Consider the following 72,089-nt stretch of genomic DNA (forward strand, 5'->3'; position numbering starts at 1 on the left):
TGAAATTAAAAATACTCTAGAAGGAATCAATAGCAGAATATCTGAAGCAGAAGAATGAATCAGTGAGTTGGAATATAAAATGGTGGAAATAACTTCTGAAGAGCAGAATAAAGTAAAAAGAATGAAAAGAGCTGGGGATAGTCTCAGAGACCTCTGGGACAATATTAAATGCACCAGCATTCAAATTATAGGGGTCCCAGAAGAAAAACAGAAAAATAAAGGGTATGAGAAAATTTTTGAAGAGATTATGGTTGAAAATTTCCCCAAACATGGAAAAGAAAATAGTCAATTGAGTCCAAGAGGCGCAAAGAGTCCCATACAGGATAAACGCAAAAATAAACACACCAAAACACATACTAATCAAACAAAGACTAAACACAGAGAAAGAATATTAAAATCAGCAAGGGAGAAGCAACAAGTAACATACAAGGGAAACCCCAAACACTTAACAGCTGATCTTTCAACAGAAACTCTGCAGGCCAGAAGGGAACAGTAGGATATATTTAAAGTACTGAAAGGGGAAAATCTACAATTAACATTACTGTACCCAGCAAGGATCTCATTCAAAACTAATAGAGAAATAAAAAGCTTTTCAGACAAGCAAAAGTTAAGAGAATTCAGTACCACCAAACCAGCTTTACAACAAAAGTTAAAGGGACTTATATAGTCAAGAAATACAAGAGAAGAAAAAAGATCTACAAAATCAACCCCAAACAATTAAGAAAATGGCAATAGGAACATATATATCAATAATTACTTTAAATGTAAATGGATTAAGTGCTCCAACCAAAAGACACAGGATGGATACAAAAACAAGACCCATATATATGCTGTCTACAAGAAACTCACTTCAGACCTAAAGACCCAGACAGACTGAAAGTGAGAGGATGGAAAAATATATTCCATGCAAATGGGAAGCAAAAGAGAGCTGGAGTAGCAATGCTCATATCAGACAAAATAGACCTTAAAATAAAGAAGATTACAAGAGATAAGGAAGGACACTACATAATGATCAAGGGATCAATCCAAGAGGAAGACATACCAATTGTAAATATCTATGCACCCAACATAGGAGCACCTCAATACATAAGACAAACACTAACAGACATAAAAGGAGAAACTGACAGTAACACAGTAATAGTAGGAGACTTTAACACCCCACTCACACCAATGGACAGATCATCAAAACAGAAAATTAATAAGGAAATACAAGTCTTAAATGATACTTTAATGAGATGGATCTCATTGATATCTTTGGGACATTCCATCCAAATGCAGAAGAATACACCTTCTTCTCAAGAGTACATGGAACATTCTCCAGGATAGACCACATCTTGGGTCACAAACTGAACCTCAGTAAATTTAAGAAAATTGAAGTTGTATCAAGCATCTTTTCCAATGACAACACTATGAGACTAGATATCAATTACAATAAAAAACCTGTAAGAAGCACAAACACATGGAGATTAAACAACACATTTCTAAATAACCAACAGGTTACTGAAATACCAAAAGGGAAATCAAAAAATTTCTAGAAACAAATGACAATGAAAACATGACAACTCAAAACCTATGGGATGCAGTAAAAGCAGTCCTAAGAGGGAAGTTTATAGCAATACAATTCTATCTCAAGAAACAAGAAAAACATTGAATAGACAACCTAACTTTACACCTAAAACAACTGGAAAAAGAACAAACCAAAAAAAAAAGTAGTAGAAGAAAAGAAATCATAAAGATCTGAGCAAAAATAAATGAAAAAGGAATGAAAGAAACAATAGTAAAGATTAATAAAACTAAAAGTTGGTTCTTTGAGAAGATAAAGAAAATTGACAAACCTTTAGCCAGACTCATCAAAAAAAAGAGAGAATAATCAAATCAACAAAATTAGAAATGAAAAAGGAGAGGTTATAACAGACAATACAAAAATACAAAGGATTATAAGAGACTATTACAAACAACTATCTGTCAATAAAATGGATAACCTGGAAGAAATGGACAGATTTTTAGTAAGGTTCAATCTTCCAAGATTGAACCAGGAAGAAATAGAAATTATGAACAATCCAATTACAAGCACTGAAATTGAAGCTGTGGTGAAAAATCTCCCCAAAACAACAAAAGCCCAGGACCAGATAGCTTCACAGGAGAATTCTATCAAACATTTAGAGAAGAGCTAATGCCTATCCTCCTAAAACTCTTTCAAAAAATTGCAGAGAAAGGGTCACTTCCGAATTCATTCTATGAGGCCACCATCACCCTGATACCAAAACCAAAGATAACACAAAAAAAGAAAACTACAGGCCAATATCACTGATGAAAATAGATGCAAAAATCCTCAACAAAATCTTAGCACAGAATTCAGCAACACATCAAAAAGCTCATACATCATGATCAAGTTGGGTTTATTACAGGAATGCAAGGATTCTTCAATACACACAAATCAATCAATGTAATATACCATATTAAAAAATTGAAAGATAAAAATCATATGATAATCTCGATAGCTTTTGACAAAATTCAGCACCCATTTATGGTTAAAACTCTTCAAAAAATGGGCATAGAAGGAACCTACCTCAATATAGTAAAAGCCATATATGATAAGCCTACAGCAAACATTATCTCAGTGGTGAAAAACTGAAAGCATTCCCCCTAAGGTCAGGAACAAGACAAGGGTATCCAACATAGCTTTGGAAGTCCTAGCTACAGCAATCAGAGAAGGAAAAGAAATAAAAGGAATCCAGATCAGAAAAGAAGAAGCAAAACTCTCACTGTTTGCAGATGACATGACACTGTACATAGAAAACACTAAAAATAGTATCAGAAAATTGCTAGAGCTAATCAGTGAATTTAGCAAAGTTGCAGGATACAAAATCAATACACAGAAATCACTTGCTTTTCTATATACAAACAATGAAAAATCAGAAAGAGAAATTAAGGAATCAATCCCATTCACCATTGCAACAAAAAGAATTAAATATCTAGGAATAAACTTACCTATGGAGACAAAAGAATTGTACACAGAAAATTATGACACTAATGAAAGAAATATCAATAACCCCAGATATGCAGATAACACCACCCTTATGGCAGAAAGTGAAGAGGAACTAAAAAGTCTCTTGATGAAAGTGAAAGAAGAGAGTGAAAAAGTTGGCTTAAAGCTCAACATTCAGAAAACGAAGATCATGGCATCTGGTCCCATCACTTCATGCCAAATAGATGGGGAAACAGTGGAAACAGTGGCAGACTTTATTTTGGGGGGCTCCAAAATCACTGCAGATGGTGACTGCAACTCTGAAATTAAAAGATGCTTACTTCTTGGAAGGAAAGTTATGACTAACCTAGATAGCATTTTGAAAGCAGAGATATTACTTTGCCAACAAAGGTCTGTCTAATCAAGGCTATGGTTTTTCCAGTGGTCACATATGGATGTGAGAGTTGGACTGTGAAGAAAGCTGAGCGCCAAAGAATTGACGCTTTTGAACTGTGGTGCTGGAGAAGATTCTTGCGAGTACCTTGGACTGCAAGGAGATCCAACCAGTCCATCCTAAAGGAGACTAGTCCTGGGTACTCATTGGAAGGACTGATGCTGAGGCTGAAACTCCAATACTTTGGCCACCTCATGTGAAGAGTTGACCCATTGGAAAAGACCCTGATGCTGGGAGGGATTAGGGGCAGGAGGAGAAGGGGATGACAGAGGATGAGATGGCTGGAGGGCATCACCAACTCAATGCACATGAATTTGGGTGAACTCGGGAGTTGGTGATAGACAGGGAGGCCTGGCATGTTGCGATTCATGGGGTTGCAAAGAGTCGGATACGACTGAGCGACTGAACTGAACTGAGTGAAAGAAATCAAAGATGAGATAAACAGATAAAGAGATACTCCGTGTTCCTCGGTAGGAAGAATCAATATTATGGAAATGACTATACTACCAAACACAATCTACAGATTCAGTGCTGCTGCTGCTGCTAAGTCACTTCAGTGGTGTCCAACTCTGTGGGACTCCATAAACAGCAGCCCACCAGGCTCCTTTGTCCCTGGGATTCTCCAGGCAAGAACACTGGAGTGGGTTGCCATTTCCTTCTCCAATGCGGATTCAGTGCAATCGCTACCAAATTACCAATGGCATTTTTCACAGAACTAAAACAAAAAAAATTTCACAATTCATGTGGAAACACAAAAGACCCCAAATAGCCAAAGCAGTCTTGAGAAAGAAGAATGGAGCTGGAGTAATCAACCTTCCTGACTTCAGATTACACTACAAGGCTACAGTCATCAAGACAGTATGAAACTGGCACAAAAACAAAAATATAGACTAATGGAACAAGATAGAAAGCCCAGATATAAACCCATGCACCTATGGGTACCTTATTTTTGACAAATGAGACAAGAATATACAATGGGGCAAAGACAGCCTCTTCAATAAACGGTGCTGGGAAAACTGGACAGCTACATGTAAAAGAATGAAATTAGAACAGTTCCTAACCCCATACACAAAGATAAACTCAAAATGGGTTAAAGATCTAAATGTAAGACCAGAAACTATAAAACTCTCAGAGGAAAACATAGGCAAAACAGTCAATGATATAAATCAAAGCAAGATCCTCTATGACCCACCTCCTAGAGTAATGGAAATAAAAACAAAAATAAACAAGTGGGACCTGATTAAACTTAAAAGTTTTTGCACAGCAAAGGAAATGATAAGCAAGGTGAAAAGACAACCCTCAGAATGGGAAAAAATAATAGCAAATGAAACAACTGACAAAGGATTAATTGCCAAAATATACAAGTTGCTCATACAACTCAATGCCAAAAAAACAAACAACCCAATCAAAAAGTGGGAAAAAGACCTAAACAGACATTTCTCCAAAGAAGCCGTATAGATGGCTAACAAACACATGAAAAGATGCTCAACATCGCTCATTATTAGAGAAATGCAAGTAAAACCACAATGACATATCACCTCACACCGGTCAGACTGGCCGTCATCAAAAAGTCTACAAACAATAAATGCTGGAGAGGATGTGGAGAAAAGGGACCACTCTTGCACTGTTGATGGGAATGTAAATTGATACAACCACTATGGAAGACTGTGTAGAGATTCCTTAAAAAACTAGGAATAAAACCACCATATGACCCACTCCTAGGCATATACTCTGAGGAAACCAAAATTGAAGAAGACATATGTATCCCATTGTTCACTGCAACACTATTTACAATAGCTAGAACATGGAAGCAACCTAAGCTAAGCTAAGCTAAGTCGCTTAAGTTGTGTCCGACTCTGTGCGACCCCAGAGACTGCAGCCCACCAGGCTCCCCCGTCCCTGGGATTCTCCAGGCAAGAACACTGGAGTGGGTTGCCATTTCCTTCTCCAGTGCATGAAAGTGAAAAGTGAAAGTGAAGTCGCTCAGTCGTGACCGACTCCTAGCGACCCCATGGACTGCAGCCTACGAGGCTCCTCCGTCCATGGGATTTTCCAGGCAAGAGTACTGGAGTGGGTGCCATTGCCTTCTCCGTGGAAGCAACCTAGATGTTCATCAACAGATGAATGGATAGAGTGGGTGAGATGTATGGAAAGAGTAACATGGAAATTTACATTACCATATGTAAAATAGATAGCCAACAGGAATTTGCTATATGGCTCAGGAAACTCAAACAGGGGTTCTGTATCAACCTCGAGGGGTGGGATGGGGAGGAAGATGGGTGGGAAGTTCAAAAGGGAGGGGATATATGTACACCCATGGCTGATTCATGTTGACGTTTGACAGAAGGCAGCAAAATTCTGTAAAGCAATTATCCTTCAATAAAAAAATAGAAAGAAAAAAAATAATAAAAGTCATGAATCTTCATCAAATAGGTTCAAAACAAAACATGAACTGGCTGAAATGCATACAGCAACTGACAAATCTGAAAGGAGTAGGAACACTAATTACCTCCCAACCTTTGATATGGACAAAAGGATATACAGAGCAGAATAATACACTTTTGGCCAAAAGGTAAGCTTAAACTTAAAAAAAAACTCAACTGGCTGTTGTGTAACAGAAAATTAGAAATTCAAGATTAAACCCCAGCTATTTAGTTTTTTATTCTTTCTAGTTGGAGGATAATTGCTTTACAATATTTATTGATTCCTGCTGTACAACAATGCAAATTGGTTAATAATAATAATAATATGGTTTCTCTTTTTATTCATATCATTTACTATTATAAATCATTTGTCCATTTTTTTTCTGAAACTTGGGTCATGACATTCTTGTACAGCATTTCTCATTGTCTTTTCTTTCTCTTGAAAAAGAAAAAAAATAAACTTGTGCCTACATCATATCTTTAAAATTTCCCACTTTCTTTCTCATACAAATTGTAATGGCACTCACTTTAGTGTCTAATGGAATCATCACAGGACTTTCTGTTCTAATTGCCTTCAGTTGTATTTCAGGCTAGCAGTATAGCTCTCAACATATGGTTTCTTTTTATGGCATTACTGTTTTAGGCCCACTGTTTCTTCGACATCCCTTTTTAAAGATTCCTTTTTCATTTTTCTGGAGTATAACCTCAAGCAACATTTCAGAAACTTTATGGGAGATAAACCTTTTAAATCATTGCATTCTGAAACGTCCCTCTATTTTGCTCTTAGAGTGGGTTGATAATTTAGAAATTTATAGAGTTCTACCAAAATTACATTCCTTTAAACACTGAAGATTTTTTGACAACCAATAAGATCTGATTTTTCATTCACATGTAGGTAAACCCTTTTTCCTTCTTTTTTTTTAAAACACATTTCAGACCTCCTTTTATCCTTGGTGATTTAAAATTTCAAGATAGGTCGATGAGTAGGTTGAATTCCAAATCTGAGGTTATAGTAAGCAGATTTAGAAATCAAATACCAGAAGCCACAGAATTCATCAGAATTTAAGGTTCTTGGAACATAAAACATTTAATTTGTTAACATATGTTTGTTTATTTCAACAAAGAGAATTGAAAACCTATCACATCCTGGGGACTACTTGAGGAACTTGGATACAAGAGTGAAATAAAAACAGTTAAAAAATCTATACCTTTCCTGTTCTAGTTTATATTCTACTAGAGAGAGGCAGACAATAAACAATAAATACAAGCAAAAAATAAGCAACTGTGTAAAATATACAAACATATAAAAAGTAAGCTGATAAATACTATGGATAATAACAGGCAAAATATAGGGGATTGAGGATATGAGCAATCTGCAATGGCATGGATTGAAATTTCAGATACAGAGATTAGCACTACTTTACTGAAATGGAAATGTTTGAGCAAAGACTTGAAGAAGGCAAGTGATGCACCTAAGAAAAGAGCATCACAGGCAGAAGGAAGCGCTGTTGCCAGTAAAATACCTGGCATATTTGAGAAACAGCACAGAGGCCAGAATGACTAGACAAGAATGAGTAGGAAAGAAAATACTAGGAGATAATATACCTGGCGAATATACATAATAGGAGATAACGTACCTGGTGAATATATATGTGGAAAAAGCAAAATATATGTGGGGAAAGCAAATTATGTACAGCCTTTTTAAGCCTTGAAAGGTATTTAGAATGATATGATCTAGATTATGTTTTTAAAGAGCCAATGATCAATCAATTAATTATAGACAGATAGACATCATATATACTATATATGCACACTTTCATCTTTTTTTTGAAAAAAACTTATTTTATATTGGAGTAGGGCCAATTAACAATGTTGTGATAGTGTCAGGTGAACAGTTAAGGGACCCATCCATATAAATGTATCCATTCTCCCCCAAACTCCTCTGTCACCCAGGCTGCTGCATAACATTGAGCAGAATTCCATGTGCTATACAGTAGGATCTTGTCAGTTATCCATTTTAAATACAGCAGAGATGTTGATACCATACTCCCTAACTATCTCTTTCCCATTCTTTCCCCCTGGCAATCATAAGTTCATTCTGTTTTTGTAAATAAGTTCACCGTATTATTTCTTTTTAGATTCTTCCAATAAAGAATGTCATACGATATTTATTCTTCTCTGTCTGACTTACTTCACTCAGTATGATAGTCTCTAGGTCCATCCATATTGCTGAAAATAGCATTATTTCATTCTTTTAAACGCTGAGTAATATTTCATTGTATTTATGTACCACGTCTTCTCCATCCAGTCCCCTGTCGATGGACTTTTACTTTGCTTCCATGTCTTGGCTATTGTAAACAGTACTGGGTATATTTCCAAGAGTGGGATTGCAGGGTCATATCATAGCTCTATTTTAAGTTTTTTAAGGAACCTTCATACTGTTCTCCATAGTGGCTATACTGATTTACATTCCATTTACCAATAGTGTATGAGTGTTCCCTTCTCTCCACACCTTCTTCAGCATTTATTGTTTGTGGATTTTTTTGTGATAGCCATTTTGACTGTCATGCACACTACAACCTTTTTCATAAGAATATACTTCTGATTAATTGTTTTCTTGTCTTTTAGAGGAACCTTATTTCCTTAATATAAATGAAAACCTCCACAAGCATTCCATGAGCCTCCAGTAGCTAACTGGCACTATCCATGGTGCTGAAGATACTGAGGAACGTTGAAACAGTTGCTTCTTTCATGGAGAAAATCAAGAAATAATAAACTAGTAAATAAACAATAAAACAATCAGTATACCATTGACTGTGAGGGGGAAGTATAAGACACAGATGAGTTGTAGAATGGCTTGATGGCCACTTTAGAGGTGATGGTTGGGGAACATCACTCTGAAGAAATGGCAATTAAGCTAAGACATAGGAAGCTATATATATAAGACGGTCAAGGGAAGAGCTGAGGGAAAACAAGAAAAATAAACTCACTCTGGTCAAAAAAACAAAAACCATAGTGTAGTAAATCATACTGGTTAACAGGAAACTAGAGACTTAGGTAGGGGGTCACATCATGGGGCGGGGGGACACAGTTTGAATGAGCATGATAGTAAAAGAGATGGTGTGGACAAATTGAGTTCAGAATAGGACAGGAAGCAACTAAGGGGAAATATAAGGCTTCCTTGACTTAGTCATGCAGGCCTATAATTCTCTGTCTTGCTAGAGAGAAGATGGTTTTCAAGTCTATGAAATCTTCCAACATTTATTTGGTAAAAATCTTTGTGTAAGGCATAGTTTGAAATTCTATGGAGTTGCCTTTAATGAGGGCTTAAAGCTCCCTAGAAAAACTTCAGACATAGCAGGATTTTTAAATAAAGAAACTTTTTTTTCTTGCCTCTAAAACTGGGACACAATGCCCTAGGTTTGCTTGCCAGGTCAGTGGCAACCAAAGTAAAAGGTGAAAGTGAGTGCAACCTAATGAAAAAAATACAGGATCAAAGCAGAGCACAGCCAGACTCGACTTATCCAACATCACTGAGAAACAAGCATTCTGTGTAACTGATCTCTCCAGCTATCAATGAACTACTCAAACAAAACTTCTTGGAGAAATCAGCCCTACTTAGATTAGACTTATTTGACTGTTTTATTAAACAGGGCATGGATTTTAGAGTCAAACTGGTGTAAATGTGAATCCCAGCTGTTTACTGGGTAGCCATGAGCCAAGGCACTTGACTTTTCTAAACCTCAACTTCTTCACTTACAAAGAAAATAATGTATCTACCTCATGTGCTTGTTGTAAGAATCCATTGAGTTAATTTGTAAAGAAACTTTACATAAAATGTCAATACTGTCCAGTGGTCAATAGCTATTTTGTAATGTCTTCTCTGTAAAGTCACTGTCAAATTGTACAGGTAATATAAATTGTGTGTGAGTAGAAAATGATTCAATTGAGTAATATTTTTTTAACAGCTAATATGCTAAAGAAAATCACAGAAAAGGCTCCTATTGCTTTCTCAGTTGGAAAAATTTACATCCTAATAAGTATAAAGATTGTCTTAAACTTCCCTGGTGGTGCAGTGGATAAGAATCTGCCTGCCCATGCAGGGGACACAGGTTAGATTCCTGGTTTGGGAAGATTCCACATTTTGTGGAGCAACTAAGCCCAGGCACCACAACTACTGAGCCTGTGTTCTAGAGCCCGTGAGCAGCAACTACAGAGACTGTGTGCTCTAAACCCTGTGCTCCACAACAAGAGAAGCCAACACAATGAGAAGCCCGCACACCACAAAGAAAAGCAGCCCCCCCTCACCACAACTAGACAAAGTCTGTGTTGTCACTGACTCCATATTAATAGTTTAACAAAGTAAATGAATGACTTCTTGGAGAAAAGAGATGCTGAGTTTGTAAGATTTTCCACTGTGGAGCTCTCTAACGCCTTTCTTCCTTTTCACTATCTCATATGGTTGACTTACAATAAAAAGTGACCATCAAATACTGACATGATCAGTGACCAGAGAGGCAGCAGAGGTAAGATGGGGAGAGGAGCAAGAGTTGTAAGCTGAGTACAAGGAATGCACCACTTGCTCTGCTGGATAGTTTTAATCCTTCCACCAGTCCTCAGATGGTAAAGAATCTGCCAGCAATGCAGGAAACCTGGGTTTGATCCTGGGTTGGGAAGATCTCATAGAGAAGGGAATGGCAATCCACTCCAGTATTGTTGCCTGGAGAATTCTATGGACAGAGGAGCCTGGCAAGCTACAGTCCATGAAGCCACAGGGTCACACAACTGAGTGACTAACACTTTCACTTTCCAGCTCTCAAGGAGGATGCTTTTTCCCCTCTTGCAGATGAAGAAACTGTTGCATATAGGAGTTATGTAATGTGTCCCAAGTCACACAACTTTGAGGAGGCTATGAATAGTCGCACAACTATGAATTCTGATCCAACTATGAATTCGGACCCAAGCCTGTCTGACTTCAAAGTCCAGGTGACTTCCACCACATCAGGAGAAAAGAGACACCCATCCCAGGCTGTTTGACAGAAGGACAACCAGCAGCCTCAAGGATGGGAGTGATTATGAAAAGAAAGTGAATGTTGCCTAAATAATGACTTCATGGAGTCTTAGTTTTTACTTTGTCACATGTTACTTCTCATGTATGTTGTGTAGTCTAGCCAGCATCGTCCCCCTCTGCTCTTCCCCTGGTCTCTGCTGCTTGGAGTTCTAAGTGGCTTTAGCTGTGGTTCTCTTTACAGGGCACCTTCAGTACCCAGAACCTAGAGTATTGCCCTCTCTTTCCTCTCACACTCAGTCTTGTCAAAGACTATTTACTTCATATTCTTATTTCAATTTCTTTTTCTTCTTGGCCATTACAACACAAAACCACTCAACTCTGACTCACAAACTTTCAGTGGAAACAGAAAGGCACCTTTTCATAGAATACAGAAAGGATGGCAACTTTTCAAAAGGAAATTCTCAGAGAAAGAGCCACGTAAAGGCCCCAAAAGAGCAAAGGATGTTTTCCTTTGTTAAAAATCCTTAAACATTGATTAATGATGTGCTAGAAGGTACAGTCACCTGGGACTTTTGAAATATCTTAATATATTTAGTGTGTGTGGAAACCCTGTCTCTCTCCATGAAAATTCTGAGACACATGACTACTCAGCTTTCTCCTAGATACATTTTCCTGGAAACTATATCTTTTTTTTCTTACTATCCTTTTTCTCATTTAAAAATTATCCAGGGTTCATTGAAAGGAAATTTAATTAGCGAAAAGCTAGCCGGGTTTCTCTTAGACTCCTAAATCACAGCCGTGTCCAACAAACATTCTTAGTCACAAATCCATGTCAAGGGAGAAAAAAATAAATAAAGCAAGAATTTAATACGTTTATAATTTATATAGATAATCCAATCTAAAACAATTCTATTCTCTGTTAGAGAAAACACTGAAAACAATAACACTGAAATCTCTACTAATAAGATCTTATATTTGAATCATTGCTTTAATTTTCCAAAACACTTTCATACTCATTATATAATTCTATGCCCAAAACTATAGAATAAAGGAAAAATAACAGTATTCCTATTTTACAAGTTAGAAAGGTGAGGCATAAGGGTCTTATGTGATGCCCTGAAATTCACATGGCTAGTTAGTGACAGAGCTAGTCTAGATAATTTATTATAACTTCTGAAATTATTTTCTCTTAGTTTGTTATTCCTATCATTTTTTTCTATTTATATAAAAGGAATCATTATGCATCCATTCAACAAATATTTGTCGAGCACCTATTATTTGACCACCCCACTCCAGTACTCTATTGCCTGGAAAATCCCATGGATGGAGGAGCCTGGTGGGCTGCAGTCCATGGGGTCGCTAGAGTTGGACATGACTGAGCGACTTCACTTTCACTTTTCACTTTCATGTACTGGAGAAGGAAATGGCAACCCATTCCAGTGTTCTTGCCTGCAGAATCCCAGGGACGGGGCCTGGTGGGCTGCCGTCTATGGGGTCACATAGAGTCGGACACGACTGAAGCAACTTAGCAGCAGCAGCAGTATTATTTGACAGGGGACATCTGGGAGGCAAAGACATATTGTTGAAGACAGGTAATATCTCCATTCACGTGAAGCATCCTTTCTGGTGGGGAAAGAAAAACAAAACAAAGTAAATTGAAAAATCAGGGACTTCTCTGGTGGTCCAGTGGTGAAGACTCCACACTTCCACTGCAGGGAACATGGGAATGGCAACCCACTCCAGTACTGTTGCCCGGAGAATCCCATGGACAGAGGGGCCTGGCAGCTTACAGTCCATAGGGGCACAAAGAGTCAGGCACAGCTGAAGCATGCACACACACAATGTCCCTCACTAGCCTCAGCTTGTTGGCTATGTGCCTCTGCTCTTCTGCCTTCCTGTCCCTCAGTGCAAAGGCAATTTACTCCAATCATTTCCCAGCTGATGGCACCTTCCTCCAGGAGTTGGCCAAGCTCTGAATTCAGACCTTGTCTGCAATGCTTTGGGATTTCCATAAAACTCAAACAGATCTCTATATTCATGTCCTTTCAGAGCCTCCTATGGTATTTTTTCCTACTAAGGCTCAGCAAAAAATGCTTTCAAGAGCACGTAAATGAAAGGACAGGAGAGCATAACACATAGTTTCTATCAGAAATCAATGGAAACTAAAAATAGTTCATATGAAACACCCTGAATGAAGCATTTCTAGTCTCAGCGGAAGTCTTTGTGGAGCACATAGGCTTTGGCTGTGAGGTCTCCTGGGGACACTTCCCGAAGTGAAAGGTATTTTTCTTTCAGGAAAGGACATTGCTTAAATTATGTGCTGCAGCTAATACTTAGATCTTCTCTCAGATAGATATATGCTGAGGCCTACAAAATGCTGTATTCACATAACCATTGATACAAGAAGACTCAAGAGGAAATCTTTAATGCCAACATGGTTGAAAAACTGCCAATACTTCAGTGGTTGTCAGTGGCTGGTGAATGTCACCGGGTGTTGAGAACCCACAAGGGGAAAAAGAGTGGAAATTTCTATCACAAACATATATAGATCCATAGAGAGTTTACAATGTCAGGCTTGTTCATCTCCTAATGATGCCCCTGGTTTTCATACTGGACAAAAGGAGCTGTTGACTAGTGTGATTATAGTCACCAGATCCTCATTTCTATGTCTATAATCCATTTATTTCCCTATTTTACATGCTCTCTAAGTCTCCACAGTGGCTATTTCAAAGCTTAATCTACTCTCATTATATCATCTACCTGCTTCACTCTCAGCACCCATCTTTCAGTTTACTGAGAAAATAGGAGTGTTTAGGCAGGAATTCTCTCAACTGTGTGCTGTCTCACTTGTGGTTAGTTCCCACCATGCCACCCTTTCCTTCTTATTCCTGTTGCAAGAGTTGTCCTGTTTCCCATCTGCAGCTCACCCCTCCACCTGTACTCTAGATCTCATCCCCTCTTTTGGAGAATGAAAGAAAGTGAAAGTGTGAAAGCGTTGATCGCTCAGTCGTGTCTGACTCTCTGCGACCCCATGGACAGTAGCCTGCCAGGCTCCTCTGTCCATGGAATTCTCCAAGCAAGAATACTAGAGTGGGTTGCCATTTCCTTCTCCAGGGGATCTTCCCAACCCAGGGATCAATCCCGGGTCTCCTGCGTTGCAGGCAGATTCTTTACCAACTCAGCCACCAGGGAAGATGCTACATACACCAAATATCCCTAAATCTCTCCTTCTGTTGTTTTCTGCTTATCAATGTGGGAAAAACATGTTCAGTAATCCTACACAGAGGAGGTAAGCAATTTACTGTCTCTTTGCAAGACAGTAAATTGCCAATGTTAAGCATTGCCCTGGGTCTGATTTTTTTTCTATTCTGCACATTTTCTTTGCATAAACTCAAGCAATCTTGATGCTTCCATTACCCCCCGTTTGCTGATGACACCTAAATCTCTCTAATCCCCAACGCAGGCCTCTCTTCTGACCTTCAGACTTGTGTGTCCATCTACTTCCTAGACATGGATGTACCACATGGATATGCCACTACCACATGTACAAAACTGAACTTAGCGTCTCCTCTCACCGCCACCCCAATTTCCCATCAAACTGGCTACTTCACCACTTCTTTCATTAAATGGCACCACACTCACTCTTACCACCTGAGCAAGGAAACTGGGATCATGTTAGACTTCTTTTCCTCTTTCCTTACTAACCGTGCCACCATGTGTCATCACCAGATCTTTTGGATTCCACTCCTTAGTTTATGTAGAATCTATCAGAGTAATACAGTATGGTACACCAAGAAGAATCCGCCATAGGCTTCCATCATCAAATAGATTAATGTTTATGCAAAGAACATATAAGACCATACACAATAAGTGGGACATATAAAGATTGATAAAGCAGACCTGCATAACAAGACATGCAAAGGGTTGGTCTGGAGTCTGAAAAAAAATTTTTAACAGATGGAAATAGGGATTTTTCCCAAAAAAATAAAAAGCATTGGAAATGTAAATATCTGGCCAAATAGAAAGACTATTTTCCTGTGAATTTCTTTAAAATGCACACAAGTCCTTAAAGCAAGACAGTATCTTATTAGTTTTACATCATCTCAATGTCATCATTTTAATAACTTTTAAAGAAAAAAAATTTAGTGACCATTTTGTAGATTATATGCCCTTGTTTTATATTCTTAATATCATTTTATATCGTTTTAGTATTATCTTGTTGGCTTGTACATGTAGTTTTAATACATATTACAACAATAGCATAAAAAACATGGTACATCCACAATGGCCATCTGGCTTCGTTTTGAATGCCTGAACCACAGCTATACCATTTTGATTTTTAAATGTATTCTTTTCTTTAATGATTAAAGCAGATGTACAATGAACATTTGACAGGTCAAAACATAGGTTGGTCTAATTATTATAAAGTTTAAGGTAAATTATATACAAGCCAGAATGACTTCCCCATACTTCAATATGTGAAAGTTTCTTCCACTAGTAAATAATGTTTCACTGAATATGAGTACATACATCTTTCAATTAGGATTTTTATGTTCTTTGGATAAATACTCAGAACTAGAATTGCTGGATCATAAAGCAGTTCTAGTATTTTTTTTCTGAGGTCACCATATGGTTTTCAATAGTGGTTGCACCAATGTACTTTTTTCATCAGAAACTGAACTCTATTTTTTACTTTTTTAATGTTATTGAAGTATAATTGATTTACAGCATTGTGTTACTTTCTGCTGTACAGAAAAGTGAACCAGTTATATATAGATACTGATAAATATCGCCACAGTTTTTTAGAGTCTTTTCCCAAATAGGTCATTACAGAGTCTTGAGTAGAGTTCTCTGTGCTATACAGTAGGTCCTTTATAGTTACCTATTTTACATATAGTAGTGTGAATATGTTAATCCCAATTTTCTATTTAAATTCCCACCAATAGTTTATGAGGGTTCCCTTTTCTTCACATCTTCTCCAACTTCTGTTAATTCTTCTCTTTTTGATAATAATCATTCTAACCAATGTGAGGTGATATCTCATCATGGTTTTGACTTGTATTTTCATAATAATTAGTGGTGTTGAACATCTTTTCATGTGCCTGTTGACCATCTGTATTTCTTCTTTGAAAAAAATGTCCATTCAGCTCTTCTGCCAATTTTTAACTGGATTTGACAATTTTTAATTGGATTGTTTGGTTTTTTGTTGCATTGTATTCATTCTTTATAGCCTTCAGATATTAATTCCTTATCAGATATATGATTTTCAAATATATTTTCACATTTATCAGGTTGCTTTTTCATCTTGATGATGATTTCCTATGCCATGCAGAGGCTTTTTAGTTTGATGTACTCCCATTTGTTTATTTTTTGTTTCCCTCGCCTTTGAAGTCAGATCCACAAAAACATTGCTGAGAATGATGCTAATGAGGTTACCACCTACACTTTACATTTGAGTCTTTAAACCACTTTATCTTAATGCTTCTGTATGGTGTAAGATGGTAGTTTCATTCTTTTCCATGTGATTGTCCAGTTTTCCCAGCATCATTTATTGAAGAGATTATCCTTTCTTTGCTCCTTTGTCATAAATTAATTGTTCATATATATGTGGGTTTATTTCTGATCTCTCCATTCTATTTCTTTGATATATGGTCTGTTTTTGTGAAAGTACCATACTGATTTAATTACTAAGTCTTTGTAGTATAGTTTGAAGTCAGGGAGCATGATACTACCAGTTTCATTCTTTTTTCTCAAGATTATTGTTGTTACTGGGAATATTTTGTGTTTCCATACAGATTTTAGGAAATGTGTTTGAGTTCTGTGAAACATGCCATTGGAATTTCGATAGCAACTGCACTGAATCCATAGATTGCTTGGGGTAGTATGGACATTTTAACAATATTAATTCTTCCAGCTCATGAACATGATATATCTTTTCCTTTTTATCATCTTCAACTTCTTCCATCAAGGTCTTACAGTTTTCCAAGTGCAGGTCTTTTACTTCCTTGGTTAGTTTTATTCCTAGGTTTTATTCTTTTTGATGCAATGGTAAATGGGATTTTCTTCTTAATTTTGCTTTCTGATAGTTCAGTATTAGCATATAGAATTGTCACTGATTTCTGTCATTTTGAATCATGCAATTTTGCTGAAATATTTATTATTTCTAAAAGATTTTAAGTGGGATCTTTAGAATTTTTTGATATATATAGCATCATATCATTTGCAAATAATAACAATTTTACTTCTTCTTTTCTGATTTGAATGTATTTCATCTTTTTTCTTGCCTAAATGCTCTACCTAAGATTTCCAAGAGAGTTCCAGAAAAATGTCTATTTCTGCTTTATTGACTATGCTTTATTGACTGTGTGGACCACAATAAACTTGAAAATTCTGAAAGAGATGGAAATACCAGACCACCTGACGTGCCTCTTGAGAAACCTGTATGCAGGTCAGGAAGCAACAGTTAGAACTGGACATGGAACAACAGACTGGTTCCAAATATGAAAAGAAGTATGTCAAGGCTGTATATTGTCACCCTGCTTATTTAACTTATATGCAGAGAACATCATGAGAAATGCGGGGCTGGAAGAAGCACAAGCTAGAATCAAGATTGCCAGGAGAAATATCAATAACCTCAGATACGCAGATGACACAACCCTTACGACAAAAAGTGAAGAGGAACTAAAAAGCCTCTTGATGAAAGTGAAAGAGGATAGTGAAAAAGTTGGCTTAAAGCTCAACATTCAGAAAACGAAGATCATGGCATCTGGTCCCATCACTTCATGGGAAATAGATCGGTAAACAGTAGAAACAGTGTCAGATTTTATTTTGGGGGGCTCCAAAATCACTGCAGATGGTGATTGAAGCCATGAAATTAAAAGACATTTACTCCTTGGAAGAAAAGTTATGACCAACCTACATAGCATATTCAAAAGCAGAGACATTACTTTGCCAACAAAGGTCCGTCTAGTCAAGGCTATGGTTTTTCCAGTAGTCATGTATGGATGTGAGAGTTGGACTGTGAAGAAAGCTGAGTGCCAAAGAATTGATGCTTTTGAACTGTGGTGTTGGAAAAGACTCTTGAGAGTCCCTTGGACTGCAAGGAGATCCAACCAGTCCATTCTAAAGGAGATCAGTCCTGGGTGTTCTTTGGAAGGAATGATGCTAAAGCTGAAACTCCAGTACTTTGGCCCCCTCATGGGAAGAGTTGACTCATTGGAAAAGACTCTGATGCTGGGAAGGATTGGGGGCAGGAGGAAAAGGGGACAACAGAGGATGAGATGGCTGGATGGCATCACTGACTCAATGGACGTGAGTTTGAGTGAACTCCGGGAGTTGGTGACGGACAGGGAGGCCTGGCTTGCTGTGATTCATGGGGTCAGAGAGTCGGATACGACTAAGCAACTGAACTGAACTGAAGACTTCCAATACTATCTTGAATAACAATGGTGGTAGGGGGCATCCTTATCTTGTTCCTGATCTTAGAGGAAAAGCTTTCACTTTTCAATATTGATTATGATGCTAGCTGTGGCCTTGTCACATTTGGTTTTTGTTACACTGAGATATGTTCTCTATCCTGACTTTATTGAGACTTTTTTTTGTCATAAATGGATGTTGAATTTTCTCAAATGCTTTTTCTGCATCTATTGAGATAATATTGTGATTTTTCACTCATTTTGTTAATGTGGTGTGTTATGCTGATTGATTTTTCAGATGTTGAACCATCCTTGCATTCCTGATATTAATCTTGATATATAATCTTTATAATCTATTGTTTAATTCGGTTTGCTAATATTGAGGATTCCTGCATCTATGTTTATGAGAAATTTTAGCCTAAAATGTTCTCTTTTTTTGTGTGTGTGGTATTTTTGTCTGGTTTTGGTATCAGGGTAGTGCTGGCTCCCTAAAATGCATTTGAAAGTGTTCCCTCCTCTTCAATTTTGGGTGACTTTGAAAAGGATAGGTGTTAATTCTTTAAATACCTAGAAGAATTCTCCAGTGAAACAGTGTGGTCCTGAAGTAGGAGATGCACAGCCAATGCCCTGTGGACCCAGATAAACTTCAGTTCTACAGTTAAGTATCCTTAGGCTCAAACTGGGCATCTTGCTAGTGATAATTAAGCAACTGATTGTGCCTCTGTTTCCTGTTGGTTCTAGGAAATCCAAATGCCAAATTATAGCCCAAATATAGCACCCCATGCTCTCTTTCATGATTATAAGTTATGTTCATTTTTAAATGTGATCATGGCTTTCCTTTTTCTTTATATTTTCCTGGCATTGTTTCCCTATTTCTTTATATCATCTATCACTGTTTTATGGCATGAATTTTTATTATTGCAGCTCTTCAGTAGTCCAAGTAGCCAGGAATTACTCAGAACTAGAGATCTTCTTTCAGTGTATTCATTGCACTCATTCTGTTCACTCATCTCTTTATTTCATAAAATATATTCAATCTCTCCTCATCTCTAGAAGACTTTAAGTTATTAAAACTGACTTCTATAAATACCTAGTTCTCCTATATGTGATCAAGAATGATTTAAAATTGGAAGTAAATCAATAAAGGGATGTATAATGCAGTGTTGAGGATTTAATATACCACTCCTTTCAGGAAGACTAACATACCAAAAAAAAACACAACTGTTTAAACATTGTTAATGCAAGTTAAGCAATTCATGGAAGAAATTCATGAAAATAAGACCTTCCCCAAACTCCTGAAATAAGATCTCCATAAGTAATTTTCTTGCTTCAAAATTCTAATGTAAAAGCAAGATCATCTGAGCATGTTCAAAACTCTTTCAGTAAATAGAATATTGTCTTCTTTCTTTCTCTAATCCAGAAAAGTATTTATATCATGCAGCTTATGAATCACACTTGTGTACATGAATGGGGAATGAGAAAAAAAATAATAACAGCTTTGCCAAATGAGCAGTGTATGTATGCAAAGAAATTCACAAATTACAGTGATTATTCTGAACCTCTGATTCAAGACAGAATCACCCGCCCAGTCACAGAAACAACTGAAGATGAAAATCCAAGAGTAAATCCTATTGACTCCAGCATATGTACTCAATCTGTTTTAAATTTTGTCTGCATTAACACCACCCTTGTCACAATGACCATGAACATTTGCCTGGACTATCCAATTGCCGTGGAATTAGACTCCTTTATTCTTTGCATGTTCCTTACAATCCATTCTACAGAAAGAATAGAGACAATTTTCTAAAGTAATGATTCACCCAAGCTTTAGGACAGTACTTACATCTAAAGAGGGAGAAAAGGAGGAAGGCTGGAGGCAAAGAGAAGGGACACTTTAACTATAGTTCAATGTTTTATCTCTTTTAAAACAGAGAAATCTGAAAGGTATATAACAACAGATATATTAATATCTGTTTTAATTCAGTGGTGGAAACATAATCTCTTGTATTAATTTCTGTTTCTTTTTTATTTTAATTGTGCTGAAATACAACATAAAACTTACCAACTTAATCAGTTTTAAGTGTACAGTTCAGTGGCATTAGGTATATTCACATTGCTGGCTACCATCACCACCATCCGCTCAGAAAACCCTTTTCATCTTGCAAAACCAAACTCTGTACCTATTAAATAACAGCTCCCCATTTCCCCCTACTCCAAGCCCCTGGTAACCACATTCTACTTTGTGTATCTATGAATTTGACCAATCAAGGTATCTCAAAAAAAGTGGAATCATACAATATTTGTCCTCTCCATTTCTTGACCTAATTGAAATATACCATTATTTAAATAAAGACGTCTATGAAATAAAGTAAAAGCAAAGCTCTCTTCCATCACATCTTAGAGAAAATCAGTTTCAAGATTTTTTAATGTTAAGTACTTTGCCAACAAAGGTCCATCTAGTCAAGCCTATGGTTTCTCCAGTGGTCATGTGTGGATGCGAGAGCTGGACTGTGAAGAAAGCTGAGCACCAAAGAATTGATGCTTTTGAACTGTGGTGTTGGAGAAGACTCTTGAGAGTCCCTTGGACTGCAAGGAGATCCAACCAGTCCATTCTGAAGGAGATCAGCCCTGGGTGTTCTTTGGAAGGAATGATGCTAAAGCTGAAACCCCAGTACTTTGGCCACCTCATGTGAAGAGTTGACTCATTGGAAAAGACTCTGATGCTGGGTGGGATCGGGGGCAGGAAGAGAAGGGGACGGCAGAGGATGAGATGACTGGATGGCACCACAGACTCGATGGACGTGAGTTTGAGTGAATTCTGGGAGTTGGTGATGGACAGGGAGGCCTGGCGTGCTGCAATTCATGGGGCCGCAAAGAGTCGGACACAACTGAGCAACTGAACTGAACTGAACTGAATGTTAAGTGTTTCTATTTAACACATATCCTTCCAGATTATACACAGAGGGATACAGTGGAACAGATTCTCCTATCAGTTTTTGCACTAGAGGTATCTTGGTATCCTATTTATCTTTCTCAGGTAATATTATAATTATCTATGTGTGAGTCTCTCTAGTCCACTAGAAAACTTTCCCCTCAATTATGGGAATGGTATCTTACTTCCCTTTTCACTTCCAATGTTAAGCACAGTTACTGGCACATAACAGATGCTTAATAAATATCTATTGAATAAATGAATTAACTAATTTTCTATTAAGACTGCTTTATTTTTAAACCATTGAACTCAGATCGATAATTTGTAAAACTCTCCTTGAAATATGTTGGGACTTCCCTGGCAGTCCAGTGGTTTGGGAATTCACCTTCCAATGCAGAGGGTACAGGTTTGATCCCTGATTGGATGCATGAAACAGAAGCAATGTTGTGGCAAATTTGGTAAAGATGGACACGACTGAAGCGACTTAGCAGTAGCAGCAGTAGCAAGAATGGTCCACATCAAAAGGAACACATGTAAGTCAGGTCTAGTGAGGTGGATGAACCGAGAGCCTATTATACAGAAGTCATAGAAAAACAAATATCATATATTAATGCATATATATGGAATATAGAAAGATGGTAATGATGATCCTTTTGTAGGGTAGCAATGGAGATGCAGACATAGAGAACAGACTTGTGGACACAGTGGGGGAAGGAGAGGGTGGGATGAATTGAGAGAGTAGCATTGAAACATACATATTACCATATGTAAATTTGATAGCCAGTGGGAATAGCTACATGACACAGGGAGCTCACACCCAGTGCTCTGTGACAACCTAAAGGGGTGGGATGGAGGTGAGAGATGGGAGGGAAGTTCAAGAGGGAGGGGACATATGTGTACCTATGACTGACTCATGTTGATGTATGGCAGAAACCAGTACAATATTGTAAAGCAATTATCCTCTGATTAAAAATAAATAATTTTTTAAAAAATGGTGTACATCAAAAAAAGAGAAACATACAATTTGTTCCAAACACATGATCAGCTTTAAGTCATCTTCTTTATCTTTCTTTCTTGCCTTTACAGTAAACTCAACTCTTCTTGAAGCTTTGGTAGCACAAGGAGATTTCTCTTGCTTGCATTTCGTCAGTAGCATTCATTCATGTGACTGATCGCTCTTCCTTACAGTCTTATCTTGCTACATCATGCATTTGAAACTCTAAGTAATTTTCAGACAGCTGTGACTGAAGAGATATTATGGCTGTTGAAGTTGTGCCAGTTGCCGCTTAACCATATCCATAACTCAAGCACAGCACAGACAAGCACAACCTACATGTGGAAAAAAGGCTTATCATTCATTATTTTATAGCAATTACTTCCTTTATTCTGCCAAGTCTGCCATTGCTCAGGATGCCAAAGAAAAAGAATTGGTCATAATGGATCACAAATTCAAACTCATGGGAAAATGTTAAATAAATGAAATAAAACAAGGAATTAAATTATCCTTAATTAAATATATCAGTAAAAATGAACCCAAATCCAGTCTGTGTCTTAGATGCAGCAACATGGACCAGTGAAAGATAATATACTTTGGATGGAGAACACCTCAACTCATGTCCTGTTTTGATGTGTGACCATGGACAATTCTCATAGCTTTGCTAACATTTTATTTCCTCAAGTGGGAAGAATATAGAGGATTAAATGAGAAAGGGTAATGTTAATATTTTTATATACTGTAATCTTATTCTAAAAATAAGATTACATATTTATTAGAAGAATTTGTCAAAGAAATAGCTGAAGACTAAGAAGTGGGTATATCAAAGGGTAAAAGGGTTGAAAAAAAAGGGGGGTAGTAAAATTGAGCTCAAATTTCTATGTTGAAGAACATTGACTTTTGTGACAAAGCACTTTCAGCTCAGTTTTCTATGTTCCTCTATGACAATCACGGAGAAGGCAATGGCACCCCACTCCAGTACTCTTGCCTGGAAAATCCCATGGACAGAGGAGCCTGGTGGGCTGCAGTCCACGGGGTTGCTATGAGTCATACGCAACTGGGTGACTTCACTTTCACTTTTCACTTTCATGCATTGGAGAAGGAAATGGCAACCCACTCCAGTGTTCTTGCCTGGAGAATCCCAGGGATGGGGGAACCTGGTGGTCTGCCGTCTATGGGATCGCACAGAGTCGGACACAACTGAAGAGACTTAGCAGCAGCAGCTATGACAATCAGAAGGGGATGATGGTGATATTTTAGACTAGTACCTCATTAGGTGATAGTCTAATGACACTCATTAGACTAACAAAGAAACCTCATTAGGCTAACAAATCTGCATTCAGAATTTCGACTGGGCTCTCAACACTGTCCAGCAACCCTACTACTGCAGCTACTGCATTTCTTTAGTCAACTCATTTTCTCACTCTCCAAGGTGATTGTATTAAATCATTTGCACCAGCCTCAAAAACAAAGTACAACTTTCAAAACCTCCCTCCATCTCAGCAAATAATCTCTCTTCAACTCCACAGAGAAACTAGAAGCCATCAGAGAGGAACCGTGCTCTCAAACATGCAACATATTTACATCTGTTCCCCTCTCCTTTTCAATTTCTAGTAAAGCCACCTGCCTTCTTCCTACTTAAGGTCAAATCATCTATTTATATGCTGTAGTCCATCTCTTCAAGAATCATATCCTATTACAGTAATTGCTGGAGAGGGTGTGAAGGAAAAGAAATCCTCCTACACAGTTGATGGGAATGTAAACTGGTACAGCCACTATCGAGAACAACATGAAGTTTCCTTAAAAAAGTAAAAATAGAGTTACCATATGATTCAACAATCCCACCACTGGAAACCGTCACTGAGAAAACCATAATTAGGAAATGTACATGTACCCCAATTTTCATTGCAGCACTATTTACAATAACCAAGATATGGAGTCAACCTAAATTTCCACAGAGAGATGAATGGATAAAGAAGATGCAGTACATATATACAATAGAATATTCAGTTCAGTCATTCAGTCATGTCCGACTCTTTGCAACCCCGTGAATTGCAGTACGCCAGGCATCCTGTCCATCACCAAATCCCAGAGTTCACTCAAACTCACGTCCATCAAGTCAGTGATGCAGTCCAGCCATCTCATCCTCTGTCATCCCCTTCTCCTCCTGCCCCCAATCCCTCCTAGCATCACAGTCTTTTCCAATGAGTCAACTCTTCACATGAGGTGGCCAAAGTACTGGAGTTTCAGCTTTAGCATCATTCCTTCTAAAGAACACCCAGGGCTGATCTCCTTCAGAATGGACTGGTTGGATCTCCTTGCCGTCCAAAGGGCTCTCAAGAGTCTTCTCCAACAACACAGTTCAAAAGCATCAATTCTTTGGTGCTCAGCTTTCTTCACAGTCCAACTCTCATGTCCATACATGACCACAGGAAAAACCATAGCCTTGACTAGACGGACCTTTGTTGGCAAAGTAATATTTCTGCTTTTGAATATGCTATCTAGGTTGGTCATAACTTTCCTTCCAAGGAGTAAGTGTCTTTTAATTTCATGGCTGCAGTCACCATCTGCAGTGATTTTGGAGCCCAAAAAATAGTCTGACACTGTTTCCTCAGCCATTAAAAAGAATAAAATAATACCACTTGCAGCAATATGGATGCAACTAGAGATTATCATCATACTAAGTGAAGTAAGTCAGACAGAGAAAGACAAATATCATATAGTATCACTTATATGTGGAATCTTAAAAAACTGATACAAATGAATTTATGTACAAAACAGAAACAGACTCACAGACTTTGAGAACAAACTTATGGTCATCAAAGGGGAAAGATTGTGGGGAGGGATAAATTATGAGCTTGGGATTAACATATATGCACTTTTATAGGCCATTAACAGATTATTTACAGAAAATAGATAATCAACAAAGCTATGGTTTTTCCAGTAGTCATATACAGATGTGAGAGTTGGACCATAAAGAAGGCTGAGCACCAAAGAATTGATGCTTTTGAATTGTGGTGCTGAAGAAGACTCTATCCCTTACTCAGCAGGGAGATCCTAAGAAAATCAACCCTGAATATTCATTGGAAGTGCTGATGCTGAAACTGAAGCTTCAAGATTTTGGCCACCTGATGCAAAGAGTTTACTCATTGGAAAAGACACCAATGCTGGGAAAGACTGAGGGCAGGAGAAGGAGGCAACAGAAGATGAGATGGTTGGATGGCATCACCTACTCAATGGACAGGAGTTTGAGTGAAGGACAGGGACACCTGGCGTGCTGCAGTTCATGGAGTCACAGTGAGTCAGACATGACTTAGTGACTGAACAACAACCGTGCAGCTGCAAAACCTGAGGGCCAGTAGTGATCCTAAGGCTGCCTTTGTCCACTGACCTTATCCTAATTCTTGTGCTATTTCCCCAACTATTGAAATGAACTTCTAATTGCCCCTCCCATCTCCCTCTTACCTTCCTCCAGCCCTTTCTTTATACTCAGCCAGAAGGAGTAAGCTTTTTAAAACATTACCGGGTAGCTCAGAGGTGAAGAATTCACCTGCCAATGCAGGAGACAGAGGAGACACAAGTTTGATACCTGGGTCAGGAAGATCCACTGGAGGAGGAAATGGTAACCCATTCCAGTATTCTTGCATGGAAAAATTCCATGGTCAGAGGAGCCTGGCAGGCTACAGTCCATAGGGTCACAAAGATTCAGACACAACTTAGCGACTGAACACAAGCACAAACACACATCCTACACCCTAGCTTGTCTTCCTAGTGCATTTAGGATAAAGATCAAAATTTCTCTAATGGAGTCACCAGGTCCTGCAAGATTTGGTCCCTACCTCCCACCCAGTCAAGGTTCTAACTACTCAAAATTCCATTCAGGCCCTGAAAGAGGCAATGTTCCTTCTCGCCTCAGGCCCCCCTGCATATGCTGTTTTCTCTTTCTGAAATGATCCACCTTCTACCCACTCAACCCAAGTAACACCTTCCATCCATCAGATCTCAGCTTTATTGACATTTTCTCAGAGAAGCTTCTCTGATCCTCCATATCCCTAGGAAACAATACTGGGTCACCATAACCATCAGACAGTTGCAATGGTAACTAAACACCTAAGAGAGTACGGCTGATCCCCTTTATTCCTGAATTCTGTACTCACTAAAATTTATTTGTAGTCTGAAAATCAGTACTATCAAAACACTCTAGATTTTTTAGTCTTTTTATCCAATTTAATGGGAATGCATTTTTGCCTTTGTTCAATAAATTCTTTTAAAGAGTTAACCAACAATGATTACTGAATAACAAAATATACAAATATCAGTTAAATGTTCAACAGGTACTCAAGTTAATTCATCACTGCCTTCTCCCCCTCCAAACAACTTTCTCCCCATCACTATTTCCCCTGTGACCCAAGTCAGAATTCCAGAAGTTATCCTCACATTTCCCAATGCTTCTTATATATATCCACTAGTTCTCCAGAACCTCTTGACGATCTCCTTAGTGAGCACAAAACCTAACTATAGCCCTTCCGAAGACTCCAAACCTGTCTTCCCACACTCTCCCAACTCTCTCTGCAATACCAGTTTGGGCCAGACTCAATGATTTCTGGCTCCCCAGGTGTGCCATGCTCTCCCTGAAGCTGGCTCATTTTGGATCATCCTTGAGAATCCCTTCACCTAGGATTGGTTTCCTCCTGCTTGCCCTTCAGGCCCCAGCTTACATATTCTTCCACAAAGAAAGCTTCCTACATCCTAGAGGTTGGGTTAAGAGTCCTTCTTCACATTCCTTGTGATGACTCCTTTACGCTGCTTACAGGATTCCTATTTTCTAAGTTTATCTCATCTGTCTCCCCTAGAGACTCCTTGAGATCTTAATACATACCATATTTCATGGTTATAGCTTCTGAACTTAGCATAGTGTCAGACTTAAGAAAGTTGCTCATGTCCATTCCTGTCCTGCAAACAGGTTCATCTGTACTATTTTTATGAGATTCCACACATATGCATGAATATATGATATTTGTTTTTCTTTCCATTTCACTCTGTATGACAGGTCCATTCACATCACTAGAAATGACGTAATTTCATTCTTTTTTATGGATGAGTAATATTCCATTGTGTATACATATACCAGCACTTCTTAATCCATTCATCTGTCATTGGATGTCTAGGTTGTTTCCATGTCTTGGCTATTAAAATTTTTTAATATAAATTTATTTATTTTAATATGGCTATTAAAATTAGTGTTGCAATGGACACTGGGGTATATGTATCATTTTGAATTATGATTTTCAGAGTATATGCCTAATAGTGAGATTGCTGGGCCACGTGGCAATCCTACTTTTAGTTTTTTAAAAAACGTTCATACTGTTCTAAACAGAGGCTGTATCACTAGATGGATGGGATGAGGGGGGAGGTCTAAAAGGAAGGGAATATATGTATATATACATAGATGACACACTTTGTTATACAGCAGAAACTAACACAACACTGAAAAGCAATTCAGTCTCAGTTTCAGTTTAGTTGCTCAGTCATGTCCGACTCTTTGCAACCCCATGGACTGCAGCACGCCAGGCTTCCCTGTCCATCACCAACACCCGGAGCTTGCTCAAACTCATGTCCATCAAGTTGGTGATGCCATCCAACCATCTCATCCTCTGTCCTCCCCTTCTCCTCCTGCCCTCAATCTTTCCCAGCATCAGGGTCTTTTCCAATGAGTCAGTTCTTCGCATCAGGTGGCCAAAGTATTGAAGCTTCAGCTTCAGTATCAGTCCTTCCAATGAATATTCAGGACTGATGTCCTTTAGGATTGACTAGTTTAATCTCCTTGCAGTCCAAGGGACTCTCAAGAGTCTTCTCCAATCCCAGAGTTCAAAAGCATCAATTCTTCGGCACTCAACTTTGTTTATGGTTCAACTCTTACATCCATACATGACTACAGGAAAAATCATAGCTTTGATTTTTTACTTGTCAAAAATTTTTTACTGTTTACTTTGTCAACAAAGTAATGTCTCTGCTTTTTAATATGCTGTCTAGGTTTGTCATAGCTTTTCTTCAAAGGAGCGAGCCTCTTTTAATTTCATGGCTGCAGTCACCATCTGCAGTGGAGCCCAAGAAAATAAAGTCTGTCATGTCACAGTTTCCATTGTTTCTCCATCTATTTGCCATGAAGTGATGGGACCAGATGCCATGATCTTAGTTTTCTGAATATTGAGTTTTAAGTCAGGTTTTTACTCTCCTCTTTCACTTTCATCAAGAGGATCTTTAGTTCCTCTTCACTTTCTATCATAAGGGTGGTGTCATCTGCATATCTGAGGTTATTGATATTTCTCCCAGCAATCTTGATTCCAGCTTGTGCTTCATCCAGCCCAGCATTTCACATGATGTACTCTGTATATAAGTTAAATAAGCAGGGTGACAATATACAGCCTTGACTAACTCCTTTCCCAGTTTGGAACCAGTCTGTTGTTCCATGTCCAGTTCTGTTGCTTCTTGACTTGCATACAGAGTTCTCAGGAGGCAGGTCAGATGGTCTGGTATTCCCATCTTTTGAAGAATCTTCCACAGTTTGTCATGATCCACACAGTCAAAGGCTTTGACGTAGTCAATAAAGCAGAAGTAGATGTTTTTCTGGAACTCTCTTGCTTTTTCTAAGATACAACAGAGGTTAGCAATTTGATCTCTGGTTCCTCTACCTTTTCTAAATCCAGCTTAAACATCTGGCAATTCATGGTTCATGTACTGTTGAAGCCTGGCTTAGAGAATTTTGAGCATTACTTCATTAGTGTGTGAGATGAGTGCAATTGTGCAGTAGTTTGAACATTCTTTGGCATTGCCTTTCTTTGGGATTGGAATGAAAACTGACCTTTTCCAGTCCTGTGGCCATTGTTGAGTTTTCCAGATTTGCTGGCATATTAAGTGCAGCCCTTCACAGCATCATCTTTTAGGATTTGAAATAGCTCAGCTGGAATTCCATCACCTCCACTAGCTTTGTTCATAGTGATGCTTCCTGAGGCCTACTAGACTTCACATTCCAGAACGTCTAACTCTAGGTGAGTGATCATATCAGCATGGTTATCAGAGTCATTAAGATCTTCGTTTTTAATTAATTTATTTACTTTAATTGGAGGATGATTTTTTACAATATTGTGGTGGTTTTTGCCATACATCTACATGAATCACCCACGGGTGAACATGTGTCCCCCCTTCCTGAACCCCCTTCCCACCTCCCTCCCCTCAGAGCACCCCTGGTGCCTCAGAGCACCAGCTCGAGTGCCCTGCCTCATGCATCAAACTTGCACTGGTTATTTATTTTTGTATAGTTCTTCTGTGTATTCTTCCACCTCTTCTTAATATCTTCTGCTTCCGTTATGTCCGTACCATTTCTGTCCTTTATTGTGTCTATCTTTGCATGAAATGTCCCCTTGGTATCTTTAATTTTCTTGAAGAGTTCTCTAGTCTTTCCCATTCTAGTGTTTTCCTCTATTTCTTTGCATTGATCACTGAGAAAGGCTTTCTTATCTCTCCTTGCTATTCTTTGGAACTCTGCATTCAAATGGGTATATCTTTCCTTTTCTCCTTTGCCTTTTGCTTCTCTTCTTTTCTCAGCTATTTGTAAGGCCTTGTGAGACAACCATCTTGCCTTTTTGCATTTCTTTTTCTTGGGGGTGGTCTTGATCACCACCTCCCATACAGTGTCACAAACCTCTGTCCATAGTTCTTCAGACACTCTGTCTATCAAATCTAATCCCTTGAATCTATTTGTCATTTCCACTGTATAATCATAAGGAATTTGATTTAGGTCATACCTGAATGGTCTAGTGGTTTTCCCTACTTTCTTCATTTTAAGTCTGAATTTGGCAATAAGGGGTTCATGATCTGAGCCACAGTCAGCTCCCAGTCTTATATTCACTGACTGTATAGAGCTTCTCCATCTTTGGCTGCAAAGTATATAATCAATCTGATTTTGGTATTGACCATCTGGGGATGTCCACATGTAGAGTTGTATCTTATATTGTTGGAAGAGGGTGTTCACTATGACCGGTGTGTTCTCTTGGCAAAATTCTTTTAGCCTTTGCCTTGCTTCATTTTGTACTCCAAGGCCAAACTTGCCTGTTACTCCAGGTATCTCTTGACTTTCTACTTTCGCATTCCAGTCCCCTATGATGAAAAGGACATTTTTTTTTTTTTTTGGTGTTAGTTCTAGAAGATCTTGTAGATCATCGTAGAACTGTTAAACTTCAGCTTCTTTGGCGTTAGTGGTTGGGCATAGACTTGGATTATTGTGATATTGAATGGTTTGCCTTGGAAATGAGCTGAGATCATTTTGTTGTTTTTGAGATTGCACCCAAGTACTGCATTTTGGACTCTTTTGTTGACTATGAGGGCTATTCCATTTCTTCTAAGGGATTCTTGCCCACAGTAGTAGATATAATGGTCATCAGAATTAAATTCGCCCAATCCAGTCCATCTTAGTCCAAGATGGTGGAGTAGAAGGATGTGCCTTCATCTTCTCCAAAATTACAAAGCAGTTATACTCCAATAAAAAAAAAAAGTTGCTCAAAAACACTAATTGGAATGAATGAAACATTTCCTCACTGAATCATAGCTTTACCTTTATGCAGCATTTTTTTTAATTTATTTACTGTTTAATTGAAGGATAATTGCTTTATGGAATTTTGTTGTTTTCTGTCAAACCTCAACATGAATCAGCCATGCTGCTCCTGCTGCTGTCGCTTCAGTCGTGTCTGACTCTGTGCGACCCCAGAGATGGCAGCCCACCAGGCTCCCCTGTCCCTGGGATTCTCCAGGCATGAACACTGGAGTGAGTTGCCATTTCCTTCTCCAATGCATGAAAGTGAAAAGTGAAAGTGAAGTCGCTCAGTCGTGTCTGACTCCTAGCAACCCCATGGACTGCAGCCTACCAGGCTCCTCAGCCCATGGGATTTTCCAGGCAAGAGTACTGGAGTGGGGTGCCATTGCCTTCTCCGGAATCAGCCATAGGTATACATATATCCCTTCCCTACAAAATATACTAAGATTTATTTCCAGATCCTATTTTGTTTAAGCTATACCTGCTTATCTTTGCACCAGTGTCACACTATTTTAGTATATTATGGTTTTATGACACATTTTAATATCTAATAAGGCACACCCTCCCACACATTACTCTTATTTTCTCATTTCTTTTGTCCATTAGATGACCTTGAGAACTACATGTTACATTTTTTTAAATTCATTGTGAATTTTCTTTGGTGTTTTAATGGCAATACATTAGATCTAAAGGAAAATTATATCACCTGGAAATAATACTTCTGTCTTTCTCTGAAAATGTTATAGTTCTCATTTCTGTTACTTGGGTTGCTGCATTGGCTAGAACTTTGGGGAATAATAAATACACTGATGACACAGATATCTCTGGAAATGTCTCTTTGGTAACCATAGTTTACTAAAATTATAAGGTACTAAATGCTTAAGAAAGACTAATGTATGAGGGAGGGTCAGGATGGGGAACACATGTACACCCATGGCTGATTCATGTGAATGTATGGCAAAAACCACGACAATATTGTAAAGTAATTAGCCTCCAACTAAAATAAATTTTAAAAACAAGACTGCTGCTGCTGCTGCTAAGTCACTTCAGTCATGTCCAACTCTTTGTGACGCCATAGAAGGCACCCCACCAGGCTCCCCCGTCCCTGGGATTCTCCAGGCAAGAACACTGGAGTGGGTTGCCATTTCCTTCTCCAATGCATGAAAGTGAAAAGTGAAAGTGAAGTTGCTCAGTCGTGCCCAACTCTTAGTGACCCTATAGACTTCAGCCTACCAGGCTCCTCTATCCATGGGATTTTCCAGGCAAGAGTACTGGAGTGGGTTTCCATTGCCTTCTCCAAAAACAAGACTAATGTAGTGATTACTATATGAAGTAACAAAGCTATTTACAGGAAAAAAAAAAAAAAACCAGAAACCTAATCTACCTTAATGGTCTTTTTATCCTAAGGGTTTTGATGTTTCATCAGAAATGTAAAATAATAACTTAACATTCCAAACAGAATATCTGAGAGCTGCTAAGAGTCTCATCCTCCATCAGACTTACCTTCCTTTCCAGCGCTGACTTACAGGAAAACATTTTATTATGACCCTAATGAGAATGGTTAATAGACATCATGGAGTTTTTGTGGTTTTGCTTTGCTTTGTTTTGTTTTGTTTCTGAGAGAACTAGTTTTAGTTCAATTTCTCCACAGCCTTTCTAGAAAATTAGGGGCCCTTCCTCAATCTTTGATTTTGAATAACAAAGTCATACTATCATTTATTGACCTCTTAGTATTCACAGGAACCATGCTAAATTCTTTGCATGTGTTGTCTCATTTAACATTCTATCAATTGATCAATTGGTATTCTCCAGAAAACAAAACCAATAAGATAGACTGAACATTTCTATTATATGGTGGTGGTGGTTTAGTCGTTAAGTTGTGTCTGACTCTTGCAATCCCATGGACCGTAGCCCACTAGGCTCCTCTGTTCGTAGGATTCTCCAGGCAAGAATACTGGAGTGGGTTGCCATTTCCTTCTCCAATATCTATTACATAATATAAGGTAAAATATGAGACATATCTTTATGTGTATGTGTGTGTGTGTGTGTGTGTGTGTGTGTGCGTGCCACCATATGTCCATAAAATAAATCTTTTTATTATATATGTATATACACACACACACACACACTTGAATGATAATGCACACACATGTATATACATATAATCAGCTCAGCTCAGTTCAGTTCAGTCACTCAGTCATGTCTAACTCTTTGCAACCCCATGGACGGCAGCATGCCAGGCTTCCCTGTCCATGATCAACTCCCAGAGCCTGCTCAAACTCATGTCCATCAGTTGGGTGATGCCATCCAACTGTCTCATCCTCTGTCATCCCCTTCTCCTCCTGCCTTCAATTGTGCCCAGCATCAGGGTCTTTTCCAATGAGTCAGTTCTTCACATCAGGTGGCCAAAGTATACATATAATAAAGATATTTGTTTTAAGATATTGACTTAGCCCTGAGGGAGGACACTGATATCAACTGCCTTTGCAGCTGAGCATCTTAGGAAAAGGTGACAGCTCTACTGAAACAGGGGCTAAAAATGATTTGTCAACAGTGTGCCAGTTTGACTTGCATCTGTGTTCATTCACATTTCAGTAACAGGCCTGAGAGAGAAGGCCTCATCTTTGCTCACTGGCACAAGTTCAGAAATATTTCATATAGAATGTGCAAATCACGTGTGTGTGGTGTTCAGTGAGGAAAAGAAAAGAAATTGGCTTATAGGACTGTGGTGACTGGCAAGTTTAAAATTTGTAGGGCAGGCCAACAGCCTGGAAACTCAAGCTGATTTTCCATGTTACAGTCTTGAGGCAAAATTCTTTCCTCAGTTTATCTATTTCCACCCCTCCCCCTAGTATTTTACTGTAAACAGCAAAGACGTGTCAGATCATCTCTTCTGCGTTTTGTTTGGAAATCTCCTCAGCTAAATATCCATGTTTGTCATTCACACGTTCCACTTTCCACCAGTGACAGAGCCATAATTCAGACAAGTTCTCTGCTTGTTTATATCTAGGATCTCCTTTCCTTGAGCGTTCAGTAACACATTCTTCGTTTCCATCTGGGATCTTACCAGAAGCACTTTAATGTTCCTATTTCTAGCAACATTCTGTTCATAACTGTATACAGTCTCTAAGACAATAGAGCTCTCACTATAGCTTTCCTCTCCTCTTTCTGAGCCCACACCAAAATTACCTATAATGTCCATGTTTTTATCAACAATTTCTTCAAGGTAATCTAGATTTTTACTATCAAATGCCTCAGAACCCTTCCAGCCTACATCCATCATTGTTTGTTTTTATTATTTAGTCGCTAAGTGGTGTCCAACTCTTTGCAACCCCATGGACCATAGTCTACCAGGCTCCTCTGTCCATGGGATTTCCCAGGCAAGAATACCGGAAAGGCTTGCCATTTCCTTCTGCAGGGATCTTCCCAACTCAAGGATCAAACCACATTTCCTTCATTGGCAGGTGGGTTCTTTACCACTGAGCCACAGGGATAAGCCCCCACACTAATTACCCAATTCCAAAACCCCTTCCATCTTTCCATGTATTTGTTAGAGCAACATCATGCTTTTCAGTACCAAAATCTTTGTGAGTTCCCTTGGGCTGTCTAAACAAAGGACTGCATACTGGGTGACTCCAAACAACAAAAATGTATCCTCTCCCAATTCTGGAGGGTGCAAGTCACTTATAGAAGCTCTATTGATGATTTATTCAATTTTTGGAAGCAACCATGAGTAACTTTCAATAAGTAAATGGATAAAGTAACTGTGGTACATCCCTAAAATGGAATATTATTCAGCACTAAAAAATAATGAGCTATCAAGCCATGAAAAGACATGGAAGAATCTTAAATTCAGAATACTAAATAAAAGAAACCAATCTGAAATGGCTACCTACCATATAATTCCTGGAAAAGGCAAAGCTATGGAGTTAAAAAAGATTAGTGGTTACCAGGAGTTAGAGATAAGGATTAACAGGTGAAATACAGAGGATTTTTAGGGCAACAAAACCATTTTATATAGTACTATAGTGATGGATACATGCCATTTTACACTTGTCAAAACATAGAATATAAACACCAAGAGTGAACCCTAAGGTCCACTGTGGACATAGGGTGATTATGATGTGTTAGTGCAGGTTCATCAGTTGTCACAAATATATCATTAAGGTGGGAAATGTTGATAATGGGAACAAAGGGTATGTGGCAATTCTTTGTATGTACGTTCCTAGTTTTACTAAAATTGATCTACAAAGCCTAAAATTGATCCTAAAAAGTCTATTTTAAAAACTGAAAAAGAAATAAAAATGATTCAGATAAAGTCTAGAAGCTTAGTTGGGAAGCCTAAGGTTGAAAGACAATGAAAGAAAGCATGGTAAAGCAAAGTGGTGACTGTCACTGATTTACAACAGGACTCAAGACCAGTCCTTCCAGCACAGGCTCTCATGTGCCAAGATCATTTGTGCGTTCTCAGTAGCAGTCATCTAATGACATATTCTATCAAGGAGGAACCTCCAAGTCCTCAGAACATTTCATCTGGCTAAGCTCTGGAACTGATGGTCACAACATCAAGGTGGATACATGGGTAGCAGAAAGACACAGGAACCAAGAAATAAGGCAAGTGAATCTACCAATCTGAGATAGAATCAGATGGGAAACACACAAAAGAGAACAGCAGGCCCATAAACCAAGAAATGGAAGAAACAGGTGCAGATCTCCAGGAAAGAGGAACAGCCGGGGGCTTCTGAGGGTGCATTGGAGTGACCTCCTTGTGACAGTGATAACACCTTACCCTTGAAACCCAGGCCTGAGCATGGAGAAGAAGAAGCAAAAACACATATTAGCAAATTGAGGAAGAAATCAATCTTTTCAGTGCTGCAGTCACTCCACATTAATTAAGCTGGTAGTCCAATGCAAGTCTCTCTGATTGCATGGTCTCTTCTTCCAGCAGCACTTAATGACTACAGCTGGCACATTAAAAAGTCAAGGCAAACCAACATGCATACTTTTATATATTCTCCCATGGTCAGCAGGTTTGAGAAGCTGGATGTCTCTTCTCAGGAAGCTGGGAATGGGTTTATTAAGAACCTTATAAATCCTAAGAATGGTGCCACAGAACAATCAGGTATTCATTTCTCACAGAGCTGAAGTGCAAATTACCTACCTGCAGCTTTCTCCTCTCCAGATTGTGTTTTCTTAATCTTGGTTCAGATTTAACTCACTGTTAACCATATTTCTTACTAGCTGTCCCTGCTCCCTGCCCCTGCACTATCTGCTATATGCTAAGGGAATGCAGACTGGAGTAAATGACTGTCTGAAAAAAGAGGCAGACCATTGGCATTGAATCAAGTATCTGAGAGCAAATGACAAGCCTGGAACTGTGAGTCAGTCCCTGCTTCCTATTTCAGAGCTGTTCTGAATCATGAACATACAGCCAGTACTATGGAGAAGGCACACTCTGTGAGCAGCTGGAGGGGTCCTCTTGGAGACAGAAGTCAACACTAGAGAGAGGGGCTTGTCCCCAAAGAGATGGCTCTAGGCAGGCCAATAAGGCAAATCATGAACCTCCTTTTGGTATTCCACAAAATTTGCATATAACAAAAAGTACAAATTTAGTAAAAAAAAAATAATAATAATAAAGGTGGGGGGGAGTGAGATGTGGGGGAAAAAAAAACACAAGAACAGGAGACAAGTGCAGAATTCTTTTTTTATGCTGTAAGTTATATACCTTTTTTAATCTACCAAAACAGCACTAATTGAAATTTTCAAATGAATGGCCTCTGGATACATGACATTGAAATTCTGCCAGGCCTCCACTAAGATACCAGTAGCTTTTTTTGCTTAGTCATTATGTTATATTGTCATTGAAATCTTTACTGCCTTTTCATTCCAGATCATGGGGGTTGGTTACTCTTCTGTGAAGACTTGCAATTCAGTCTAGGATATGTCAACCTCCCCCTCATTTCAAGGAAGAAGTACAACTCGAGAGTTGAAGAAACAATAGATATGAGTAGCAGGGAACTCCTCCATCACAACCAAAATCTCCTTGGAGGTAAAGTTATTAAAGTTTGATGTATTTGACAATTTGAGAAAAAAAAAATGTGATGCTGTTTCTTGAGGTAGGAACAAATCACCACCTCCCACAGTAATGATAGACTTTTCCCTAAGAGCTGACAAAGACAATCATGGAAAGACATTCATCAGCAGGGTGGGTGAGAAAAAAATGACTCAGGTATTGTATTTTCTGTATTTTAGTCAGGGAATGCATCACTCTGCAGATGGATCTAATTTAGTCATGTTATGGAAAACCAAACACAGTTCTGGTCCAAAACAGTACTAGCCAGCATTATTTGAGGCCAGTAAGTAACAGGTAAAACTCAGCAGTGGCCACAGGACAGGAAAAGGTGAATTTTTATTCCAATCTCAAAGAAGGACAATGCTAAAGAATGTTCAAACTACCATACAATTGAGCTCATTTCACATGTTAGTAAAATTATGCTCAAAATCCTTCAAGCCGGGCTTCAGTAGTACGTGAACCAAAAACTTCCAGATGTACAAGCTGGGTTTAGAAAAGGCAAAGGAACCAGGGGTCAAATTGTCAACATTCGTTGGATCATAAAGAAAGTAAGGGAATTCCAGAAAAATATTTTTTAATACTTCTGCTTCATTGACTATGCTTAAGCCTTTGACTGTGTGGATCACAACAAACTGTGGAAAATTCTTCAAGAGATAGGCATATCAGACCACCTTACCCATCTCCTGAGAAATCTATATGCAGTCAAGAAGCAACAGTTAGAACTGGGCATGGAACAACTGATGGATTCAAAATTGGGAAAGGAGTATGACAAGGTTGTATACTGTCACACTGTTTATTTAACTTATATGCAGAATGAGTGAGTGAGTGATTGTTGCTCAGTCATATCCAACTCCTTGCAATCCCTTGGACTGTAGCCTACCAGGCTCCTCTGTTCATGGAATTCTTCAGGCAAGAATACTGGATTGGGTTGCCATTTCCTTCTCCATATAGAAAGTGAAGTCACTCAGTCGTGTCCAACTCCTTGCGACCCCATGGACTGTAGACAACCAAGCTCCTCCGTCCATGGAATTTTCTAGGCAAGAGTACTGGAGTGGGTTGCCATTTCCTTCTCCAGGAGATCTTCTCAACCCAGGGATCGAACCAGGGTCTCCTGCATTGTGGGCAGATGCTTTACTATTTGAGCCACCAGGGAATCTCTCCATATATGCAGAGTACATGATGTGAAATGCCAGACTGGATGAAATCACAAGCTAGAATCAAGATTGCCAGGATAAATATCTACAACCTCAGATATGAAGAAGATACCACTCTGATGGCGAGAAGTGATAAGGATGAAACAGAGTGAAAATGCTAGCTTGAAACTCAACATGAAAAAAACTAAGATCATGGCATCCAGTCCCATCACTTCATGGCAAATAGAAAAAGTGGAAGTGGTGACATATTTTCTTTCTTGGGCTCCAAAATTACTATGAACAGTGACTGCAGCCATGAAATTAAAAGATGCTTTCTCCTTGGAAGGAAAGCTATGACAGACTCACACAGTATATTAAAAACCAGAGACATCACTTTGCCGACAAAGGTCTGTAGAGTCAAATCTATGGTTTTTCTAGTAGTCATATACCCATCTGAGAGTTGGACCATAGAGAAGGCTTAGTGCCGAAGAACTGAATCTTTCAAATTGTGGTACTGGAGAAGATTCTTGAGAGCCCCTTGGAAGAGCAAGGAGATCAAATCAGTCAATCCTAAAGTCAACCCCAAATATTCATTGGAATGACTGATGCTGAAGTTGAAGCTCCAATAATTTGGCCACCTGAAGGGAAGAGCTGACTCGTTGGAAAAGACACTGATGCTGGGAAAAATTGAAGGCAAAAGGAGAAGGGGGAAGCAGAGGGTGAAATGGTTAGATAGTATCACCAACTCAACGAACATGAATTTGAGCAAACTCCGGGACACAGTGAATGACAGGGGAGCCTAGCGTGCTGCAGTCCATGGGATCACAAAGTGTCGGACATGACTGAGTGACTGAACAACAACAGATGTAACAAGTATGGTGCATATATTAGCTGTAATTCTGACTCAATTCCTTCATAGCTGTACATTTTTAAATTTTATTGATAAGTCACCTGTACTCTCAGAGAGTAAGTAATTACTTAAGATCACATGGATAGCAATCACCCCAACACTACCTTCATACCCTTACTGAGACCTATGCTAAAAGGTTGGCTGGGTAAACTAAAACACATCCAAAGAAGCCTGGAAATTTCTCACTCATTCTCTGCAGGTAGCTGAGGACCTGGAAAACAGAAATGCCTTATACTTTACGAGAGGAATAACTCAAGTTATAATGAGCAGAACAAGTTAAGCAGTATAATCCCAGAAGACCATAAGCAGCAACAGTGTTTGAGAACAATCACAGAGAATAGAATAATCTAACAACGTCTACACAAGTAAGGAGCTGCTTATTCATACTCCATCTAGAAGTCACTCTTTCTGGAAGAAAACAGGCACGAGACCTTTCTGTAGTTTCAGTAGTTCACTGTCAACAGGAGAGACCCATAGTGCTGCACGATATGTAGATGCCTTCCTTATTTATGTAAAAGTCATTGGTGACAGACGTTGCTCAGAACACAATGAAAGAAGTAAGCCTCTTTCAAAACGAAGTGACTACAGCCACCATTTAAATATTGAACTCTGAGCAATTTCAGACGAGAGACTCTGCAAGCATCCCAGCTCAGGACAGAAGTAACACAAGAGTAGATACGAACATTGAATAAGAATCAAGAGAACACAGACAGCAAAGAAGGAGCAGTGGGGTTCAGTGAGGCCTTGGGTCAGACTAGATTCAGCGCATTCACTCCTTACTTAAAGATAACTTGTTCTGCTTCTCATATAGCCATTTATGTTGCTTGTTGAATATTTACTTGCACTAAAGGTGGTAGCAGAATAAATGGGATATGGTAATTTTTTCCTCCTATGTAAGCACTCACTCTCAATGAATAACTACCATCTTTAATTGTGGTGTAAGGGACCTCATATACAGACAGCTGACTTAACCACTCAGCCATGCTATCTTATTGTATTTAATTTTTCTCTTTCATCCCTACTCCTGCTCTAAGAATCCTCCCTCCCTCCTATAGGCACCCACTCTGTTGAATTTTATACATCATCTACATGCTTATGTCATTGTAAAACCATAGTTCTAGAACTTCCCTGGTGGTCCAGTAGTTAAGTATCTGCCTGCCAATGCAGAGGACACAGATTCAATTCTTGGTGTGGGAAAACTCCACATGCCACAGAGCAACTAAGCCTGTGAGGTTCAAATAGTGAAACCCACTAGCCCTAGAGCCCATGCTCTGCAACAAGAGAAGCCACCTCAATGAGAAGCCCATGCAGTGCAACAAAGAGCAGCCCTCACACGCCCCAACTAGAGAAAGCCTGCCTGCTCAACACAAAGATCCAGTGCCCCAAAAATAAAAAAGGAAATTTGTAAAAAAAAAAACTAGTTCTGCATATATATATGTGTGTGTGTGTGTGTGTGTATGCTCAGTTGTGTCCAACTCTTGGTGACCCCATGAACTATAGCCCACCAGGCTCCTCTGCTCATGGGACTGTTCCCAGGGAAGAATGCTAGACTGGGTTGCCACTTCCTCCTCCAGGGGATCTTCCCAACCCAAGGACTGAACTCATGTCTCCTGTGTCTCCTGCACTGGCAGGCAGATTCTCTACCACTAAGCCACCTGGGAAGCCCGGTGTGTTTGTGTGTGTTTGTGTGTTGGGGTGGGGGGGGGGGGGGGGTTAATTTAGAAATGATATTATGTTTTATATCTTGCTTTGCTTTTCCAGTTTATTTTTTTCTTTTTTTACTAAGCAACAATGTTTTTAAGATCTCTGTATATGCCCTATATATCATTATTTCACTGCTTCTGAATACTGCACAATACTCAGAAGGCATTTCCTCTTTTCACTTATCCACCCCACTAGTGATAGACAATCAGATTACCCTACTTCCACAGATATTCTCATATAGGTGCTCTATAAACCCATGAGTTTTTCTGAAGCAAAAACAGAAGTGGCATTTTTGGATCTTCAGACGTGTGTGTATTTCATTTCAGTAAATCCTGAAGGAGCCCCTTCTCAATGGCTGCATCGGTTTCTACTCCCACTAGGAGTGCTTTCTCTTTCCCAACATCCTCATTAACTCTGTGTTCTATAATTAGTCCTTTTTTGCTGAACTTAAATATGTTGGATAGTATCTTATTTCAGTTTGCAGCGACCGGATGACAAATGAGGTCGATCTTTTCTTCCTATGTGTGTTAACCAATTCATATTTGTTCTTCTTTGATTGCCTGGTCTTCTTTTTTTTAAACCACCTAGGAGTTTCTACCTTTTTCTTACTGATTTTTCTGAAGTTCCTTTATATTCTAGATATTAACACCTTGTCACTTTTACACTGTGAACATCTTCTCCCAGTCTGTCACTTGTCTGTTAACTTATTCTATGGGTCTTCTGTCATCTTTATAAAGTTCCAATTTAAAAAAAAACCTTGACTACTGCTATAATTATATTTTAGAGCAAGATGAGTCCTGACAGTTGCAATGAGGATTTGGTATCCACAATGGGCAGACTAGATAACTATTTTAGAGTGTGGTCCCAGGGAAATATATTCCAGTCTGGCTGCCACATTTTAAAAACATTTGGGGACTTCGCTAAACTCACTTAATTTATTTTACAGCTGATGCTTGTCTGCCTCCATTTCCCTAAGACAAACTATTCTGAAACTACAGATAAATTAAACCCATAACTTGTTGGTGATCTCATCTTTAAAAATTTCTCACTGCCTCATCCCTAACCCCTGACACAACAGGGCACACACTTTCTCAGAGAGCTCACACTTCTTTCACAAACATTATATCTTTCATGATGACTATACTTTGAAGACTATTGCACCCACTCTTGTATATTACTAGAATGTGCTTCTCTGCTCAAAAATTCTTGTTTTGGTCAACCTCTCTGCATGGAAGTCTCATAGATTCTTGACCTTCTTAAATCAAGTTTGCTGGAGCACTCTCCCACATTTCCTTGATCCAGAAAAATCCCCTTGTGTTATGCATGGACCTCAACCCAATGGCTGCATGACCCAACATACATTTTTTCCCCATCATATCATGCTACTTTCTCCCATCCAGGCTGACTTGAATCATTCAAGAGAAATAAAATAGCACCTTATCATAGGAACTGTCATCTGGACCAGAAATTGTACTTTGAGAAAAAGCGTTAATTATAATAAACTATACAAAGTTACTCTTAAAATACCTACAACTAGAGAAATTCCCTGGAGGTACACTGCAGGGGTAACTACAGCTTCCATCCCTGATCAGGGAACTAAGATCCTGCAAGCCATGTGGTGTGGCCAAAAATAAATTAATTAAACAAAATACCTACAACCAGCAATAATTTACTTAGCATATAAAGTACAAAGTGATGGCTCCGCAAGACCTCTGTATATTCTATTTCCTTCACCTTCTTTCATCTCAAAATGTGGGGCTTCGATTTTGAGCGACACAGTGAAGGCTTAAAGCATTATCAAATGGTATTTATACTAGCAATCTCCAGGCCTTTTACCTTGAGGAAGAAAAAAAACATTAGGAGTTGACCTGGCCTCACAGCTAGGCCTGGCAGTTCTCCCGTTGGACATGAACAATTTCTCCAAACATCAATATCAGACAAGCCATTCTGAGGCTGCAATGCACTGAGACAAAAACAAGCCATTCCACAGTCATGTCAAAAGCAATATGAGAATATTATCCAAGTCGCAAAATATCAAACAACCCAACTTGTGCAACTACAGGTATGCTCATGGTGTTTTTTTTGGTGTTTTTTTTTTTTTTTTTTTTGGCTGGAGACCATCAGAATTTCACAAAATTCATGAAATAGTGATAGCATATAGTATAGTGAGAAAAGCATAGACTTTAGGATTCTGACTCTACTTCTTGTTAGCTTTATTATTTGAAAGTGTTACTTGATTTGTCCAAATCTCATTTTTTTTTTCATTCATCAATTAGATTAACTTAGATTGCTCAAAAAGTCTGCAAATATACTTCATATGGATTTTTCGAGCAGGTCCTCCATGGACAGCCAAGCAGACTGTGCACAGCACGACTCCAAAGGACACCATTCACTTGGACCTGGAATCATTTGTATAGTAGTCCTCTATGAAATGAGCTTCCCTGGTGGCTCCGAGGTTAAAGTGTCTGCCTGGAATTCAGGAGACCTGGGTTCGATCCCTGGGTCGGGAAGATCCCCTGGAGAAGGAAATGGCAACCCACTCCAGTACTGTTGTCTGGAGAATCCCATGGAGGGAGGAGCCTGGTAGGCTACAGTCCATGGGGTCACAAAGAGTTGGACATGACTGAGCGACTTCACTTTCACTTTCACTTTCCTCTATGAAAAAATGTAAGTCAGGTGGTTGGCATCATATCTCTCTTGTGTTAGAGGCACAAGAAGTGGTAACTGGAATCACAAAACATGTTGAGTTTGTAACAGAGTCAGCATTGTCCTAAGTATCAGTACTGCCCTTCTAATTGAGTAAGTGGCTGCCTACTGATATGATTCAATTAGTAAAATCAATTCAAAACAGGTGCCAAAACAGACACAGAGAACCGACTCATGGTTGCCAAGGGGGAGGGGGAATGGGGAAGGGATGGACTGAAAGTTGGGATTAGCAGATACAAACTAGTATATAGAGGATGGATAAACAACAAGGTCCTACTGTGTACACAGGGAACTATATTCAATATTCTGTGATAAACCACAATGGAAAAGAATATGAAAAAGAATGTAATGTATGGATATGCATAACTGAATCACTTTGCTGTACAGCAGAAATTAACACAACATTGCAAATACTTGAATAAAATAATTGCTTTTAAAAAGAGGTGCCAAGAAACTAGTACCTACAACAAAAAAAGAAGCAGTCAGCTGATACAGAGAACAAACTAGTGGCTACCAGTGGAGAAAGGGAAAGAGGGTGGGGCAGTATAGGGACAGAGAATTAAGAGGTACAAACTATTAGATATAAAATATGCTGCAAAGATATATTGTACCACATAGAAAATATAGCCAATATTTTTATAATAAATGGAGTATAACCTCTAGAAATTGTAAATCACTATATTGTACACCTGTAAATATAATACTGTACAGCTACCATACTTCAATTAAAAAATATATTCATATATTTCCCCAAAAAAGGTACCAAGAGCACCATCTGGCCTACACATAGAGGATTATAAAATACCCAGCATCCCATAATCCAGACCCAATGTGATAAAAACTGATGCCTTCTCCTTGAAGACCATAAGCCACAGGAATGATAGCAATAGTATGACATCTCCAGTTTACAAACCTTTCCATCCCTTATTTCTTTTACTCCTCACCTTCTCTTGTCAAGGTAAGTATCTAGGAAATGTACTTAGGACACCTATTTCACAGACAATAAAAATATGTTCAGAAAGGTACAGTGACTAATTCAAAACCATACATCAACTCTGTGCAAAAGCAAGATATTAACCCAGATCTTCTGACCCCAAACCCACTGCTCATTAGCAACAACACACACACTAGATTCTCAGTACTGAGAACATCTGGTTGCAAGTGCCAAGCTCTTGGGATGTTATGAGAAAGCTTCGAGAGGGCCCTCGCTAATGGTATGATGTCCACACAGCAAATGAGGACACTGACGCCACAAGAGGTCATCTTAGGTGTTAGTCTAACATCTGTAAAATGGACTCGATTAGCCACCTCCCAGCTGTGACATGTGAAGATTTAATGATGCTGTAATGAATGCAACATCCTGTGGTCATGTATGGATGTGAGAGTTGGACTGTGAAGAAGGCTGAGCGCCGAAGAATTGATGCTTTTGAACTGTGGTGTTGGAGAAGACTCTTGAGAGTCCCTTGGACTGCAAGGAGATCAAACCAGTCCATTCTGAAGGAGATCAGCCCTGGGATTTCTTTGGAATGAATGATGCTAAAGCTGAAACTCCAGTACTTTGGCCACCTCATGTGAAGAGTTGACTCATTGGAAAAGACTGTGATGCTGGGAGGGATTGGGGGCAGGAGGAGAAGGGGACGACAGAGGATGAGATGGCTGGATGGCATCACTGACTCGATGGACGTGAGTCTGGGTGAACTCTGGGAGTTGGTGATGGACAGGGAGGCCTGGCATGCTGCGATTCATGGGGTTGCAAAGATTCAGACACGACTGAGCGACTGAACTGAGCTGAACTGAATGAATGCAACCACCCAATCAGTATGCTTAGTACACCACTGATAGCACCTCTTTGGCTGGCATACTTCTTTGATTTCTGAATTATCGGTCAATCTCCTCCAGATCCTAGTTCCAAAGGAAGGAGAAAGGAAGGCTAACACAGATCAAGCACCTGCTAGAGAAGGTGCAGTGCCAAGTGACTGGCAAGAATTATCTCACTGAAATCTCGCAACAAACCTGTGGGATAGGTGTAATTTTTGTCATTTAATGGATAAGGAACTGAGGCTAAAATGTTAAGTCACTTAGCCACACTCTCAAGGTAAGTGGAGTCAGGATTTTATAGTAATACCAGACTATGTAACTCCAAATTCCAGGCACAGTCCACTTACCACCCTGCTTGCCAAACATGAAAAAGTGGAAACGTCAAGCCGGTCTGAAAATGAGCACAGGGAAGCACACTACGTTACCCCTTCCTCTTCTAAATGCCTATTTCAAAGTCACTTTTACTTTCCAGGGGGCTTCAATGTCTTCATTTAAAATACTGGCTGGTTGGGACTTCCCTGATGGTCCAGTAGTTAGGACTCTGCACTTCCACTACAGGGGACACAGGTTTGATCCCTGACCAAGGAACTAAGATTCCACACAGCATGGCCAAAAAAACAACAACAAAAAAAGCTGAGTTTACCTATAATTAGATTCTCAGCATAATCAGAAACAGAACTGCCCCACCTCTGAGGAGCACCTTTCACCTGCTGCTAGACTCTCTTCTTTAAAAAAAAAATTCTAGCAGTTAACATGGGGACTATAGCCAATATTTTGTAATAACTACAAATAAAATGTAACCTTTAAAACTTGCATCAAAGGTTTTATAAATAAATTTAGTCATATAATTTCTAAATTATAAATAAATATAAAATTGTGGCTAGTGACATGAATTGTCAGCAGACTAGTGGGAAAGATAGTGAGAGATCCTGAGCCAGAATGACCAGAATGGTTTTTCCAGTAGTCACATGTGGATGTGAGAGTTGGACTATAAAGAAAGCTGAGCACTGAAGAATTGATGATTTTGAACTGTGATTTTGGAAAAGACTCTTGAGAGTCCCTTGGACTGCAAGGAGATTAAACCAGTCACTCCTAAAGGAAATCAGTCCTGAATATTCACTGGAAGGACTGATGCTGAAGCTGAAACCCCACTACTTTGGCCACCTGATGCAAAGAACTGACTCATTGGAAAAGACCCTGATGCTGGGAACGCTTGAAGGCAGGAGAAGAAGGGGACAACAGAGGATGAGATGGACGGATGGCATCACCGATTCGATGGACATGAGTTTGAGCAAGCTCAGGGAACTAGTGATGGACAGGGAAGCCTCGTGTGCTGCAGTCCATGGGGGTGGTAAAGAGCCAGACACGACTGAGCAATTGAACTGAACCCTTAGAAATTATGTGGGATAATTTCAGACAGTAAAGAGACCCAGGAGACCAGGAGACCCAGGTTTGACATCTGGGTTGGGAAGATCCCATAGAGAAAGAAATGGCAACCCACTCCAGTATTCTTGCCTGGGAAACCCCATGGACAGAGGAGCCTGACTGGTTACAGTCCATGGGGTTACAAGAGTCAGACACGACTAAGCAACTAACACTTTCATTTTCTAATAAACTATTGTTTTTAAATGACAAAATCTGGGATATTTGTCACACAGCAGGAAATAACTAACTCAGGGAGCCTTTGAGGGATGACTGATTCTTTCAATGTCACCCACACATTAGCCACAGAATGAGGTCTGAATGTCACCCCTTCACTCTTTACTCCCCCAAGTTGCCTCCACAGAAGGCTCATTCCTCACACGAAGGAAAGCACTGCCAGTCATTAATGTACAAAAGCATCTCCAAGCTGAGGGACAAGAGGACCGAGGACCCACAGGATGGGGAGGATTAAGGGAGAAGTAAGGGAGGGAGATGTTAAAGAACTTGATTCACCTTGGCTTTAGGTTCACCTCTGCTGAGCATTCTCTGAAGCCACGTCTGTTTTTCAGGAGGAAGGAACAGGAACCGTTCACTGAAAGGGCCCGCCTAAACCAGGCGCCACGCAAAATGCTGGCTTGAGTTGTCTCATAGCAGGAGACCCTGAGAAGGAACACAGTGCTGCCTGCTGCCGCCGCAGCAGAAAAACTGACCTGGAGAATCTCGGAGCAGGCAAAAGGAGCCAGGAGACCACCAGCCCATAGTATATCATAAAACTAACTTGGGAGAATTTGGGAGGAACCAATGGGTGGGAGCCATGGTGATTGCAGCCATGAAATTAAAAGACGCTTACTCCTTGGAAGGAAAGTTATGACCAACCTAGATAGCATATTCAAAAGCAGAGACATTAATTTGCCAACAAAGGTCCGTCTAGTCAAGGCTATGGTTTTTCCAGTGGTCATGTATGGATGCGAGAGTTGGACTGTGAAGAAGGCTGAGCGCCGAAGAATTGATGCTTTTAAACTGTGGTGTTGGAGAAAACTCTTGAGAGTCCCTTGGACTGCAAGGAGATCCAACCAGTCCATTCTGAAGGAGATCAGCCCTGGGATTTCTTTGGAAGGAATGATGCTAAAGCTGAAACTCCAGTACTTTGGCCACCTCATGCAAAGAGTTGACTCATTGGAAAAGACTCTGATGCTGGAGGGATTGGGGGCAGGAGAAGAAGGGGATGACAGAGGATGAGATGGCTGGATGGCATCACTGACTCGATGGACATGAGTCTGAGTGAACTCCGGAAGTTGGTGATGGACAGGGAGGCCTGGCATGCTGCGATTCATGGGGTTGCAAAGAGTCGGACACGACTGAGCGACTGAACTGAAATGAATGGGTGGGAGGGGTTTCCGCGGTGGTAAAGAATCCACCTGCAAAGCAGGAGACCTGGGTTAACCCCTGGAGGAGGAAATGGCAACCCACTCCCATATTCTCCCCTGGGAAATCCCATGGACAGAGTAGTGTGGAGGGCTACAGTCCATGGGGTTGCAAAGAGTCAGACAGGACTTAGCAACCAAACAACAACAGAAGGGAGGAGTTGGCAGCCCATATGTCCCACCTATATCCCAGGAACCCTTGCGCTGGAAACCATCTTAACCAAGAGATGCACAGGCCACAAATGAAAGTATTAGTCTCTCAGTCATGTCCAGACTCTTTGCAACCCCAAGGGCTATAGCCCACCAGGTTCCTCTGTCCTTGGAATTCTCCAAGCAAGAATTCTGGGGTGGGTTGTTGTTGTTCAGTCACTAAGTCGTGTCTGACTCTGCAACACCATGGACTGCAGCACTCCAGGCTTCCCTGTCCTTCACCATCTCCCCAAAGTTTGCTCAAACTCATGTGCATTGAGTTGATGATGCCATCCGACCACCTCATCCTTTGTCTCCTCTGGCCCTCAATCTTTCCCAGCATCAGGATCTTTTCCAATGAGTCGGCTCTTTGCAGCAGGTGGCCAAAGTATTAGAGCTTCAGCTTCAGCATCAGTCCTTCTAATGAATACTCAGAGTTTATTTCCTTGTGGTTAGCCATTCCCTTCTCCAGGGGATCTTCCCAATCCAGGGCTCCAACCCGGGTCACTTTCATTGCCCCAGAGAGGGTACTGAATTGGACAAAATATGGGCACAGCCAAGGTGATTGGCCAGAGACAAATTGGAAAGCTAACTTGTTATCATAATACCTAAGACTCCAAGCAGCTTAGCTGAGCAGTTCTTCTGGGTTCCCCCACCCTGCTGCTCTCTGCACTGGCACCCTTCCCCAATAAGGTCTTTTGCTTTGTCCATATGTGTATCTCCTCTGACAATTCTCAGGCTCTGGAAGGGGCTCCCCTTCCCGCTAATAGGTGGAGCATCATTAGAGGAATGTATTCAAAGGGAAAAGCAAAACCCATGTCCGCAGATTGTGGAACAATGGTGGGCCACTAATGAATTTAATTATTCAAAGCAACTCACAACTTGATGGAAGAGCTGTATTCTTAGAAAACTCATCTTCTGATTATATCTCAATCTCCAGATGCTTGAAATAGAGCATCTCTTATTGCAGACCCATCAGTCAAGCCTCTTAGATACAGAGCTATCCACACTAGGTAAATGGTTTAATTTGTCAGTGTCTTACAAAATAATAATCCTATTAGATAATCCATTTGCAAATCACATATGGAATTTATCTGCAGGAGCCAAAGGCAGCGAGATGCAACTGAGACCATATAAAAGGGCTTTGCAAGATATCTATTACCAGGAGCAATTCTTTCATTGTATGCACATTCAGAAGTACAAGCCAATATCTGTCTACAAAACATAACATTGCCACGTGGCTATTTTTTAGAGGAGACGGGGTAGTAACCAGGAGTATTTGGACAATATAAATTCACATCTGCAAAATGTCTGCCTAGAAAGTATTGATTTTTGCCTTCCCGAATAGCCTATTAAAGGGAAACATTTTTCTAATGCTTTCCAGGGGGCCTGCAGGAAATCGTTACTGGTGGTGACTGTTGTTTTATGATCCTTTGGAATGGGAGCTTTAAATACAAACCTGAAATGTGGAAAGGAAGGAAGTGATATGCAGAAGCCTGCCTGGGACCTGCCTTTTATTCTTTGACATCCCCTAGTCTATTTCTCCAGGCAATTAGCCGAAGGTATCATTCTGGGAACCGTGCATTGAATAGCTCCTCCTTCTGCAGGAAATTTTTTCAGAGCCCAAGGCTGGATTCCTTATCTGGGCTCCCCACCCCCGCCACATCCCCATCCTTTCTACCTCTTCCTGGAAACCCACTTTTTCCCATCACCAGTTTCTCACTGGGGTTCCTGCTCTCATGTGCGTAGTAAAGCATGACACACACTGAGCCTGGGCTGCAGCATAAGACCAGGAAGAGCTAGGAAAACCTCTGTGCAGAGTTTATCTCTGCACCAGGGTAGGTAGAGGGTGAGGGGCGGCAAAGCATGCTGTCTAAAGGTGTGGCATCGTCAGAAACTGTTGAGATGGGCACAACACATTCTTACTTAACAAGAGATCACCCTCTTGGGATCTTTGTAAACCTTCAAATCTGAAAACTCCATCCTAGTGATGAGAATGTGAATGATGAAGATGAGGGAGATAAAAGCAGCTTGGTTCTATTGAGTACCTACTGTGAGCACTTGCTCCCTCATGTACTCCTTACAACTCTGGGAAGTAGGCACTATCATCCACAATTTACCAATGAGGGGTACATTTGCCTTTGGTCACTTGTGATTACTAAAGTGGGATTCAGATTCAAGTACAGTGGATTCCAAAGCCCTCAGTCTAAGCCACTGACCCCCTCTGAGGGAACAGACTAGACCTGCTCATTTGGTCTTCAAGGCTGCTGGTGGGCTTTCTCTATAATAGTTACAACTGCTGCTGCTGCTGCTAAGTCGCTTCACTCCTGTCTGACTCTGTGTGACCCCAGAGACAGCAGCCCAAACCAGGCTTCCCCATCCCTGGGATTCTCCAGGCAAGAACACTGGAGTGGGTTGCCATTTCCTTTTCCAACACATGAAAGTGAAGAGTGAAAGTGAAGTCGATCAGTCGTGTCCGACTCTTAATGACCCCATGGACTGCATCCTACCAGGCTCCTCCGTCCATGGGATTTCCAGGCAAGAGTACTGGAGTGGGGTGCCATTGCCTTCTCCATAGTTACAACTAGCAAGGGCTATTCTCACAGCGGTGGCTTCTCTTGTGGCAGAGAACAGCCTCTAGGGTGCATGGGCTCAGTAGTTTTGGTGCAAGGGCTTAGACATGTGGGGGTCCTCACAGACCAGGGACCAAACCCTGTCCCTTGTATTGGCAAGCAGATTCTTAACCACTGGACCACCAGGGAAGTCCAAGACCTGCTCTGTTCTTGCTCACAATCAGGTTCATCTAAGCCTTGAGAACAGGTGACTGTGAGCTCTCTCCATAAACTTGAGGCACAGCCAGTGGGAACATATTTCACTGAATATTTAATCACAAAACATCTATTCTGTCTCAGGAATGTGCAATGGAAATACAGAGTAAGGATGCTAGGGTGGAGGGGAGACGGTCCATAAACGAATTAACGCAAAAATAAAGACAACACAATTCAGGATAAAGCTATGGAGGACCCATGTTGAATGCCATGATGTGAAGGGGCCAGAGAGGTCTCTCTAAGAACAGAGGGATGAGCAGGAGTTAGGAGTTAACCATGAAGGGAAGGAGGATGAAGGAGCAGGTTCGAAGACCCTGAAAAGGGGGCAGGGGATTAAGGCATTTGAAGAACTGAAAAAAGGTCCTTGTGGCTGCCAATGAGAAGCAGGGAGACAGGCAGTCCATACAACTGGAGAGAGGGCAGAGGGAGAAGCCCTTGGAGTCTTAGGGAATTCTGGTATCCTCCTGGGTGAAATAAAGAAGTATTTAGATGTCTTGGCATGGGAAAGACATTGTTACAATGTGTATTATTAAAAGCTCACTGGGGCTGCTGTAAGGAACTGGACTTGAGCCAAGAGTCATAAAGAGGCGACTGCAGTGGGATAAAAGAGACGGACAAGATGGGGGTTAGGACCCAGAAATGGGATAGAAATGAAAAGATCTAAGCCTACTTCATTTGATTCCCTGGAAAGAAGGGAAGGGTGTCCATTTCCTAGAGCTGCTATAACAACAAATTACCACAAACCTGGAGGCTTAAATCAACAGCAGAAACTTTTCCCTTCACACTTCTGGAGGCTAGATGTGCAAAATCAAAGTGTCAACGGGGCTACACTCCCTCCAGAGACTCTAGAGGAGGCCCTCTTCTTGTCTTAACTTCCAAGGGCTCCCAGCAGTCCTTATCATGTCTTGGTCTGTAAATGCATCACTCCATTTCCTGTGTCTATTTTCACATGGCTTTCTTCCTTATGTGTCTCTTCTATGCCTCTGTATCCAAAACTCCCTCTCTTTTCCCTTATAAGAGGAACTCAAAAGCCTCTTGATGAAAGTGAAAGTGGAGAGTGAAAAAGTTGGCTTAAAGCTCAGCATTCAGAAAACGAAGATCATGGCATCTGGTCCCACCACTTCATGGGAAATAGATGGGGAAACAGTGGAAACAGTGTCAGATTTTATTTTTCTGATCTCCAAAATCACTACAGATGGTGACTGCAGCCATGAAATTAAAAGACGCTTACTCCTTGGAAGGAAAGTTATGACCAACCTAGATAGCATATTCAAAAGCAGAGACATTACTTTGCCAACAAAGGTCCATCTAGTCAAGGCTATGGTTTTTTCTGTGGTCATGTATGGATGTGAGAGTTAGCTGAGCGCCGAAGAATTGATGCTTTTGAACTGTGGTGTTGGAGAAGACTCTTGAGAGTCCCTTGGACTGCAAGGAGATCCAACCAGTCCATTCTGAAGGAGATCAGCCCTGGGTGTTCTTTGGAAGGAATGATGCTAAAGCTGAAACTCCAGTACTTTGGCCACCTCATGCAAAGAGTTGACTCATTGGAAAAGACTGTGATGCTGGGAGGGATTGGGGGCAGGAGGAGAAGGGGACAACAGAGGATAAGATGGCTGGATGGCATCACTGACTCAATGGACATGAGTCTGAGTGAACTCCAGGAGTTGGTGATGGACAGGGAGGCCTGGTGTGCTGCGATTCATGGGGTCGCAAAGAGTCAGACACGACTGAGCAACTGATCTGATCTGATAGTTTTTTTATTATGTATTTATTGGCTGAACTGGGTCTTGTGACATGCAGGACCTTTGACCTTCATTGCAGCACATGGAATCTTTTAGTTTCAGCATCTGTGCTCCTAATCGCAGCATAGGGAACCTAATTTCCCAACCAGGGATTGGGAGCACAGGACTCCCTGCATTGGGAGCACAGAGTCTTAACCACTGGCCCACCAGGAAAGTCCCTCTTCCCCTGCAAAGACATTAGTTATTGGATTGATGGTCACCCTCACCTATAAGGACCTCATCTTACCTTGGCTATGTCAGTAAAGAAGTTATTTCCTAAAAAAAAGTCACTTCACAGGTCCTGGGGATTAGTACTTGAGCATCTTTGCGGGGAGACAGTTCAACACATTATAGGATGTAAAGATGTCAAGTATAGCTTCCAAATTCCTTTTCAGTTCAGTTCAGTCACTCAGTTGTGTCCAACTCTTCACGACCCCATGAATTGCAGCACGCCAGGCCTCCCTGTCCATCACCAATTCCCAGAGTTCACCCAGACCCACGTCCATCAAGTCAGTGATGCCATCCAGCCATCTCATCCTCTGTCATCCCCTTCTCCGCCTGCCCCCAATCCCTCCCAGCATCAGTGTCTTTTCCAATGAGTCAACTCTTCGCATGAGATGGCCAAAGTACTGGAGTTTCAGCTTCAGCATCATTCCCTCCAAAGAAATCCCAGGGCTGATCTCCTTCAGAATGGACTGGTTGGAAGCATCACTACGAACAAAACTAGTGGAGGTGATGGAATTCCAGTTGAGCTATTTCAAATCCTGAAAGATGATGCTGTGAAAGTGTTGCACTCAATATGCCAGGAAATTTGGAAAACTCAGCAGTGGCCACAGGACTGGAAAAGGTCAGTTTTCAATCCAATCCCAAAGAAAGGCAATGCCAAAGAATGCTCAAACTACCACACAATTGCACTCATCTCACATGCTAGTAAAGTAATGCTCAAAATTCTCCAGGCCAGGCTTCAGCAATACGTGAACCGTGAACTTCCTGATGTTCAAGCTGGTTTTAGAAAAGGCAGAGGAACCAGAGATCAAATTGCCAACATCCGCTGGATCATGGAAAAAGCAAGAGAGTTCCAGAAAAACATCTATTTCTGCTTTATTGACTATGCCAAAGCCTTTGACTGTGTGGATCACAATAAACTGTGGAAAATTCCTTTTAGGTGCAACTTAATCAATTACTCAATTGTGTCTGACTCTTTGCAACCACATGGACTGTAGCCCGCCAGGCTCCTTTGTCCATGGGCATTCTCCAGGCAAGAATACTGGAATAGGGTGCCATTTCCTCCTCCAGGGGATCTTCCCAAACCAGGGATCGACTCATGTCTCTTGTATCTCCTGCATTGCCAGGCAGATTTTTTACCACTAGTGCCACCTGGGAAACCCAACTTGGTCAATGTGTGTGCTGTGTGCTCAGTCACTCAGTCGTGTCAATGGAGATATTTAATTTACTAAATTGGGACAAATGAGGAAAAGCAGTTTGGGGTCCAGTCCAGGGCATGTTATGTATGGAATACCAATGAATGCAGATGTTAGACTGATAGTTAATATGAAGATATTAAGCAAAAGAGAAAAGGCTGGAGATAAATATTAAAATCCAAAGGACTCACTCGAGGAGTGAGTATAATAATGCAGTATTATAAACAAACTTTTTTTCAACAAATTTTAATGCCATCAAAAAACTTGCTTAAAACTGCTTTCCAAGTTACCTAGGTTATTTTTTGTCTTCACCATCCCTTTCAATGGGTGATGTAATTCATTTATAATACAGCTAGTTTCCTTTGTTTAAAAAGAAAGAAAGAAAGCATGCTTAATGACTGGAAAGAAGAAATGTATAAAATTGTATATACTATATGTGATTAATTATGTTTTATGTGAAACATATATGGATATAAATATACAAATAAATAATACATACATTTATTTTTATACAGAAGAAGAAAGGAAATTGACAAATATTGATAGTGACCATCCTGATGGCTACTTTTGTTTTCTTATGCCTTGCAGAGGTTTTCAAATTTACTACAACTGATTATGTTTCTTTAATTAGATTTTTTTTCAAAGACAAGCTGTATTCAGAAATGTAATGTGACTGAAATATGACTGTGAAAAAAGACTGAAAAAAAAAAGGTAACTCTAACTGGTCTAATTTGCTAAACAAAGCAATTTCTTTTTCATCCTATATGCAATAGGGAATACTAAAAGCCTTGAAAAATGGAAGCAGGATGATTACCTCATGGAATTTAGTTAGCTATTTTCCTGACTGTGGAAGTGATACATTCTCATTACAGAGAATAAGAAATAGAGCTACAGGAAATTACACATCCACTGTTAACATTTTTTCAGTATTTCCTCCCAATATTCGATTTTGCACAGATTAAATCAAATTTTAAACAGCTTCCTTTTTTAAATCCACCATAATATGATACATCTTTCACAGTGAATTTGAAAATCCTGAAAGTATAATTTTACTATCTGGCCATACCGTGGAGATAACATTATTTACTTACCTATCCTTCTACATTTGAATATGTTTTGTCATTCCCAATTTTAAATAATTTCTAAATACTGTTTCAATAAGCATCTTTATCCGTAGATTTTCACCAGAACATTTATCAATCACCAAGTATGCACGGACACTGCAGATGTTAAGAAAGCCGAGCTGAATGCCATCTCCTGCTCTCCACCTGGTCCTAGAGCTGCTCCTGGCTCCTGACATGCAATAATGCCATCTGCCCAGTAGAGGGAACTCTCTGCATATTTAAGTCGGTCTCCTCTGCGCTGAGCTAAAACAGCAAACTGGCCAAGTCAGCCATGAAAAATGTCTTCTTAGCTGGACAGTGCAGTTCAACCCCATTGCCTCTCATTCCAGGCTTCCAGTGCCCCTGTAACTGACATTGTTCTGCTAACCTAGTAAGTAGCTCTTTTGACACTAACCAATCAAGTTGACTCTGATGCTACATCTGAGATGTTCTGGGAGCCAGTTGCAAGCCCTCAAGTGCCCTCTGAAGCATTCCTTCCGTAAGACATTTGAGCTTTCTGAAACCACAAGTTTCCATTCATCTATTCTGCCCACCATTTCATTTTCAGTGTCTAGCTTGGTGCCTGATACTTCATGTTGTTGTTTAGTTGCTAAGCCATGTCCAATTCTTTGCGACCCCATGGACTGTAGCCAGCCAGTCTCCTCTGTCCATGGGATTTCTCAGGCAAGATACTGGAGTGAGTTGTCATTTCCTACTCCAGGGGATCTTCCTGACCCAGGGGTCAAACTCACATCTCCTGCATTGCAGGCAGATTCTTTCCACTTTGCCACCTGGGAAGCCCATCTGGTACTTATTGGACATGTTTATTATGTGAAGGACTGAACCAATCTTTCGGTGACCAGAGTGGCTTGACAAGAACCATAGCTTCTCTTGAGTTCGTGAAGGTTAGCCCTTGAAGTCAAGGTAGTCGACTCTTCCCACAAGATAGATTCTGCTGCTTGTTCCGCCCCAAGCAAAGGACAGCTTTCCTCTCTGCAGCCTTTTTTCCTCATTTCCTGTGATGGACAACTCTACCTGCTCTGAACACAAGGGCGTGTGAACAAACGCAGTCAGCTTATTGATTAGTCACTGGGTACATCACACTCCTATAACCTGAGAAGTATTTTTATAATGCAAAAGCCACACAGTGAAAGCCATCTAAAGATATTTTTTTAATACAAATGTTTATCACAGTCTTCTCCTGCTAGTGCAGGAGACAGGAGATTGATCCCTCCCCAGGAAGATCCCACATGCTGCGGAGTAACTAAGCCTGTGTGCCGCAACTATTGAGCCTCTGCTCAAGAGCCCATGAGCCGCAACTACTGAAGCTCACTCGCCCTGGAGCCTGGACTCAGCAACACAATTAGCCACTGCAACTGGAGAGTAGCCCCCCACTCACGGCAACTAAAGAAAGCCGGCGCAGCAACCAAGACACAGCACAGCCAAATATAAATTAATAAATTAAATTTTAAAAAAAATAAAAATCACGCAGGTGATCCTGGCGGGTGTGAGTACACACACACACACTGGCACACACTCCATGCCACCCACTCCCATCCCCAGCATTCTGAGAGCCACTAACTATGGACTAGCTGTTCTATACCTTGGATGCACATCAAAATCACCCAGAGACATTTTGTAATAAATTATGTTGATGCCCAACACAAACCTCAAACAAATTAAATCGAAATCTCTCAGAAAGAGGCTTGGGCCTCATGGATTTACTTGTGCAGCTTTGACTGAGATTCTCGATGCTGCAGACACTTGGAGAAGCTAGTTAAGAGTCACCCTAGCCCCGCCTTGCATACAGAACCTTCCAATTCAATGTGATCAACAAGGAGATTACCACACGATGACCACACCCAAAGTGGCCCGGAGTGCAACCTAGTGAGAAAATCACTGGCCCCAGTGGGCTTAGATTACTTGAAATGTTACTTCTGGTCTTTGAGACTTAATTTTTTCATCTATGAAACAAGAATACTTAACACAGAGATAGTAAAAGGACCAAATAAAACAATGAGGTGAATTATTTGTAAATTGCAAACAGCTATGAATTTGGAAAGGAGTATTATGGGAAAATATCACATAAATATTTTTAGATAATTTTTAAAGTAATTTTTAAAATTAGTTCTGTCTTGGAACTTCCCTGACAGTCCAGTAGTTAAGAGTCCCTGTATCCACTGCAGAGTGCCCTGGTTCAATCCCTGGTCAGGGGAACTATAATCCCATATATTGCACAACACAGTCAAAATAAATCAGTAAATTTTAAAAAACAAAAACCTAAAATTTTTTTTAAATTAGTTCAGTCTTGAAATTGACTTAGTATTTATCATGGCATCTGTCAGAAGATTCCTATTTCTTTAGTGTTTCAGGCCTGTTGCCCAGCTTCCACAGCCTTCTCTTCCTTGGCCAATTGCATCCCCAACTGCTACAACACTCACTGACATTATATCACCAAAAAGTCAGAGTACCTCTCACCACTGTTTTCATTCAGTTATTTTACATCATCACAAGCTCCCATTACTTTCCTTTATGATATTTTCTATCAATAGGATGCTAAAGGTAATTGAAGTCCTTTATTCCAGTAGCAGGCTTTTGAAGTCCCAAAGTAGAGTCTTTGCTGGTGCCATTTCAAGCATCACCAACAAGCCAGTCAGAGAGCTGTTTCTGAGCAATGATCTGCCTTTGACTTCACAAACAGTGCCGTTTGGGGATATCAAACCAAAGCAGAGTTGTTAAGAAACTCTGAATAGCTTTCCCACCAAATTCACAGGCTGTCTTTGTCTTAAATAAGTCAACTAGACTTAATTTTGAGATGTGCCATTAACCTAGACACTAATGAAACCAGCACTGGAAATGCTTACATACGTCACACAGATTTTTTTTTCCCTAAATTGTAACTGTAGGTAAGATTTTTGGCCCTGATTTTCCTTAGTGGCAGATCAATAAAATTATATAAACTATGGAGGTGTGATGAAAAGACAGAAGACAGCTGGTTGTAAGTCTGAAACTGGGCAGTAAAGAGAAAGCTCAGTATGAATGGAAAGACATTGATGACAGGAAGGAGAACTCACTTTATGTATTTGACACAATCCTACAATGAAGCAAGTGACCCCTCATTTCAACCCCAAAACCTCAACTCATGCTCTGTCTACAAAGAAAAACGCAAATGAATGGTTAAAGAATTATCTAATTGTAATGGGACAAACAGATAAGGGCTTTGTTATCAATTGTACTTAAGGTTTTGGTCACCTCATAGTTTGAAGATAGCAGTTTTTCTGTGTTTGTTTGTATGAATATATTCAGCCAGAGCCATCCAACTTTCCAATGTTATGATTAAATCAAAGAAAGTAAATCCATTTGGAAAACAGAAAAAGTTTTTGAAATCTAATAGAGTCTACTGTTCAAACTGAGACAGAATATAGTCATATAAGTAAGAGTCAGTTCAAATTTAAGAAATAATCATCAATAAAATAAAAAGTTTCAACCCTACTGAATAAACTGGAAGAGTAAAATGCAAGTAATCCTATTTTATGTTAAAGACATTTTACTTAGATTTGTGGTGTTGATGGTCTAAGTCAAGGGAATTTTCTTCCTCCAATGAGAATCGATCTACTGGAAGTCAAGATATACCACACATTTTTATACTCTTTACAACTCCTGGTACAATTGTTCATCATATAAGCTTCACATTAGAATTTCCTGGTGATTTTTTTAATATAATAAAAACTGTGTCTTTGTATCTACCCAACTCCTCCTCCAGGTCCAAACATAGGTTCTTATTTTCTGTTTTTCACATTCCCATATGATTCTCAGTTTCTGAGAACAACTATTCAGCCATTTTTCCAGCTGAATTTGAGCAAAATGTGGTGGAAGAGTAGTGACTGGGAATCAAGAAAGCTGGATTCTAGTTTGGGCTCAAATGCTAAGAAGCAAAGCAACTTTCAGAAGACCAGAACTTTGCTATGCCCCATTTCTTTATCTCTGAATTTACAGAGTTGGTCTAAATAAAATATACGAAGACTGATTCCAGCTCTCAATTTTCTTTGTTCTGTTCAATAAATCAGACTTTTTACAAATTCAGATTTGTCTTTCCTTAATCAATGTGACTCAGGAGAATGTGGAATAATCTTTGAACTAGGGCTGAGGCTCAATTTTACTCAAGCCTGCATCTCCAGTTCTTACCACGGTACCTGACATGGAACTGATCCAATAAATATGTGACAATATTTATTGCCATCAACAGTGGAGCTTGTATTTGTTGCAAAATGAGCAGACTGGTATTAGAGGATATATTTACATGAGCTGTAGATGAATGGACATAGTAGATAAATATAATTCCAAAGGTTTATCACCTTCTTTCTGACTTTTATCCGCCGCATACATGCAAGCAGTCTTCAGTCACATAATGCACTTTGTATTCTCACACTGCAACTCAGAAGACTGAAAAAAAAAAGTGGTGTGTAAAATAAAGCTCCACCCCTGGAATTAGAAGATGGGTATTGGGATGTTTAAATTCTGTTTTCTGGGTGAGTGACTTTGAACCCATGATGTAAATTTTCCATTTTCTCCTGTATAAACTGAGATCAGATTACCCAGAATCTTTTTTTTTTTTTCCCCTAATTCTGAGATCCTATGATTTGGAGAATAAGCAAGATGAAGCTAACCACAGCTTTCTTGTCCAACATTTTTATCTCTAGCAGCTAGGATGGTGATCAAAAACTAGATGGAAGAAGCCATGCTAAGATTAAGAAGAGTTTGTGGGGTTTTTTTTTCCTAAATAATAAGTAACAGACTCAGCAAATATAAAAGATGTCAAGAAGTTGATTACTCAGGCTCTCTTTCACATGAGGAGACTAGAACTCGGCAGATCATTCCCCGATCTTGTTGACATAAATGCTCTGGGGTAGACTGCCTTATACTCAGTATTCTGGTCCCAAATCTGCCTTGATGCTGAGGAAGTGTTTATTATCTGCCAGACATGTCTTTAGTGAGGTCTAAGAAGAAAGCTTGTCTTTATTAAGCTAGGACTAGACCACAAATTTTAATTAGAAAAAATAGGAAATGAAGTATCAAATATGATACTCAGGGACTTCCCTGGTTGTCCAGTGGCTAAGACTCCCTGCCCAAAATGCAGGGGGTCTGGGTTTGATCCCTGATCAGGGAACTAGATCCAACATGCAGCAACAAAGATAGAACATCCAGCATACCACAACCAGGACCCAGAACAGTCAAATGAATAAACAAAATATTTTAAAAATATAACACTCAGATTTTAAGCAAGAGTGATCAAAGAAGTGATGGTGCCATGAACAAATAAAAGAGAATTTGGTTTCAGATAGTTGAAAATTACCGGCCAGATCATCCTATAGGGGTCTTAAGCAGTTGAAGGTTGAGATCAAGTACTGAGAATTCATCCATGTATCTATAAAGATGTAAAAACTCTGTTCAGTTCAGTTCACTTCAGTTCAGTTTCTCAGTTGTGTCCAACTCTTTGCAACCCCATGAATTGCAGCACACCAGGCCTCCCTGTCCATCACCAACTCCCGGAGTTCACTCAAACTCACGTCCATTGAGTCGGTGATGCCATCCAGCCAACTCATCCTCTGTCGTCCCCTTTTCCTCCTGCCCCCAATCCCTCCCAGCATCAGAGTCTTTTCCAGTGAGTCAACGCTTCGTATGAGGTGGCCAAAGTATTGGAGTTTCAGCTTTAGCATCAGTCCTTCCAATGTACACCCAGGACTGATCTCCTTTAGAATGGACTGGTTGGATCTCCTTGCAGTCCAAGGGACTCTCAAGACTCTCCTCCAACACCACAGTTCAAAAGCATCGATTCTTCAGCACTCAGCTTTCTTCACAGTCCAACTCTCACATCCATACATGACCACTGGAAAAACCACAGCCTTGACTAGACAGACCTTTGTTGGCAAAGTAATGTCTCTGCTTTTGAATATGCTATCTAGGTTGGTCATAACTTTCCTTCCAAGGAGTAAGCATCTTGTAATTTCATGGCTGCAATCACCATCTGCCATTATTTTGGAGCCCCAAAAAATAAAGTCTGACACTGTTTCCACTCTTTCCCCATCTATTTCCCATGAAGTGATGGGACCAGATGCCATGATCTTTGTTTTCTAAATGTTGAGCTTTAAGCCAACTTTTTCACTTTCCTCTTTCACTTTCATCAAGAGGCTTTTAGTTCCTCTTCACTTTCTGCCATAAGGGTGGTGTCATCTGCATATCTGAGGTTATTGATATTTCTCCCAGCAATCTTGATTCCAGCTTGTGCTTCTTCCAGCCCTGCGTTTCTCATGATGTACTCTGCATATAAGTTAAATAAGCAGGGTGACAATATACAGCCTTGATGTACTCCTAAAACTCTGTTACAAATTAGTATTTTAGTTCACAGTCTGAAGCCAATAAGAGTAGGTTTTGAACTAGTAAAATGGGTTCCAGAATGTAAGCCAAGCTGTGTCCTCTATAAATCCAAGTATATCCGAGTATAGGCATATATTTTTCCTATACTGATTCACTCCTTCTCCTCCCTCAACTCCTAATCCCTAGATAGAAAAAGGGAGAAATCAAGTTGCACAAGGCTTGTAGTGTTCAGGGCTCCCTCAAATCGTTACATTTATTATTATTCTCAGATGATCTCCCAGCCTCCTGACTTTTAGGCAAACAGCACAATCCTGGAACAAGAGAAACAGCAAATAAAAGATTGCACCATCAGGTTTTCAGAACAAAACTAAAGGTACAAACCAACGTGAGGATCTGGCCAGATTACACTTAAGCTCATTACTCTTGCAGGCATTGAGCATTTCTTTTTTTTAATTACTTTTTATTGGAGTATATTTGGTTCACAATGTTGTGTTAGTTTCAGGTGTACAGCAAAGTGAATCAGTTATAAGTACACATATATCCACTCTTTTTTAGTCATAGGGTATTTCTACCCACCTGCCTCAGCAGAGAGGCAGTAGAAGTGAAGAGGCAAAATTATCTCATCGGGAGAGGAAAGGATATTCTGCAATAAATGAACAAGTGAAGGTAGCAGTTCATAAACCAGCTGGAAGCCCCATACACTTCTTCCCAGCCCACCCTCAAATCCACCCATCCCTGATCACATATTCCCACATTTGATAATATCGTTTAATCCAGACAGACGACTTAGAAAGAGGCTGAGGCTCCAGTTACTTAAGAATGTGCTATGGCACTACCCAGATTGGTGTGACCTGAGGAATTGGAGGAATCAGCATGAAAACCCATATTTTCCAGAAAGAATGTGCTTTCCAATTCCAGCTCTGTGATTCACTAACTAGAAAGCACTTTCTGAAACCTGGTTATTTTAGTCTATAAAATGAGAACAATACTGAGCTTACAGTGTCATTTGGAGGGTTCAAAGTAATGTACATAATAGAATTTACCTTCCTATAGCATTGCTCCTAACTGCTGAGCACTCCACCTGCCATTGTTTTAAAGTCTGTCTCCACTGTGGTTTCTCCAGATATTAGCCTGGTCTCATTGGTTTCTGATTTTCCAAGAAAGACTGTTAGGGGAAGCACACTGATTGAAACCGCCCACCCTGGCCAGACACCATAGTAACTATTTGCATGAGTTGCTTTATGACCGGAGATCCTGATAAGGAATAATAAGCCACCACCAACCGGAAGAGTTCGGGAAAGGTTGAAAGGAGACACTGCGTGTCCGTCCACTTCCCAGAATCCCTCTTGCTAGCATCCATCTTGGCTGAGCAATGCGTGCACCACCAGGAAAGACTCTGAATTACAGTGATTGGCCAAAGACCACCCGGAAACTAATCCCATCGCCATAAAACCCGAGACTGTGAGCCACGTGGCAGAGCAGTTCTCCTGGGTTCCCTTACCCTACTGCTCTCCACTCGGGTGCCCTTTCCCAATAAAATCTCTTGCTTTGTCAGCACATGTGTCTTCTCGGACAATTCATTTCTGAGTGTTAGACAAGAGCCCAGTTTCGGGCCCTGGAAGGGGTCCTCCTTCCTGCAACAAGACCACAGTGAAAATGGGGTAAGAGTTGCTTTAAACTGTAGAAGGGCTCTGTACAAAGTCATTCTCACACTCTGAGGCAAGCCTTCATTTATCATCAGAAATTTGTCTGACAATATTCAGATCCAAGCTGGACACATCTCTAACTCTACACCCTGAGACCTGTGAGGAGTGTTCACAACTCCTATCCCAAATTTTAATCATTGTAGAACCCCATAGCATGATCACGGATTAGTCGAATGAATGAATGAACACATCTCTGTGAGGCAGTTTAGGAAGACCAAATTGATCAAAATCATTTAAGAGATGATTTGAGCAGTAATGTGGGCCAAGGTACCGGTAATCATGAGTTAACGATGTGATTCTTCTTTGTTTTAGATACCTAGACAGTACCAGGCAAAGAAACAGTCTAAGGCACTGGAAGAATTGAGGAAATTTTTAATTGTGAGAACTATAGTTTATCCCAGAAGAAATAACAAAGTGGAACCAGAGGAACAGTACACTACAGAAAATGCTTATCTTATAGGAGAATTATTATAAACTGTGTGGGGAATAGTGGGATAAATAACAAATAACTCATAATATTGTATTTCTGAACCTTTCAATCTATTCAAAAAAAAAAGGTATCAATATTTCTGGGCATGATTTTCTACATTTCGATTTTTAATGAGGTATTTAACATTAACCCAAGACACATTCCTGCATTTTTCAGTAGCCTTTTATTCAACCACTTAAGAAAATACGTTGTTTTAACTCAATGTGGATTCTCCTCTTGATAGGGTTTTTTCGAGCAAGCTAATTTCCATCTACTTAAAATCATTTTGTCTCAATCATGCCTGGATTCAGTTAATCTTTCAAAGAAATTTTCAAGTTCAGACTCTACCATTTTGTTCCATCAGTGGGATAGATCACTACCAATCAGGGGCTAACAAAAAATACGGTCTAAAAAAATATTTCACAAATACGGCTCATAAAAGCACTGTCACTGACAAATTTGAGTGCTTCAAATCACTTTGGAAATATAAAATGTGATATAAATGCTTAATTAAAAAATGACATGTGACACAGTTGCTATTTTTACTACCTGTCTAACAAAAACCCACGCATGCTTTTCTAAAATAACTGAATTTGAAACCAAAAAGAAATTGAAGCCAAGATATGGAGTGCTGCACTTTGATTTCAGAGGCAACGCATATTCAGACCCCTTGCAATTGTTCTTGACATCCAAGAATGGAGCATATCCTTTAGGGGAAAAAAAAAAAAAGGAGACCTCCACTAGGTCCTTGGAAGACCTCCCCTCTTAGATCTTCTTTGAAAACCAAAGGTTCCACCTCCCAACAAGGATCTCCAGCAAGCATCATCACCAAAGGACTTTTCTTCCCTTTTCTCCCCTTCTTTGCAAATTCACTTAAAGTAGACATAATGCCTACCAGCAGCAAGCAGAAATCAAAAAGGCAATCGATGAAATTAATGATCGATCACCTGTAGTGCCCAGCATGGAGTATAGACGTCACCTCAAGATAAGAATTCTCCTTTGGGAGCCAAAAGGTCAAAATCAACTGTTTTCTACATATTGATTAGAAGAGATCAATGGGAAAAAATAAGCTCATTTTTTTCTCCCCTCACTGTCCCCCGAGTCTGTCATCTGATCACCAAACATTAATTGGCCACTGACTCTATATATAAAATGCCGAGACACATAATCATCCTTGTCATTTTATGTATGTTTTAGTGGCTCAGTAGTGTCCAACTCTGTGCGACCCCATAGACTGTAGTTCACTAGGTTCCTCTGACCATGGGATTCTCCAGGCAAGAATACTGGAGTGGGTTGCCATTCCCTTCTCCAGGGGATCTTCCTGACCCAGGGATCAAACCCAGGAATCCTGCGTTGCAGGCAGATTCCTCACCATCTGAGCCACTAGGAAAGTCCATCTTTGTCATTGGTCCTAGTTAAAATTTGCGTTATAAAGGTGATGTGGCTGCACACTGTCTTCATAAATATGGGAGATGAGCAGAAGTGTGGAAAGAAGCCAGGAGTTCCATTGCTGCCAGTTGTCATTATTACAATCCAGGCACCTGAAATGACCATGACTCCTGGATGCTACCATCTTGGTTTTGATTTTGCTTGACCTACACTCTGGACCTAAGGAAGGCATTCCCAAGTGAACATCCTGGGAGGATTCTCCCCGGGATATCAGGTGGCCAAAACTTAAACTTAAGCAAACCTAATGAAGTTGCCAATCAAAAGGCCAGGAAGATCCCTTGGTGGAGGAAATGGAACCCATTCCAGTATTCTTGCTTGGAGAATCCCACAGAGAGAGAAGCAGGTGAGCTATATATACCCCTAAGAGTTACAAAGAGGTGGACTTGACTGAAGCCACTTAACACAGACACAAACAGAATCTGAGTCATGGATGAAACACTCAGGAAGAACAGAATATCATCACAGGGTAATTCTAAGGATAGTACCCTCTGAACGCCCTCCAGTTCAGTAAAACCTCACTTTTTAAAAAAATATGATATTCCTCTTATTTTATTTTTAAATATTTATTTTATTTATTGACTGTGCTGAGTCTTAGTTGCAATATGTGAGCTCTTTAGTTCTGGCATGTGGATCTAGTTCCCTGACCAGGGTTTAAACCTGCATCCCCTGCATTGGGAGCTCAGAGTCTTAGCCACTGAACCACCAGGGAAGGCCTAAAATCTCACTTTTGGAACCACGATGTGGTGAACATCTTGCTTTGGCATCAGATAGATCTATTTCCAACCCCAGACCTCCTAGTATGAGCCCTTTGAGCTTGGCTAAATTGTGAAACATCTATGAAGCTCTGTTTTCTTATGTGGTGTAATGTTATTAATATCTACCTTGCAGAGCTATTGAGATAATAAAACAAGGTGTGTACTGAACTAGCTCATAGAAGAAGTGCAAACAGCACTAATTTACTTTCACCTTCAGAGCACACAAACAGTTCTAACTGTAGCACAGAGTGTTATTTATCCACTAAATCTCTCTTTCTTCAATAGTAATAGAGACATAGCATGGGCATCCCCAGACTGCACTTGCCAGCAACCCTGGTAGCTTCTGTATTTTTAAGGTTTTTTAATATTAATCTGTTTGACTGCAATGGGTCTTACTTGCAGCACACAGGCTCCGTTGCTCTGTGGTATGTGGGATCTTAGTTCCCCAACCAGAGAATGAACCCTGTTCCCCTGCATTGCAAGGTAGATTCTTAACCACTGGACCATCAGGGAAGCCTCCGACAGTTTCCTGATCTGTGTGACTTTGTGGCATGTAAGTGCACTTATAAGCAGAAGGCTTTGTGTCTCTTCTAGGCTTGGACTTGAAAAGATCCTGTCACTTTTTCCTCTTCCTGTGATGTAGAAGATGGATTTGCTGAAAATCAGTTGAGACCATGCAGACAAGGACCTTGCTGCTGCTGCTGCTTCTAAGTCGCTTCAGTCGTGTCCGACTCTGTGCGACCCCATAGACGGCAGCCCACCAGGCTCCCCCATCCCTGGGATTCTCCAGGCAAGAACACTGGAGTGGGTTGCCATTTCCTTCTCCAATGCATGAAAGTGAAAAGTGAAAGTGAAGTCGCTCAGTAGTGTCTGACTCTTAGCAACCCCATGGACTGCAGCCTACCAGGCTCCTCCATCCATGGGATTTTCCAGGCAAGAGTACTGGAGTGGGTTGCCACGACAAGGACCTTAGGATGTAGCAAAGAAACAGGTTGCAAGGAACCCAGAACCACCTCGCTCCCCCACAAAATGACTATGCAGAGAACAGGCTACCTACCTTCCAGGATCAGTACAGAAAAGAAGAACAACCTTCTTTGCCCTTTTAGTCACTCTCCTCTTGGATCTCTTGTTACATCAGCTTAGCCTTTTCGTCTAACTAATGCAAGACCTCACTTAACCTTTGAAAAAAGTAGTCTCTTTTAGGTAGATCAGATATTATCCCCCATTTGACAGAGGAACTAACTAAACCGGAGGAAGGCCAGGCCATCTGACACATCAGCATCACTGATTCCCAGAGCCTCAGTCTGGGAAAGCTGCATGTGACAACTTTATCACTTCTATTGCCTGAGGTTTCAAACAGAAGAACCATTTAGATTTAGGTGTTGATGAAAGCTTGACAAGCTTGAATATTACATTTCAAATATAGAATCAGGAAACTAGATTTTAAAGTAAGCAGCACATTGAAAGTGGTTTCCTTAATTATTGCTATTATACATGTGTTGCTACTGCAAAATTCAAGAAGCACTGGAAGATGTAATTGCCACACAGAGGTCTGGAATCCAGAGCAGAAATGTTTGGCATTGGGGGTAATTTACACCCATAATGTAATTAAACAGGAGAAACAGGAGGCAATTTGCATTCAGATTTACACGTTACAAGATTTTTTTCTGATTACAAAAAAAATTTTTTTTTAAGCTTTGGCAAGTAGAGGAGGTTTCTGAGTGTTCTGACAATTAGTATTTTAGACAAATAACATTGGGAAAGAGGACCTTCTCATCCTTTTCTGGAGCCTTTGCAGTTTGCCAAGAAAATAAAATAATAAGCTGTCTGTCAGATACTTTAATATGAAATATGCTGTGATAAATAACTTTTCACCCCCACATTATTTTTGCTCATATATATTTATAAGATTTCTCTACTTCTCACCTATTGATAGGATCTTCCTATAAATCAAAGATTTGAAAGGCATAAACCTAAACACTCAGGATAGATAAGAATCCAAGCATTATACTGGCAAAGAAATTAGGACTTGGGGTGATTTTTTTCAATTTATTGATTATATCAAAAAACTGTATTGTATTTGAAAAGGGTACTAGACACGGTGCCCTTCCTTTCACTGCCTAAAAGAAATACCTCAAATATCTCAGTCAAGTATTTCAGCTCAGTATGTCTCACTCTCTTGTTTAAAAAAAAGAAAGAAAGGAAGCAGAAATAAAAGTATAGTATTATCTCACTTAACTGATGAAAATATAAAGTAAGATATTTACAGAAGTGTGCCCAGCATACAACAGGAGATCAGTAAATACTTCCTATTCTCCAAGCCAGGCTTCAGCAATACACCGTGAACTTCCAGATGTTCAAGCTGGTTTTAGAAAAGGCAGAGGAACCAGAGATCAAATTGCCAACATCTGCTGGATCGTCGAAAAAGCAAGAGAGTTCCAGAAAAACATCTATTTCTGCTTTATTGATTATGCCAAAGCCTTTGACTGTGTGGATCACAATCAACTGTGGAAAATTCTGAAAGAGATGGGCATAGCAGACTATCTGACCTACCTCTTGAGAAACCTGTATGCAGGTAAGGAAGCAACAGTTAAAACTGGACATGGAACAACAGACTGGTTCCAAATAGAAAAGGAGTAGGTCAAGGCTATATATTGTCACCCTGCTTATTTAACTTATATGCAGAGTATATCATGAGACACGCTGGGCTGGAAGAAGCACAAGCTGGAATCAAGATTGCTGGGAGAAATATCAATAACCTCAGATATGCAGACGACACCACCCTTATGGCAGAAAGTGAAGAGGAACTAAAAAGCCTCTTGATGAAAGTGAAGGAGAGTGAAAAAATTGGCTTAAAGCTCAACATTCAGAAAACGAAGATCATGGTATCTGGTCCCATCACTTCATGGCAAATAGATGGGGAAGCAGTGTCAGACTTTATTTTTGGGAGCTCCAAAATCACTGCAGATGGTGATTGAAGCCATGAAATTAAAAGATGCTTACTCCTTGTAAGGAAAGTTATGACCAACCTAGACAGCATATTGAAAAGCAGAGACATTATTTTGCCAACAAAGGTCTGTCTAGTCAAGGCTATGGTTTTTCCAGTGGTCATGTATGGATGTGAGAGTTGAACTGTGAAGAAAGCTGAGTGCCAAAGAATTGATGCTTTTGAACTGTGGTGTTGGAGAAGACTCTTGAGAGTCCCTTGGACTGCAAGGAGATCCAACCAGTCCATTCTGAAGGAGATCAGTCCTGGGTGTTCATTGGAAGGACTGATGTTGAAGCTGAAACTCCAATACTTTGGCCACCTCATGCGAAGAGTTGACTCATTGGAAAAGACCCTAATGCTGGGAAGGAATGGAGGCAGGAGGAGAAGGAAACAACAGAGGATGAGATGGCTGGATGGCATCACTGACTCGAGGGACATGAGTTTGAGTAAACTCTGGGAGTTGGTGATGGACAGGGAGGCCTGGCGTGCTGTGATTCATGGGGTTGCAAAGAGTTGGACACTACTGAGCAACTGAACTGAAATACTTGCTAAGTTGTTAAAGCCAAAACATAGGGAAAGCACTTATTTAATCATAACTAGCATTTATCGTGCACTACTTGACGGCAACTCCACAAGAGGGTACTAATGTTGTCTCTACCATATTACAGATGAAGATAATGATGAATGGAAGGAGTTGATGTTTGTCTGAATTCACACAGCCAGAAAGCAGTGAAGGTAGGATTTGAACTCTGGGATCCAGACTTCCTAGGTTTTGTAGGTAACTACCAGGCTATATTGGGCTTCCCAGGTGGTGCTAGTGGTAAAGAATCTGCCTGCCAATGCAGGAAACATAAGAGATGCAAGTTTGATCCCTGGGTCCAGAAGATCCTCTGCTGTAGGAAATGGCAACCCACTCCAGTATTCTTACCTGGAGAATCCCATGGACATTGGAGCCTGGCAGACTATAGTCCATGGGGTTACAAAGAGTCAGACGTGACTAAACACAACACAACATCCAGGCTATATTACATCATCCCATAAAAAGGCTTCCTCTCCTGAACTAAAGTCCACAGGACTTCTGATTTGTGCTTTGCCAGATACATCATGATGGCCATGAGACAAAAGATTTGATCTCTACTCAAGGTCGAACATTTATTCACAAAGATACATGTTCTGTTCATTTGATTAGTCAAGATGTAGCTCATACAACTGTAAACAGAGAAGGAATGGAAATCAAAAAGAAAACAAAATAATAGTAATCTTCCGTGTGTGTGTGTGTGTGTGTGTGCGTGTTCACTTACCAAGTCGTGTCCAACTCTTTACGACCCCAGGGACTTTAGCCCACCAGGCTCTGTTGTCCATAGGATTTTCCAGGCAAGAATACTGGAATAAGTTGTCATTACCCATACCAGGGGATCTTCCCAACCCAGGGATATAACCCATGAATCTGCCCTATATCAGCTTCTATATGTGTTCCCCGCAACAAGGCAATTTTCTCTGTCTGCTATATCTGAATGCAAGAAACTTGGTGGGGAAGGGAGGGAGTATCCTGTTAAATATGTTCACATACTCAGTCATTTGAGAAAATAAATGTTTCTGTTTTCTTGACATTGAACTATTTGCCTGAGATTAAGTACCCGACAACATTCTGATTGAATAGGTTTATAATCATCTAAGTTCTTTTTACTGCCAAACCCAGTGAGCTAAAACACATCAGTTTACCTCTCTGCTACCCAGGGAAAAATTCCTGCCTCTCTGACAAGTCTTTAAATTCTTCCTGGAAGGGTTACATGACACACCTGTCTTTAACCTTTTCTAGTACCTGGGGAACACATACCCTATGCCCAACACCGTGAAAAGCACTGCGGAGGTGAAGTTAGTCATCACCATCGTAGTAGTAGGAATAACCGTCACTGACTAGGCACTGCCAAAGGCACTGGGCATTTTATGTATGCTATTTCATTTAATCCTCAAAACCACATTATGAAGTAGGTGCCATTATTATCGGGCTTCCTTGGTGGCTCAGAAGGTAAAGAATGTGCCTGTAATGAGAGAGACATGGGTTCAATCCCTAGGTTGGAAAGATCCTCTGGAGAAGAAAATGGCAACCCACTCCAGTATTCTTGCCTGGGAAATCCCAAGGACAGAAGGCCTGGTGGGCTACAGCCCATGGGGTCACAAGGAGTCAGACATGACTGAGCAACTTTCACTTTTCACCATTGTTATTGCTGTTTTACAAATAAAGAAAATGAGACACGGTATGGACTATTTGTCCCATAGACAGTGGGTCTTCCCTTCTAGATGAGGAAATTCAAACACCTGGAAAGTTCTTCATGCAATAGCCTCACAGACACCCCAGATTCAGCACGTACAGCAGGAGGGGCAGAGTGTGAGGAGAAGGAATTGTGAGAGGAAACAGAGATCAGAGAGGAGAAATATGTGCTGTTGCTGACTCTGAAAATAGGGGAAGGGGCCACGCATCCAAGAACATAAAAGCCTCTAGAAGCTGGAGAAGGCAAGGAAATAGATTCTCCCTAGAGCTACCAGAGGAGCTTCCCAGGTGGTGGTGGTGGTGGTGCTGCTGCTGCTAAGTCACTTCAGTCGTGTCTGACTCCAGGTGGTGCAGTGGTAAAGAATCCGTCTGCAATGCAGGAGACAAGTGTTCGAACCCTGGGGCAGAAAGATCCCCTGGAGAAGGAAATGGCAACCTACTCCAGTATCCTTGCCTGGAGAATCCCATGGATGGAGGAGACTGGCAGGCTGCAGTCCATGGGACCTCAAAGACTTGGACTCCACTGACCATACACACACACACATACACACACACACACACACACACACCCCAGAAGGCACATTGTCCAGTCAACCCCTTGATTTTAGTCCACTGAGAATGAATTTAGACTTTTGACCTCCAGAACCGTAAGATAATAAATCTGTGTTATTTTCGGCCACCAGGTTTGTGGCAATTCGTGACAGCAGTCATAGCAAATGAAATCAGGGGATGACCTCGCCATTCATCTGTTCCTCCAAATCTTGTGCTCTTTGTC

This window comes from Bos javanicus, chromosome 8 (assembly GCF_032452875.1).
Source record: "Bos javanicus breed banteng chromosome 8, ARS-OSU_banteng_1.0, whole genome shotgun sequence".
Taxonomy (NCBI): Eukaryota; Metazoa; Chordata; class Mammalia; order Artiodactyla; family Bovidae; genus Bos; species Bos javanicus.